Source organism: Cynocephalus volans, chromosome 13 (genome assembly GCF_027409185.1).
Source record: "Cynocephalus volans isolate mCynVol1 chromosome 13, mCynVol1.pri, whole genome shotgun sequence".
In the NCBI taxonomy this organism is placed as follows: Eukaryota; Metazoa; Chordata; class Mammalia; order Dermoptera; family Cynocephalidae; genus Cynocephalus; species Cynocephalus volans.
The window spans coordinates 19,272,020-19,332,967 of record NC_084472.1 but is presented as its reverse complement, the minus strand read 5'-3'; the positions used below and the strand labels follow the sequence as shown (position 1 = coordinate 19,332,967).

At 37.6% G+C, this 60,948-nt stretch overlaps 2 pseudogenes; both read left to right on the top strand.

The window, feature by feature from the left end:
* The first annotated feature begins 11,281 nt into the window (after window positions 1-11,281).
* LOC134361598 (protein SET-like) lies at window positions 11,282-12,159 on the top strand (annotated as a pseudogene).
* Window positions 12,160-26,181: 14,022 nt separating this feature from the next.
* On the top strand, window positions 26,182-27,887 carry LOC134361597 (histone-binding protein RBBP4-like; annotated as a pseudogene).
* Window positions 27,888-60,948: the final 33,061 nt, after the last annotated feature.

The following is a 60,948-nucleotide window of genomic DNA, read 5'->3' as shown; positions in this document are numbered from 1 at the left end:
GTGGCACCCCTCTCATTCTGGCAGGGGAGACCAGGGGGCTTCTAGTTGTGACTTGGTCATTGCTGGGATAGATGCAGATGTCAGTGGGGGGTGGCTGAAGCCCTTAGCCCTCCATCGCACCAGCTCAGGAGCCCAGGGTGTTTCCCGTGGTGGCTTGGTGGTTGTCACTGGGCTGGTTGCAGATGTCGGGGGGTGTGACTGAAGCGCTTGGCCCCTATCACCCTGGCTCGGAAGCCCAGGGGGCTTCCAGTCCTTCTAGGCTTTATAGGTCTTCTTTGTGGTGTTAGACCTTTACTAGTTAATATCAAAATTTGTCTTTGATCTGTGGTGTTTTTTTTTTCTCTCAGTTCTGTGTTGGATTACTCGCTGTACCCACCACTTAAACTCTGCACTGGAACTAATTTGTTGTCCTTTGATTACTTCTAAAATGCGGGCACTTCCTGAGGGGACCAGCACATGAGCCCTGTAGTTGAGCTAAGCTAAATTCTTCATTTCTGCTGATTGCCTGGGGAAGGCTTTTTGTGCAGCTCAGGTTTTAATTGTTGACTTTGTAAGCACTTCCAGGTCTTCTGAGGACTGATACAACTGGGTTGTGTGGAAACTCTGGTCTGGGCCTGAGTCTTTTCAGCACACTGCACTCCCTGCAGTTCTACATTCTTTACCATTCTCCACTAAGTGGTCCTGTGCTGATTGGAGGGTAGATCAGCTGTCCATACTGTGCCCCAATGTTCCCTGGTGGGTCCATCTCCCCCACTGCCTGCACTCCAAACACTTCCCGTGTGTCATGGGCCTGTCCCTTGTAATGACTCACTGGCCTCTGAGTGGTTCCTTTGGCCTGGGGGCCACCAAGTCCCTCTTCTCCCCTGCCACCTCCAAGCAACTTCATCCGAAGGGCACAGCTATGACTTTTGCCAGTTCTTGCTCTGTGTGCCCTCCAGCTCCAGGCTTGAAGCAGCCAGGGCTCAAAATGGTGGGAGTGATCCTTTCTTTCTCTCATTGTGGCTTCTCCTGCCTTCATGAACTCTGTAGATCTCTCCTCTTTCCCTGAGCTCTAGCGGCCCCTGCTTGGCTGTCATTGCTTTTTAATAGCTGTAAATTGGTTGATTTGTGGGAGAGAATGATGCTTGGGACTGTCTATTCTGCCATCTTGACCAGAAGCCCATTGGTGTATTATTTTGTATTCCTGTCAGCAATGTATAAGAATGCCTGTTTCCATACCGCCTTGCAAACACAGTATGCTTTCAAACTTTTGGATTGCCAATCTGAAGAGTGAGAAGTGGTATTTCAGAGTTGTTTTGATTGCAAATTGTTTTGAATAGTAGAAACGTAGAAATCTGAATGTCTCAATAGGAGACTGGTTAGTTAAATTACAGTAACTACAATCTATATGTTAATACACTCTGTGATGTAAATATATATGTACTACTATAAATCTCTAAGATAATTAAATGAAAAAAAATTGCAGATAAATGTATAGAGTATGGTGTCCTTTATGTATAAACAAAGGATATTTATATTTATATTTATATCTACATTTTTGGATTTTTTTAGAAAATGCCTAGAAGACTATAAAAGAAAAACTATTCTGGGAAATGTGATTAGAAGCTGAAGAGGGATAAAGTACTTTTACTTTTTACTTAATGCCCTTCCCTACTGTTTGAAATTTTTATGGAAAGTAGTATTTATTTTATTTTATTTTAAAAAATGATATTGCTATCCGACCAACTGGTAATCACTTTTCCCCAGAGCTTTTGCCCTCATTTTATGCCTCATCAACTTGGCCAACCCTTTTAGAAAAAGAGAGCAGCTCAGAATTAGTTATTTAGATTGATTGCCAGTTTCACAGCATTCATGGAGGCCCCAATATGGCTAGAGGTCATGGTGCCCCAAACAATGACTAAGGTCTTGCTGTTTCTGTGCATTTAGAGCAAATCAGCTGTTTTTGGAGGAATAGGCAAATGAAATCGTGGGGAGAACAATTTAAGATAATGCATTTTTGGACTGACTTAATTGCTGATTTTTGGCCAAATAATCGAACTAAGTATGTTCTTTAGTGAATATTGGAACATTTATTCTTTTTTCATTTTATACAGCATTATTTTGATCATAATCCAACTTTTTTTAAAAAAATTTTATTTTGTCGATATACATTGTGGTTGATTATTGTTGCCCCTTACCTAAACCTCCCTCCCTCCTCCCTCTCCTCCCTCCCCCACAACAATGTCCTTTCTGTTTGCTTGTCGTATCAACTTCAAGTAATTGTGGTTGTTATATCTTCTTCCCTCCCCCCCGTTTTTTTTTTTTTTTGTGTGTGTGTGTGAATTTATATATTAATTTTTAGCTCCCACCAATAAGTGAGAACATGTGGTATTTCTCTTTCTGTGCCTGACTTGTTTCACTTAATATAATTCTCTCGAGGTCCATCCATGTTGTTGCAAATGGCAGTATTTCATTCGTTTTTATAGCTGAGTAGTATTCCATTGTGTAGATGTACCACATTTTCCATATCCACTTATCCAATGATGGACATTTGGGCTGGTATAACCCAACTTTTGAAGAACACTGTTAAACCCAATTTCATAGATGAACACTATGAACATTAAAAAGGCTATTAGAATTTAATAAACCTTCCAGGTAGAGTAATCCTTTGGTTTAATTCTTATTGGTATTTGGAATTAATATGCTAAGGTGATTATAGTCTAAGAAATTTGCCTGTAAATAAGTAAATAAATGGAGAATATTCAGGTTAACATCTATTACCTCCCTCCCCCCTAGTAATGTAGCAGCTAAGATTCTGATGTAAATAACTGATTTAAAACTGATCTATTTCTGACATCTCATCAGCTTTTCTCCTAGATAAAGCAGAAAAAAAACGTTGACACATTTCACAATTTAAATTAACAAAACCCCACAAAACATACAAAAATACTGTGTATATTGAGTAGACAACTAAAAGCTAATGTTAAGCACCCGAGAGAGTAAATAAGATAATTTTGGCTCGGCATATTTCTTGAGTGTTCATATAAATTGAGTGTTTTGAGATCTGTGCCAAGAAATGGATACAACCTTTCTACTATCAAATGCAGATTAAGCACTTGTCTGAAAATTTTTCTCAAGTAAGTCATTCATTAATCTGACATGCTCTTCTTTGTTTACACAGAGCAGGGTAAAGTTTTAGGTTTAGTTTTGTATTCTATTTCTGCTTTGCTAGGAAGGATGTAATTGTGTTTGGCATAATCTCATTGTTGGCCCATAATGAAAGTACAGGAAAGACCAGTAATAGCAAACTGCGTTATAACTGATAGAACCATCCACTTGAGCCTTAAATGTCGGTTATTACAAGTCTTGATTGATGATACCGCACAACAAAAACTTAATAATGTTTTCTTATAGTCAGGATATTCATAAGTAACTGTCAATTTTCTAGAATTTCCTTTACAGAGAACATCTTAGGCTCTTTTTTTTTTTTTTTGGTAGCTGGCTGGTACAGAGATCTGAACCCTTGACTTTGGTGTTACAAGATGGCTTTCTAACCAACTGAATTAACTAGCCAGCCCACATCCTAGGCTCTTAAACACAGTGGTATAAGGAAAATGCAAGGCTCTTTCCTGCTATGTCTGTCAATATCCTCCTTGTAGGAACCAATACTTGTTGGTGAGAGGCAGTTTAGACTGGACATTGTCTGGAGTTTGGGGTTTTTAAAGGGGCTATTTGGGAGGTATGTTGAAACTACTTCAAGCTTCTCTGCTTGCACACACACATGCACAAACAACCTTTTAGCATTAATAAAAGGGAGGGAAAAAAAGAACAAAACCGAAGGACAACCATCAGAAGCAGCTGTTTTGATGACAGTTCTGTTGTCCACACACCAACTTTTATTATTCCTGTGCTGGATGTTTTCCAATTGCATGCTCCACCCTTCGCTATCCTGCTTTCTGTCCAGAGAGGCTGACCTGTTTAGATTAAATCAGTGGTTTTCCAAGTGTAGCCCCTGGACCAGAAGCGTCACATCACCTGGGGACTTACTGGAAAGGCAAATTTTCAGGCCCTACCCCAGGCTTAATGAATCAGAAGCTCTGGGGATAGGGACCAGCAATTTGTGTTTTAACAAACACCCTAGGTGATTCTGCTGCATGCTAACACTGAGAATCACTGGACAACATAGTTAGGCTCCTTTGTGGCCTCTAGTTGTGTTTGGTCAGTTGCAAGCACAGGTAGGAAATCTGAGGGAGGGAGGAAAGTGCAGTCTGGACATTTATTTTCCCAGCTTTCTCCCTGTAAGGTCACTACCTCTTGGCTGTCTTCCTCTTATGGAGGCCACATCTCCTCTCAGGAGGCCTTCTATGCATTGTTACTCTTTGCCGGTCATAGTAACCTCTCCTTATCTTGAGGCTGTTGCTGTTACTAACCTTACAGTGTACTATGTTATCCCTTACAAGCTTCTCTAAAACCTTCCCACACTTTTGTAAACAGTCCCTAGTCCCTTTAATGAATTCTTCTCTATTACCCTGTTGGAGTGTGCCTGGACCATGACTGGTGCACTTCCCAATGCCAGTTTTTTGTGATGTTCACTTAAGTGACTCACTTTACTTTAGTGAATATCCTCTTTTCCTTTCCTTACTTCATAGGGTTGCTAGGAGGACTTAATGAGTTAATATGTTTATTACAGTGTATGGCTCATATATGTTCAATACATGGTAGTTTTGTGTAGAGGTGTTACAGTGTCTTTGCTGTATTTAATCATAAAATATCAAAATGTAAATGTCTTCAGCTCCACTGCCTCTGTCAGCTGTTTCTCCTTACCCCTTGGTCTTCCAGTATTAAAGCTGATTTTCATATTGATTAACTGATGTCAGATGATTGAATTATCATAACCATAAGAGTTCAACTATTTGGGCATACTGATTAGCTAAACATTAAAATCCATCTTAAATTGTCTGACTCAAAGTACCATTAAGGGCCCTGCCTGCCAGCCTGTCCAACTGATGACACCAGTGCACATGGCAACGTCACTGGGCACCCAGGAAGAAGCCCCACCCACCAGCATGCCCAACTGATTGCACCAGAGCACCAGTGACCTTACTGGCAGCAGCCATCCCTGCTGCTGCCACAGACACAGGCAAGTGGTCTGTGACAGCCACCACCACAGCAGCTGCCACCACAAAAGCAGTTTTGCTGCCACACCAGCAGCCACTGCCACCTTATAGGCAGCCTGCTGACCACTTATTTGCATAGACAGAAGGAGATTCACCAGTGGAGCCTGGGGAAAGAGGTGAATGAGTGCAGATCAATAATCCAGTGACCAAACCCACAGTGGGAATTATGCTGCCATATGTGATAACACACCTGGGGATGGGAGGTACATGCACAGCCCACAGGACTACCTTCATATTGGGAGAGACACATGCAAAACCCCCTGAGAGTACAGAAACCCAGGATACCCAGATAGAGTAAGGAAGGAAATTCTCAATCACTACCAACCCATTCCCCAACTGGGGACAGCAAGGTCCCAGGAGGAGCTTCTACCTGTAGGAAAGAGAAAAGAGATAACCTGCCCAGGGTCACCCATTCAAATCAAGGAAGACCAGTACATCCTGTGCATCCATCAGGGTCATGAGGGGCTAGCCAGGGTGTCAACAGCCTACCAAGGATCACCCACCACAGCCAAGGAGCAACAGGGCACCCAGGCACTTCTCTCAAGAACTCAAGAGCCTACCCATTTCCTGGGCCAGCCAACATAATGTCACCAACCTCACCAAGAAATCACTAAGTGCCCCAGTGACTAGGCTATGGAGGCACTCACACTCAATTGTAACACTGAATTTGGCTGAAGGATCCACGCGGTCTACCTGGAAAACCTACAATACACTCACTAGTGTAGTACAATTGTGTAGTGGTCTATACTACTGTGTCAACCTGGAACCAATACTAAAATTCCCCACTCAATGGTCATTATAAAACACATCTACAAGAGGAAGTCTCTCTCCTCAAGTCTGCTCCAAAGTAATAGAAAAAGCACCTGTTCTACCAGCTCACCAGACACCAATGTAGAAATAGTAGAAATACAAAAATATAAGAAAATATAACACCACTGAAAGAATATAGTAATTCTCAAGTACCACACCCTATAGAGCAGGAAACCCTTGAAATGACTAAAAAGGAATTCTGAGCAACAATCTTAAGGAAACTCAAAGAGATACAAGAAAACTCAGTTAGATGACACAACAAAATGAGAAAAATATCCAGGATCTGAAGGAGGAAATGTACAAAGGGATTAATGCCTTAAAAAAGAATGTAGCAGAACTCCTGATTCATTCAACAAAATAAAAAACACAACTGAGAACTTAAGTAGCAAGCTAGAGCAAGCAGAAGTAAGAATTTCTGATCTTGAAGATGATCTTTTCAAAATAACCCAGGTCCCCGCCAGCACTTCAGGGCCCCACCCAGTGGCACGGGACATGGAGCTGGGACCTGACACCCCCCACAACCAGGCACACCACCAGTGCCTGGGGACCCTGCCTGGGGGCCCAAGGCATGGAGCTGAGGACCAGCCCCACCCCCGCAACCAGGCACACCACCAGTGCCAAGGAGCATGCCAAAAACATCACCTCCATGTGGGTGGCCCATCACAGCCACCACAGTAACCACGGCTGTGGTGAAAGTGGCTAGAAATCACAACCACCATGTGGGTGGTCCGCCAGCCACTGGAGGGCATTGACACAAGGAGAGTCACTGGCAGAGACCAAAGAAAAGAAGATGGTATCTATCTTCACAAAGCCCATTCCAGAGTGACAGAAGAAGTATCTGCTCTATGATAATATTGGGAGACCTGAACACACTTCTCAGTGCTGGACAGATCATCTAGGCAACAAATCAACAGAGTAACCATTACTCTTTCAGAGTGAAAGAAGAAATCTAGGGTTATCAGTGGTAGGAGTGGGGAGGGAGAGGAGGATAGGGAGAGATTGGACAAGGGACATAAATAATAAGTACAATTTGTAACAATATACATACTAGTAATATTGATTTGATCAACATATGTCAACATTCAATCCCCAAAATATGTATAATCAATTATGATTCAATAAAAAACAAAACAAACAAACAACTCCCCCCCAAAACCAGGTGGACAAAAAAAGAGAAAAGAATTTTTAAAAATGAAGGAAATGTAAATGAGCTAGCAGACAACCTGAAGTGCACAAACATATGAATCATGAGTGTTCCAGAAAGGGAGGAGAAAGGAAAAGGCATTGGAAACTAATTCAATGAAGTAATAGCAGAAAACTCCCCAAGTATAGGGAGAGTCATGGACCTTCAGTTCCAGGAGGCTCACAGATTTCCTGAACAGATTCAATCTAAAAAGTTCCTCTCCAAGACACATTATAGTCAAACTGGCGAAGTTCAAAGATAAATAGAGAATCTTAAAAACAGCAAGAGAAAAGCATCTAGTCACCTATAAGTGAGTCCCTGAAAGACTACCAGCAGACTTCTCAACAGCAACCATAAAGGCCAGAAGAGAATAGGAATATGTAAAAAAAAAAAAAAAAAAAAAAAAAGCCAGCCAGGAGTATTACACCCAGCAAGGCTATACTTCAGAAATGAGAGAGAAATAGTGTATTTCCCAGACAAACAAAAACTGTGGGAGTTCACCACCACAAGATAAGCCCTACAAGAAATCCTCAAGGGAGTCCTGCATCTGCAATCTGAAAAACAATAATCACTACCATTGATACACAAGAAAGAAAAAAACCCACTGATAGAACAAAAATGCAAATGAGAAAGAGAAAGAAACTTTATCTAACCACCTCAAAAAACCAACAAACATGGAAGACAAAAAATAAAAGGGAAGAAAGAAACAAAAGACATTTTAAACATCCAAATAAAGATTGATAAAGATGCCAGGAGTAAGTTAATATCTTTCAATAATAACCCTCAATGTAAATGGATTAAATTCCCCATTCAAAAGACTCTGATTGATTGGATTTAAAAGCTGGACCCAACTATATGCTGTCCTCAGGAGACTCACCTTACCTGTAAATACACACACAGACTAAAAGTGAAGGGATGGAAAAAGGTACACCATGCAAATGGAAACCAAAAACAAGCAGGAGTTGCTACTCTTATATTGGACAATGTAAACTTCAAGCCAAAAACCATAAAAAGAGACTAAAAAGTTCATTATATAATGATAAAGGGATCTATCTAGCAAGAAGACATAACAATCGTAAATATACATACACCCAACTCCAGAACACCCAGATATATAAAGCAAACACTATTAGACCTCAAAAAAAGAGATAGAATCCAAACAATAATAGTTGGGACCTGTATCCCCATCTCTCAGCATTCGACAGATCATCCAGGACAAAAAACTCAACAGAGAAACATAGGATTTAAACCACACTTTAGACCAACTAAACCTGGCAGATATCTACAGAACATTTCATCCAACAACTACAAAATATACATTCTTCTCATCAGCACATGTGACATTCTCCAGGATAGACCACATGTTAGGTCACAAATAAAATCTTAGCAAATTTAAAACATTGAAATCATTTTGAGTATCATTTCAGGCCACAACAGATTAAAACTAGAAATTAATAACAAACAAAACTCTGGAAACTATACAGATACATGGAAATTAAGCAACATGCTCCTAAATGACCTGTGGGTCCAAGAATAATTTAAAGAGGAAATAAAAAAATTCTTGAAATTAATGAAAGTAAAGTCCCATCACACCAAAACCCATGGGATACAGCAAAAGCAGTACTGAAGGGGAAGCTTATTATAATAAATGATTACACCAAAAGAATAGAAAGATTTCAAATAAACAACCTAATGCTATACCTGAAAGAACTATTAAAACAAGACTGATCTCATCCCAAAATTAGTAGATGGAAAGAAATAATTAAGATCAGAGCAGACCTAAATGAAATAGAGACACAAAAGCAATACAAAAGATCAGTGAAAGAAAAAGTTGGTTTATTGAGAAAATAGGCAAAATAGATATGCTGTTAGCTAGGCTAACTAAAAAAAGAAGAGAGAGGACGCAATTAAGAAAAATCAGAAATAAAAAAGGAGACATTAAAACTGGTACCACAGAAATACAAAGAATCATTAGAGACTATTATAAACAACTATATGCCAAAAATTTGAATAACTGGGGGTAATGGGCGAATTTCTGGACACTACAAACTACCAAGAGTTAACCAAGAGGACATAGAAAACATGAACAGACCAATAATAAGCAATGAAATTGAAGCAGAAGTCAGCAGTCTCTCAACAAAGCAAAGCCCAGGACTGAATGACTTAACTGCTGAATTCTACCAAACCTTTAAAGAGGGATTAATACCAATTCCTTTAAGCTATTCTAAAAAATTGAGACAGAGACTATTCTTTCAAATTCAGTCTAAGAGGCCAGCATCACCTTGATACCAAAAGCAGAGATACAAAAAAACCCCAAATAAACAAAAAAACAAAAAAACCCAACTACAGGCCAATATCTCTGATGCACATAGATGCAAAAATCCTCAACAAAATATTAACAAACAGAATACAGCAACAAATCAAAAAAATTATCTTTCATGTTCAGGTGGGACTCATCCAAGAGATGCAAGGATGGTTCAACATATGCAAGTTAATAAATGTGATACACACATCAACAAAATCAAGGACAAAAACCACATGAATATCTCAAAAGACAGAAAAAGCATTTGAGAAAATTCAACATCACTTCATGATGAAGACTCTCAGCAAATTAGGTATAGAAGTAAAATATCTCAACACGATGAAAGCTATATATGACAAACCCTTCACCAGTATCATCCTTGAATGGGGAGAAGTTGAAAGTTTTTTCCTTAAGAACAGGAATAAGACAAGGGTGCTCACTCTCACCACTCCTATTTAACATAGTACTGGAAGTGCTAGCTAGAGCAATCAGGCAAGAGAAAGAAATAAAGGGCATCCAGATTGGAAAAGATGAAGTCAAATTGTCCCTGTTTTCACATTACATGATCATATGTATAGAAAAGCCTAAAGACTCTACAAAAAAGCCGTTAGAGTTGATAAACAATTTCAGTAAAGTTTCAGGATATGAAATCAACATCCCCAAATCAGTAGCATTTTAATACTCCAACAACAAACTAGCAGAAAAAGAAATTGAGAAAGCTAGCCCATTTACAATAGTCACCAAAAAAATAAAATACCCAGGAATACAGTTAACAAAAGAGGTGAAAGATCTCTACAGTGAGAACTACAAGTCACTGCTGAAAGAAATTAAAGAGGACACAAAAAGATGGTAAGACATTCCATGCTCTTGGATTGGAAGGATTAACATTATGAAAATGTCCATACTACCCAATGTGATCTACAGATTTAATATAATCCCCATAGAAAAACCAATGGCATTCTTCACAGAAATAGAAAAAACAATCCTAGTATTCATATGGAACAACAAAACACCCCACATAGCCACAGTGGTCCTGAGCAAAAAATAAATAAATAAATAAAAAATAAAGCTGGGAACATAACACTACCTGATTTCAAATTGTACTACAAAGCTACAGTAACCAAAACAGCATGGTACTATCATTAAATAGACACATGGACCAATGGAACAGAATAGAAAACCCAGAAATCCACCCACATGCTTACACCCAACTGATCTTTGACAAAGGCACTAATTACATACATTGGGGAAAAGACTGCCTCTTTAATAAAAGTCGTTGGGAAAACTGGGCATCCATACATAGAAGAATGAAACTAGACCAATACCTCTTGCCATATAACAAAATGAACTCAAAATGGATTAAAGAGTTAAATATAAGACCTGAAAGTATAGAACTTCTAAAAGAAAACATAGTGGAAACACTTCAGGAAGTAGGACTGGGCAAAGACTTTATGAATATGACCCCCAAAGCACAGGAAATAAAAGGAAAAATAAAGAAATGGGGTTATATGAAACTAAAAAGCTTCTGCATAGCAAAAGAAGCAATTAACAGAGCAAAAAGGTAACCAACAGTATGGGAGAAAATATTTGCAAATTGTGCATCTGACAAGGGATTAATATCTAGAATATAGAATGAACTCAAACAACTTAACAGTATAGAACAAACAAACTACCTGATTTAAAAATGGGCAAAGGAGCTGAATAGGGACATGAAATCATCATGTTAAAGGGATACCTCTACTCCTATGTTTACTGCAACTCTATTTACAATAGAAATAAATAAGTGGACTTCTTGGAGATTTGCCTGGTTCTTGGACTTTCTTTGGCAGCATGGCCCCCAAATGCCAGTCTTCCCTTCTACCTCAAATGAAGAAATCAAGACCAAACAAGACCACCTCCTGTCCCAAGGTCAGAGGAGACATCAGCCTCACTGCACTTCCCAAAGAAAGAAAAAGAACAGCAAGTAGCAATTGAACATATTGATGAAGTACAAAATGAAATGGACAGACTTAATAAACAAGCCAGTGAGGAGATCTTGAAAGCAGAACAGAAATATAATAAATTCCGCCAACCATTTTTTCAGAAGAGGTCAGAATTGATCACCAAGATCCTGAATTTTGGAGTAACAACATTTATCAACCATCTGCAAGTGTCTGCACTGCTTGGGGAGGAAGAAAAGGAGGTGCTGCATTATTTGACCAGAGTTGAAGTGACAGAATTTGAAGATATTAAATCAGGTTAAAGAATAGATATTTATTTTGATGGAAATCCTTACTTCGAAAATAAAGTTCTCTCCAAAGAATTTCATCTGAATGAGAGTGGTGATCCATCTTCAAAGTCCACTGAAGTCAAATGGAAATCTGGACAGGATTTGATGAAACGTTCAAGTCAAACATAGAATAAAGCCAGCAGGAAGAGGCAGCATGAAGAACCAAAGAGCTTCTCTACCTGATTGACCATTCTAATGCAGGTGCAGATGAGTTAGGAGAAGTCATTAAAGATGACATTTGGCCAAATCCATTACAGTACTAATTGGTTCTTGATATGGATGATGAAGAAGGGGAAGGAGAAGAAGATGAAGATGACGATGAAGAATAAGAAGGATTGGAAGATATTGATGAAAAGGGGATGAGGATGAAGGTGATGAAGATGAAGATGATGATGAAAGGGAGGAAGAAGAGGAGGAGGAAGGAGAAGATGACTCATAAAACACTGATGGATTCCAACCTTACTTTTTATTTATTTATTTTTTTTTTGAAAGATGACCGGTAAGGGGATCTCAACCCTTGGCTTGGTGTTGTCAGCACCACGCTCAGCCAGCGAGCAAACCGGCCATCCCTATATAGGATCCGAACCTGTGGCCTTGGTGTTATCAGCACTGCACTCTACCAAGTGAGCCACAGGCCGGCCCTCCAACCTTACTTTTTAAAAAAATTTTTTTTTCAGTCTCTGGGAGCAAGTTGCAGTCATTTTTTTTTTTCCTCCTTTTTTTCCTCCTCATGTGCTCAGTTGCCCTGTTCTTGAGGTCTCTTTTCTCTGCACCATGGTTCTCAACTTGTAGGGGGGAGATGCCTTGAGTAGAATACAATGGGAAAAGAATCTCTATCCCTTTCTGTTCCAAATTCATTTTTATCCTTTCCTGTCACCACAAAAACTGTATGGAATTAACACCACCATGCTCTGTGGGAAAAAAGAAAAACCGTCTGCTCCCTTCGCTTTGCTGGAAGCTGGAGGGTGCTAGGCCCCTGTGTAGTAATGCATAGAATTCTAGCTTTTCCCCTCCTTTCTCTGTATATTGGGCTCAGAGATTATGCTGTGTCTCTATGTGAATATGGACACTTAGCATTTACTAACATATATGTGTCTACTTTCTCGTTTAAAAAACAAACAAAAAAGCCCTTTAAAAAATGGGGTTACCCAAGGTCAGCAAAGGGTGGATTTGAGATGTTTGGGTGGGTTAAGTGGGCATTTTGTCAACATGGCTTCTCTTTTTGCATGTTTAATTGTGATGTTTAACGGACATCCTTGCAGTTTAAGATGACACTTTAAAAATAAAATTCTCTCCTAATGATGACTTGAGCCCTGCCACTCAATGGGAGTATCAGCAGAACCTTATTTGGAATTGACATTCTCTATTGTAATTTTGTTCCTGTTTATTTTTAAATTTTCTTTTTATTGCACTGGAAAGGAAAGATAATATTCAGTTTTATTTTTATTTATTTATTTATTTATTTTTTTTTTTTTGTGACCGGCGCTCAGCCAGGGAGTGCACCGGTCATTCCTATATGGGATCCGAACCCGCGGCGGGAGCGTCGCCGCGCTGCTAGCGCAGCACGCTACCGAGTGCGCCACGGGCTCAGCCCTAATATTCAGTTTTAAACGTTAAACATGTACAAGTTGCTTTGTTACAATAAAACTAAGTGTGTACACAAAAGGGGAAAAAAAAAAAAAGTGAAGCAAACCAGTCACAGAAAGAGAAATACCATGTGTCCTCAGTCATAAGTGAGAACTAAAAAAATAAACAAATAAAAAAAGAAAGATACATACAGCAGTCATAGTAAGTTGTTGAATTTTCAAAAGGAGAGAGCTGAGCTGAAGTTACCAGAGGTGGGAAAGGGGGAGAGGGAGAAGAAGGGGATCGGGGTAAGGGAAGAATGGTAAAGGGCCGTGAAAATAAATTACATTGTGTAATGTTGAATAAACTAATTATTTCGATTTCAGCATCACATATTACACACAGGTATTGATATTCAACGCTGTACCCCACAGCTACGTACAATCAAGTGTATTTCAAAAATAAAAAATAAAAATAAATTTTAAAAATGTACCATTACACTCAATAATTAAGTGTGATTATTATCTAATATGAAACAAGTAGGAAGATTTTCATTTCCTTATAAACAGTTGTTCCTTTTCCTTAATGGACTTTGAGTGTACTGACACTACTGTGAACTTCTTTCTCATTAGTAGTAAGACATTATGGAATAATGTTTTAAAAATTTTGAACAATGGGCCCCACATTTCATTTTGCACTGGACTCCATAAATTATGTGGTTGGTTCTTGCTCTGCCATGTTCATATTTGTTCAAGATGACCAAATAATAGAGAAAAATAAGTGAAATAAGCCAGGCATAGAAAGAGAAATATTGCATGTCCTCACTTCTAAGTCGGAGTTGAAAAAAAAAAAAAAGAGGAAAGAAGAAAAGAAACAATCGCAATAATACATTGAACTTTCAGAAGGAGAGAATAGAAGTGGGAAAGGGGGAGGTGAAGTGGGAGGGGGTCAGCGAGAAATTGGTTAATAGACACAACGAACGACCTATTTAATTATGAATAAGCTAATTATCCTGATTTAACCATCACAAATTGTACACAAGTGTTTTCTTTGCCTTCTTGTAAACAAGTATTGATAGCCAACTCTGTACCCCACAAATATGTATAATCAATTAAGTTTCAATAAAAAAAAATAAGATGACCAACTAAGCATGATCACTATCAAAAATGAGGTCTGATTGTTAGTATTATATCTATTAATAATTGCTTTATTCATATTGGTCTCTAGAGGAAAATTTTTAAACTTCAACTCTCAGGTATTAAAGAAATATGTTCCTCTCAAAGACTGAAAAATAGTATCACCTTTATCACTATTTCAAATCAAATGTAACAGATAAAGGAACAAATAAGATTAAGTACCTGAAGTCTTCGAGATTATGCAGAAAATGAAAACACTGAGAGGCTCACTTTAGGCTCTAACAGGAATTTCTGTTCTGTTTCATTGGGCAACCAAACCATGAAGACTCTGATTCAAAGCTATAGACATGAATGAAATATGTTTTTCTTTGGAAAGTTTTTTCTTTTTTTTGAGAGTCAAATAAGGAACAATAGATGTCCTTTGTAGCTCAGCAACAGGTAAATATCATCTAACCAATAACAAAAATTAGCAACTTTCCCAAATAACTTAAAATTAGTGATGGAAATAAAATACCTTGGGTGTGAGGAGAAACTTTTTCTACAGGGTTGAGTCTTGGCCATGAAAATGGATATAATTTCTGGTTAAAAATTTATTTCCTGAAAGAGTATATGTCTAATACCTGACATAAAGGTGACTCAGAATGTCACTATTTCCATTTTTGGCATCCAATTCACAAATCTTAGAAAAAGTTACATGTGCCAGTTAAAAACTTTTCCCAAGATGGTGAAAAAACAGTCCATTCAGTTAGGGCTTGCACTGCAGGCTGTGTCACTATCTTTACTCTGACCAGTTTTTGTGGGGCATAGCATAGTGTGTAATTGGGTCCATTCAAATAATTTACCCCACTGTATATTCTTAATACACAGAACCGTGCCACAGTAAGTGAAGAAATTTTACTACTCAAAGCAGCTGTGGGCTAAAACAATGTTGGGGCTTTCAGGAACAGGTATATTGGAGGCTTACAATGTGTGGGTAGAGTTGTGAGGCCTCTCATGCTGCTTTGTATACATCATCTAGGATTAAATGCTCTAGGCTTTGGATTTCTCTGTGCTTTCTTATCACCTAGAACTTTTCCCCTTGTACTCCTTGACTGGACTCCACTAAAGGAAATTTATCACATTCAAACTTAGTATCTATTTTCTAATTGGGCAAACCACCCAACAAGTGTTTTGAAGAAAGAAAGAAAAAAACCCAGCAAGTGATTGATATACTATTTCTTCCTCATAAATCACTAAAGAGGACCCTTTGAGAGCACACAGACTGTGATGAAATGGGCTTAGGGAATCTCCTAAATAGAAGATTTCCTGTCATTTACCAGGCTCTAAAAAGTCTTGTTAGAGGCAGCTATCAATGTGTCTTACCAGAAATTCTAGTCTACTTTAAAAAATTTATTATTATCCAAGTTCCACGTTGTTTTGGTGTACTTTGAAAAACCACTAATGAAGTTTTTCCAAAGAAGAAGAGTTTAGAGATAAAATACAGCAAACCCTTGAACAACATGGATTTGAACTGCATGGTCCACTTATATGTGAATTTTTCAGTAAATATGTTGGAAAAGTTTTGGTTAGGTATGTAAAGACCAGGGGGGAAAGCGTCCAATGTACTTAAGCAGTGAAGTAATTAAGTTACTGGGGAGTCAAAAGTTAGACTTGGATCTTCAATTGTACACAGGGTCAGTGCCCCTAATCCCCCATAGTTCAAGGGTCAATTGTACACCCAACTGTTTTTTGTTTGTTTGTTTTTTTTAACTTTTATTTTGTCGATATACATTGTAGTTGATTATTGTTGCCCCTTACCTAAACCTCCCTCCCTCCTCCCGCTCCTCCCTCCCCCCCAGCAATGTCCTTTCTGTTTGCTTGTCGTATCAACTTCAAGTAATTGTGGTTGTTATATCTTCTTCCCCCCCACCCGATTTTCTTTTTGTGTGTGTGTGTGTGTGTGTGTGTGTGTGTGAATTTATATATTAATTTTTAGCTCCCACCAATAAGTGAGAACATGTGGTATTTCTCTTTCTGTGCCTGACTCGTTTCACTTAATATAATTCTCTCAAGATCCATCCATGTTGTTGCAAATGGCAGTATTTCATTCGTTTTTATAGCTGAGTAGTATTCCATTGTGTAGATGTACCACATTTTCCGTAGCCACTCATCCGATGATGGACATTTGGGCTGGTTCCAACTCTTGGCTATTGTAAAGAGTGCTGCGATGAACATTGGGGAACAGGTATACCTTTGACTTGATGATTTCCATTCTTCTGGGTATATTCCCAGCAGTGGGATAGCTGGGTCATATGGTAGATCTATCTGCAATTGTTTGAGGAACCTCCATACCATTTTCCATAGAGGCTGCACCATTTTGCAGTCCCACCAACAATGTATGAGAGTTCCTTTTTCTCCGCAACCTCGCCAGCACTTATCGTTCAGAGTCTTTTGGATTTTAGCCATCCTAACTGGGGTTAGATGGTATCTCAGTGTGGTTTTGATTTGCATTTCCCAGATGCTGAGTGATGTTGAGCATTTTTTCATATGTCTGTTGGCCATTTGTATATTTTCCTTAGAGAAATGCCTACTTAGCTCTTTTGCCCATTTTTTAATTGGGTTGCTTGTTTTTTTCTTGTAAAGTTGTTTGAGTTCCTTATATATTCTGGATATTAATCCTTTGTCAGATGTATATTTTGCAAATATTTTCTCCCACTCTGTTCGTTCTCTTTTAACTTTGTTAATTGTTTCTTTTGCTGTGCAGAAGCTTTTTAGTTTGATATAATCCCATTTGTTTATTTTTCCTTTGGTTGCCCGTGCTTTTGGGGTCGTATTCATGAAGTCTGTGTCCAGTCCTATTTCCTGAAGTGTTTCTCCTATGTTTTCTTTTATAAGTTTTATTGTTTCAGGGTGTATATTTAAATCCTTAATCCATTTTGAGTTGATTTTAGTATATGATGAGAGGTATGGGTCTAGTTTCATTCTCCTGGATATGGATATCCAGTTATCCCAGCACCATTTGCTGAAGAGGCAGTCCCTTCCCCAGTGAATAGGCTTGGTACCTTTGTCAAAGATCAGATGGCAGTAAGTGTGTGGGTTGATTTCTGGATTCTCTATTCTATTCCATTGATCAGTGTGTCTATTTTTATGCCAATACCATACTGTTTTGGTTATTATAGCTTTGTAGTATAGCTTAAAGTCGGGTAGTGTTATGCCTCCAGCTTTATTTTTTTTGCTCAGCATTGCTTTGGCTATGTGTGGTCTTTTATTATTCCATATAAATGTCTGGATAGTTCTTTCCATTTCTGAGAAAAATGTCTTTGGAATTTTGATGGGGATTGCATTGAATTTGTATATCACTTTGGGTAGTATGGACATTTTCACTATGTTGATTCTTCCAATCCTAGAGCATGGGATATCGTATCTTTTCTAATTTCTCTCAGCAGTGGTTTGTAGTTCTCATTATAGAGATTTTTCACCTCCTTGGTTAACTCAATTCCGAAGTATTTTATTTTTTTGGTGGCTATTGTAAATGGGCAGGCTTTCTTGATTTCTCTTTCTGCATGTTCACTATTGGAGAAAAGAAATGCTACTGATTTTTGTGTGTTGATTTTGTATCTGCTACTGTGCTGAAATCATTTATCAATTCCAACAGTTTTTTTGTAGAGGTTTTAGGCTGTTCGATATATAGGATCATGTCATCTGCAAACAGGGACAGTTTGACTTCATCTTTTCCAATCTGGATGCTCTTTATTTCCTTCTCTTCTCTGATTGCTCTGGCTAGTACTTCCAACACTATGTTGAATAGGAGTGGTGAGAGTGGGCATCCTTGTCTAGTTCCTGTTCTTAAAGGAAAAGCTTTCAGCTTTTCCCCATTCAGGATGATAGTGGCAGTGGGTTTGTCATATATGGCTTTAATTATGTTGAGATACTTTCCCTCTATACCTAACTTATAGAGGGTCTTTGTCATGAATGAGTGCTGAATTTTATCAAATGCTTTTTCAGCATCTATAGGGATGATCATATGGTCCTTGTGTTTGACTTTACTAATATGGTGTATCACATTTATTGATTTGCGTATGTTGAACCAACCTTGCATCCCTGGGATGAATCCCACTTGATCGTGATGAATAATTTTATGTATGTGTTGCTGTATTCTGTTTGCTAGTATTTTAGTGAGGATTTTTGCATCTATACTCATCAAGGATATCGGCCTGTAGTTTTCTTTTTTGGTTATATCTTTACCTGGTTTTGGTATCAGGTTGATGTTTGCTTCATAGAATGAGTTTGGGAGATTTGCGTCTGTTTCAATCTTTTGGAATAGTTTGTAAAGAATTGGTGTCAATTCCTCTGTGAATGTTTGGTAAAATTCTGCTGTGAATCCATCTGGTCCTGGGCTTTTCTTTGTTGGGAGCCTTCTGATAACAGCTTCAATCTCCTTTATTGTTATTGGTCTGTTCAAACTTTCTACATCTTCACGGTTCAGTTTTGGGAGCTTGTGTGTGTCCAGAAATTTATCCATTTCCTCCAGATTTTCAAATTTGTTGGCGTATAGTTGTTTATAGTAGTCTCGAATGATTCCTTGTATTTCAGATGAATCAGTTGTAATATCGCCTTTTTCATTTCTAATTTTTATTATTTGAATTTTCTCTCTTCTTTTTTTTGTTAGCCATGCTAATGGTTTGTCAATTTTATTTATCTTTTCAAAAAACCAACTTTTTGATTCATTGGTCTTTTGTATTGTTTTTTGGGTTTCAATTTCATTCAGTTCTGCTCTGACCTTAATGATTTCTTTCCGTCTGCTAACTTTAGGTTTGGATTATTCTTGTTTTTCTAGTTCTTTAAGCTGAAGTGTTAGGTTGTTCACTTGCCATCTTTCCATTCTTCTGAGGTGTGCATTTAATGCAATAAATTTCCCCCTTAATACTGCTTTTGCAGTATCCCACAGGTTTTGGTATGATGTATCATTATTATCATTAGTTTCAATAAATTTTTTGATTTCCTGCTGGATTTCTTCTTGGACCCATATGTCATTAAGTAGAATGCTGTTTAATTTCCATGTGTTTGTATAGTTTCCAGAGTTTCATTTGTTATTAATTTCTAGTTTTAATCCATTGTGGTCTGAGAAAATACATGGGATAATTCCAATTTTTTTGAATTTATTGAGAGTTGATTTGTGACCTAATATGTGATCTATCCTGGAGAATGATCCATGTGCTGATGAGAAGAATGAATATTCTGAGGTTGTTGGATGGCATGTTCTGTAGATATCTGCCAATTCCAATTGGTCTAGAGTCTTGTTTAGATCTTGTGTTTCTCTAATGATTCTTTGCCTAGATGATCTGTCTAATATTGACAGTGGGTGTTCAGGTCCCCTGCTATTATGGTATTAGTGTCTATTTCCTTCTTTAGTTCTAATAGAGTTTGTTTTGTAAATCTGGCTGCTCCAACATTGGGTGCATACATATTTATGATTGTTATGTCTTCTTGATGGATCAGTCGTTTTATCATTAAGTAGTGTCCCTCATTATCTCTTTTCATGGTTTTTAGTTTAAAGTCTATTTTGTCCGATATAAGAATAAATACTCCAGCTCGTTTTTCTTTTCTGTTTGCATGGTAAATCTTTTTCCATACTTTCACTCTTAGTCTATCTGAATCTTTCTGGGTGAGGTGGGTCTCTTGTAGGCAGCATATAGTTGGGTCCACCTTTTTAATCCAGTCAGCCAGTCTGTGTCTTTTGATTGGGGAATTTAAGCCTTTTACATTAAGAGTTGTTATTGAAAGGTGTTGATTTATTCCTAGCATTTTATTGGTTGTTTGGTTGTCTTAGGTGTCTTTTGTTCCTTGCTTTCTGATTTACTGTTTGGTTTCTGTGTTTGTTGGTTCCTTAGGTTGTAGATAGCGTTTTTGTTTGATTGTTTTCTCTTCATGAATGCCATTTTTATTATACTAGTGGGTTTTGATTTTTCTTGGGTTTTTATGGCAGTGGTAGTTATTTTTCTGGAACCAAACCCAGTACTACCTTGAGGATTTCTTGTAAGGGTGGTCATGTGGTAGTGAACTCCCGCAGTTTTTGTTTGTCTGAGAAATATACTATTTGCCCTTCATTTCGGAAGGATAGCCTTGCAGGGTAGAGTATTCTTGGCTGGCAATCTTTGTCTTTTAGTATTTTGAATATATCGTCCCATTCCTTTCTAGCTTTTAGGGTTTGTGATGAAAAGTCTGATGTTAGCCTGATTGGGGCTCCCTTATAGGTGATTTGATGCTTCTCTCTTGCAGCTTTTAAGATTCTCTCTTTGTCCTTGAGTTTTGTCAATTTGACTGTAACATGTCTTGGAGAAGCCCTTTTTGGGTTGAATACGTTTGGAGATCGTTGAGCTTCCTGGATCTGTAGATCTGTGATTTTTCCTATACCTGGGAAATTTTCTGCCACTATTTTGTTGAATATGTTTTCAATGCAATCTCCGTTTTCCTCCCCTTCTGGGATACCCATGACTTGGATATTTGAGCTCTTAAGGTTGTCTGATATCTCTCTCAGATTTTCTTCAATGTCTTTGATTCTTTTTTCTTTTTTTTTGTCTGCTTGTGTTATTTCAAACAGCCCATCTTCAAGTTCAGAGGTTTTCTCTTCAACTTCGACAAGCCTGCTGGTTAAACTCTCCGTTGTGTTTTTTATTTCGTTGAATAACTTCTTCAGTTCAGCAAGTTCTGCTACATTTTTTTTCAGGACATTGATTTCCTTGTACATTTCCTCTTTCAGATCCTGTATACTTTTCCTCATTTCATCATGATGTCTAGCTGAGTTTTCTTGTATCTCATTCAGTTTCCTTAGAATTATCACTCGAAATTCCTTGTCAGTCATTTCAAGGGCTTCTTGTTCTATAGGATCTAGAGTTTGAGATTTATTAACTTTTAGTGGTGTACTTTCTTGATTTTTTGTATTTATGGTATCTTTTTTTTGGTGTTTATTCATTGTGGCCGGGGGTTTCACAGTCCACCGGTTTGAGACTATTGACTAAGATGTTGCTGTGGTTGCCAATTTGGGTTGGCTACCTCCGTGAGTTATCAGTTGGCCTCTAGTCCCTTGTGTGTGTGGTTGCCTCGGGTCTTGGGCCTCTCTGTGGAGACACCTCTCTGGTCAGCTTGGACTCTGCTGGACTCCTGGATCCCGGGCGGTACCACAGGGTGTGTGGTCTCTGGTGAGCTTCCACTTCCCGTGCAGGACTTCTCCCTGTTCCGTGCACTCTGGCCCAGGCTGTTGGATCACGCAGTGGCGACCCCACAGGGTGTGTGGTTTCTGTCGAGTCTCCGCCTCCCTAGCCGGACATCTCTCCACTCTGTGCGCACTGGGCTTGGCTGGGACGTGTCTTCTGCAGCCCTCATCTATCAGCTGGGCCTTCAAGACCCTGCTCGGCACTGCCTCACCCAGGAATTCTACCAGGTTTCTGCTAGGCACAGAGGACCGGTTGCTCTGGGTGCCTTTGTAGCACTGTGTAGATCTTTCTCGGGACTTATCACCTTCCTCCTGGTATTGTGGTTATTTGTGTACTTGTCTTATCTCCCACACCAGAGTGTGAGCTCCTTGGGGGAGGAGCCTGCAGCACACGGTTCACCTTTGAATCCCCCCAGCGCGGACCGAGTCCAGTGCCCACCCGCAGTCAGCTCTCCGGCAGGTTCAAGCGAACTCGGGAACTCTCTGACTACACTATTCCTAACCAGAAATCAGTTAGGCGTTTTTCCAAACTGGTGGCCGCAGAGATGGTATCTGCCTCCCAGTACCAGGAAGTTTACTGGGGGCCGGAGCCCAGGGTGCGGTGGAGTGACAGTTGGCCCAGCCCGTACTTCCTTGCCCTCCCAACGATGGCTGGGGATGCCCCACGCCACCAGCCCCACCAGAGAACTGCGGAGGGATTGGGAGGGGTGGCCAGCCCGCAGGCCCTGGGAAGCCCCGCGCCGGGGCAAGCAAGTGGGAAGGCTCAGTGAGGAGCCAAGTTGGGCGAGGAGGACAGGCTTTGCTGAGCCAGGCTGGAGCCACCACCACCTGAGAAAATGGAGGCAGCCCTGGGGCCAGTGAGTGGCCTGGTGGGGCAGGCGGAAGCCAGGCGGGTGTCCGCCCCCTGAGCAGGGCCGGGCCGGGGGTCACTCACAGGGCTGTGCCGGGTCGAGTGCCTCCCTCTCTGCCTCTGCATCATCACCGTCCCTGTTCTCGGCCGCCGCCACCTTGGGCTGCTCACTCGGTCCCGTGGCGTGGCTCGAGCGCTCCCAGGAATCTTCTTTTATGCCAGCCTGAAACCTCAAATCCTGAATAGGGCAGCTGGCCACCTTCAGCGTGGCCCCGGCCTCCGGGATCCTGGCAGCATCAACAGCAGCCCCGGCGCCATGTTCCTTGTTTAGAGACTTGTTTTTGCAGCTAAGAAACAGTTCTTTTCCTGCTCCATACTTCAAAGCTGTTGCCTGTAAATGAGGCAGCCTCTCCTGCCAAGGGCAAAGTGGCAGTCAGCCCCCACGACTGGCCACCAGCAGCGGTCCTCCCTTAAGAGACGGCAAGAGGAAGGTCCACAAGTTTCCCGGCTGCCTAAGGCCCAGTGGCCGCCTTTTCCACCTCAGCTACTCCGCGCCAACCACTGCAGCCACCGCCATCTTAGGATCCTACCCCCAACTGTTTGAACTCAATTTTTCCCCCTTTTTAAGAGCCCTGAAAAGTTACATATATTGGTTTCTATGTGATAAAAATATCTTTGCCTAGAACAAAGTTGTTGGTGTGCATTTCTAACAACTCTTATATGTACAATTCACTGACTTGAATATTCAGTTCTTCAAAATAGGAGTAAGTCTATAATTATCCAAATTATTTATCATAATAAACAGCCCTGGATTTTTCTTTAGTGATTTAGCTCTATGTGAGATATTGCATTGTATGAGGTATATATAATTTTCAAGTGAGAAATACCAAATCTCATAGAGAGTAATTATAGCCATTGTTATTATTTAGGATTAGTGGGAGACTTCTGTCTCTGGTCAAGATGGAGAACAAAGACTGTATTTACTCTTCTGGTTAAAGCAACTAAAACAACAACAACAACAACAACAACAACAAAATATATGAAAAGACAGTTTTCACATAATGGGCGTCAGATAGTGAAGCACAGTGATCCCTGAGAGAAGGGAGACAAATGAGAAAGGCCCTACAATGGCTCCAGTGTACTGCCTGTAGAGTTTCCACATGCAGTGCAGTGAGGAAAACCCTGTACTATGGAGTACAGTGGTATTCCTGAGTTGAAGAGACAGAGCTGGGAGTCAGGGGAGGCCAAAGTAATTAAAGTCTACAGAGAAGACCACCAGAGAGGAAATAGCTGCATAGAAAGAAATCTCTGGATTTCTGCAGAGGGTTTCCCTGGAGTCTTCATCTATGTACTCATCTGCATAAGCATGTGAGAAACTACTTGAGGCTGAGGAAAAAACTACCCAAAAGGAGTAGAGGGGATAGTCCTTCCAGCTTATACGGTGCTAGGAATAGCTTTTTCCCCCAGAAGCCAGAATAGAAAAATAGTATAATTCATGGGACATTAGACAGAGTATTCAGAAAAACATTGTCTCAGTAGTGGGGGAAATTTAAATCTTGACTATAAATTACTATGGTCTCAACTAACAAAGCTTAAAAGTGAGCTTAAAAGGTTCAAATTATTTTCAAGTATGTTAGTTGCATCCCCAAATAAAGTTCAGAATAATATTGGAAATGGAAACATATCCACCATCCAACAAAGTAAAATTACAATATATAGCATTGTTACTGTACGGCAAAGATTATCAGGCATGCAAAGAAGCAGGCAAATATGACCCATAATAAGGAAAGAAAGCAATTAATAGAAACAGATCCAGAAATTATGCAAATGATAGAATTAGTAGACAGGGACATTAAAAGTTATTATAACTATATATGTTCAAGAAGGTAGACGAAAGATTAAGTATGTTAAGTAGAGACATGGAAGATATTAAAAAGACCCAAATTTGACCTCCATAGGAAAGCAATAAAATAATTTCTGAGATGAAAAATAACTGGGTGAGGCTAACAACAGATTAGACACTGTAGTAGAAAAGATGAGCAGTATACACATCAATATAAACTATCCAAAATGAAACACACTATACTGGGTTGAACAGTGTTCTCCCCAATTTATGTCCACCTGGAACCTCAAAATGTGATTTTTTTTTAATCTAAAAAGTTTTATTTAACCAACACAACCATATTCAATAAAGTCAGTTTTGGGGAAAATGAGTTGCTTGCTAATAAGTGGAAAATAACAACATCTTTTTGAACAATACATCCAACAGAATGTCATAGAGTTTGATGCAAACTTCAGTCCAGGTCACAATCTCCTGACTTATGCGCTCTCATAAACTCTGGTGGAAGTGACACCTTTCATGACACATTCCACCACCAGTTCATCACCCTCTCATTTTCTCTTTATGGTGGTTGATTTTCCATCCCACTTCTGCACCTGTACCAGGGCACCCCCATCTAATGCAGTGGTGCTCTTGACTTTCCTGTCGTGTCTGACAACTTCATCAAATTCCTGGCCCAGTTTGAAGGAAATCTCAGTATTTTTAAAGGTACTTTCTGATTTTATGTTGCTCACATCCCCATTCACACAATGATCATGTTGGGTTTCACCATGCCAGCCACTTTTCTGGTGGCAAAGCCCACTCAGTTTTGGAGGCTGGGAAGTCCAAAGTCCAGAAAACACATACAGTGAGAGTTTTCTTTGGCTTTACAGCAATTCAGGGGGTCACATTGCAAGATGGTGGAAGCAGAGAGCCAAATGTGACCTTATTTGGAAAGAAGGTCTTTAGAAATGTAATCAATTAAGATGAAGTCAGACTGAATTAAGGTGGGCCCTAAGCCAATGACTGGTGTCCTTTTAAGAAGGCCATTTGAAGACAGAGACATGTAGACACAGAGAGAAGAAGGCCATGGGAAGATGGAAGCAGAGTCTGGGATAATGCATCTACAAGCCAAGGATCAGCAAGGATTACTAGCAACAACCAAAAGCCAGAAGAGAGGCATCGGACAGTTTTTACTTCAGAATGTCCAGAGGGAACTAACCCTGCCAACACCTTGACTTTGTACTACAGGCCTCCTGAACTATGAGAGAATAATTTTTTGTTGTTGTGAGCCCCAGTTCATGGTAATTTTTTATGGGAGCCTTAGGAAAAAGACTGGAAAAAATCAACAGTGCCTCAGTGAACTGTAGAAGAACTTCAAGCAGCCTAGCATATATGTACTTGGAATCCTCAAAGGAAAGAATAAAATAGTAATAGAAAAATTATTTGAAGAAATAGTAGTTGAAAACAACAAAACTAGAGATCTAAGAACAAACTGTAAGCACAAGAATAGTAAAGAAAGCTATGCGAATTATACCATAATAAAACAGGGATAAAGAGAAAAATATTGCGAAAATATTAAACCAGTGATAAAAAATTAAAATCATCCAGTAAAAAGAAGTAAATAAAAAGACACATGTCCAAAAGGATAATGGTAAGAATTACAGCAGTTTTTCTTTGTTTTTGGTGTCTGGCCAGTATAGGGATCTGAACCCTTGACCTTGGTGTTATTAGGCCGCACTCTAACCAACTGAGCTAACTGGACAGCCCTACAGCAGACTTCTTGATGGAAACAATGCAGGCCAGAACACAGTGGAACAGTATCTGCAGTGCTTAAAGGAAACTGTCAACTTATAATTCTATACCATGTGAAAGTATTCTTTAGAAATGAAGGCAAGATGGCCAAAAAGGAAGCAGCCTTTGATTATGCATTGGAAGAACATGTGATCAATGAGGAGTACAAAATATGGAATATGGAAAAAGAAGCCCCCTTTTCTTTATGATTTGTTGATGACCCATGCTCTGGAGTTGCCCAGCGTAATGCATAGTGGCTTTCAGATATAACCAGACCAGAAGGGAAGGACTTCAGCATTCATCGGCTTGTCTTGGGGACACAGACATTAGATGAAAAAAACCACCTTGTGATAATGAGTGTGCAGCTTCCTAACGATGCTCATTTGATGCATTTCTACATTCACACTACAATAGTAAAAGAAGAATTTGGAGGTTTGGGCTCAGTTAATGGAAAAATTGCAATAGAACTCAAGATCAACCGTGAAGAAGAAATAAACAAGTCCTGTTATATGCCCCAGAACACTTGAGTCACTGCAGTAAATACTCCATCCAGTGATGTTCCTAATTTTGACTATACAAAACATCCTTCTAAACCAGATCCATCCAGAGAGTGCAACCCAGACTTGTGTCTCCATGGACATCAGAAGGAAAGCCATGAGCTTCCTTGGAATCCAAATCTCAGTGGGCACTTAGTGCTTCAGATGACCACTCCATCTGCCTATAGGACATCAGTGCCATTCCAAAGGAAGAGTGGTAGGTGCAAAGACCATCTTTACAAGGCATATAGCAGTAGCAGAAGATGTTTCCAGGCATCTGCTCCATGAGTCTCTGTTTGGGTTAGTTGCTGATGACCAGAAACTTGTGATTTGGGATATTCACCCAAACAATACTTCCAAACCAAGCCACTCAGTTGATGCTCACACTGCTGAAGTTAACTGCCTATCTTTCAATCTTTATAGTGAGTTCCTTCTTGCCACAGGATCAGCTGACAAGACTGTTGTCTGAGAAACATGAAACTTACGTTGCATTCCTTTGAGTCTGGTAAGGATGAAATATTCTAGTGGTCGCCTGCTGCTGTGGATTGATTGAATTGTGTCCCCCAAGGTTCATGTTATGGAAGCTTGATTCCCACTGTAACTGTTGAGGGTGGGAAGTCCTATTATAGTAATTGAAAGATGGGGCCTTGAAGAGGTGATTAGATTGTAGGACCATTCAGTAGTGAATGGATTAGTAATGGTGGTCAGGGGCATGGTTCTGAGGGCTCTAAAAGGAGAGTGAATGAGGAGGTTGGTCTTTGGTTCTCTCTGCTCCACCATTTTCACAATGTGATACTCTGCCGTCACTTTTGCCACCAACAAAGTTTTCACCAGATGTGTTTCCTGGACTTAGGAATTTCCAGCCTCTGAAACTGTAAGCAATAAATTTTGTTTTCTTATAAATTATGCAGTTCTGTGTATTTTGTTATAAGAAACAGAAATGGACTAATACATCTGCCAGTGAGAATATTTTGGCTTCCAGTGGTACCAATCACATACTGAATGTCTGGGATTTAAGTAAAATTCAAGAGGAACAATCCCCAGAAGATGCAGAAGACAGGTCACCAGAGTTGTTGTTTATTCATGGTGGTCACACTCCCAAGATATCTGATTTCTCCTGGAATCTCAATGAACCCGGGATCATTTGCTTTGTATCAGAAGATGATATCATACAAGTGTGGTGAAAGGTAGAGAACATTTATAATGATGAAGACCCTGAAGGAAGCATGGATTCAGAAGGACAGGGACCCTGTATATTTCTGTACTTCCTATGATTTTATACTCCCCTTTTCACCTTCTTAACTCTGAGATTGATTTAACACTGACTTTGAGACACACTGATTTTGTTCAGCTCTCCATCTATAAGAGGTTCCACAGACAATGGAATTAGCTCAAACAGTGAGTGTTTTCTAAATATTAACTGGAGGACTAGTTGATTCAGCAAAGCCACAGACATATTTAAATTTTCCTCAGGAATTTTCTAGTAACAAACACAGTTCTAAAGATGCCACATAAAGAGGAATAATATGTGTGATTATTTTTCTTCTTAAGCTATATCCCCAAGTTTTTCAGACTCATTTGAGTAAAGGCTAGAGTGAGTAAGGAATAGAGCCAAGTGAGGTAGGTATCTGAGCTATGAAGTAGAAATACTGTAAGGTGTCATTTTTATTCAGGAAATAGGGGAGATTCAAATCATATAGATTTCTACTCTAAAATATTCACACCTGACTTTCTAGGATGCACATTCTCCTATGCAGACTAGTATCCTTTTGGTTTCTTCAGTTAAGTCAAAAGTACATGTTCCTCTTTCCCCACATATTTTTGCTTGTTAGTGTATTTCTTGAGCTGTTTTCATATTATTTCTTTCCTTTCTGTGAAATGGTTTTTATTTTTGTTTTTAATGTGGGACCACCAAGTTGTAAAGATGTATGTTTTTTACCTGACAGTTATACCACAGGTTGACTGTCAAGTTGAGAAGAGTGAATTGATAGCTTGTGTTTGTTTTTTAAAATTAACTTAATCCTTGATAGGAGTTTCTTTTCTTTTTCTTTCTTTCTTTCTTTTTTCTTTTTTTAGGAATTAGTCCTTGACTACTAGTTTGACCACCTCCAATTTGGTGACCCCTTTCACCAGTAGGCCTATTACTCTCCATGACTAACTATGCAAGTGTTTAAAACAGAACAAACTGCTTTTCTACATTGAAAAAAAGAAAGATATGAAGGCAAATACATTTTATACATTTTAGACATATGAATGCTGAAATAATGTATCACAATCAGACCCGCCTTATAAGAAATGTACCTGTATCCTACAGGTAGAGGGAAAATTATACCAAATGGAAATCTGGATCTACACGAAGGAATGAAGAACACTGGAAATGGTAAATATGGGAGTAAATATAGAAGATATTTTTTCTTATTTGTAAAATCTCTTTAAAAGATAACCAACTGTTTAAAGCAAACATAATAACACGTTGTGGGATTTAAAACATATGCAGAAATAAAGTGTATACAAATAACAGTACAAAGGTCAGGAGGAGAAATGGAAGTATATTGTTATAACAGTCTTGTAGTATATGTGAAGTGATATAATATTACTTGGTGGTAGACTATGATAAGTAAAACCTAAAATAACTACCTACATATATATGCATACCCACAGAGAGAAAGTGGAACAAAGAATCTTAACTAGTATGACATTAAGGAGATAAAATGGAATCATAAAAAATATCCAAAAAAAACCAAAAGGCGGGAAAAGAAGAAAAAGGGTATGTAGAATAGGTGGGCCAAATAGAAATAAAATAGCAAGATGGTTACGTTAAACTTGATTATATCAATAGTCACATTAAATGTAAATCATCTACAAGGAACCTACTTTAGATATAAAGACACAAATGAGGTTAAAAATGAAAGAGTGGAAAAGATATACCAGACTTACAAAAAGTAAGGTGTAGTGGCTATAACGGTATCAAACCAAGTAGATCTCACAGTAAAGAATATTACTGGGGATAAAGAGGGTCATTTCATAATGATAAAGTTGTTAATTTATCAAGGGGACATAACATTCCAAAATGTTTATATGCCTAACAATAGACTTAAAAAATGCATGCCACAAAATCTGCCTAACAATAGACTTAAAAAATGCATGCCACAAAATCTGCCTAACAATAGACTTAAAAAATGCATGCCACAAAATCTGATAGAACTCAAGGGAAAAAATAAAGTCTACAATTTTAACCAGAGATTTCAACTCTCTCTCCATATTGATATAACAAGTAAGAAAAAAATCAGTAAGGATGTAGAAGACTTGAACAACACTATCAAGAAATGACTTGATATTTATAGAATATTATACTCAACAACAGCAAAACACGCATTCTGTTCAAGAATACACTGAACATTTACCTACATTGACCATGTTCTGAGCTGTCAATTAAGTCTCAATAAATTTAAAAAGATTCAAACCACAGAGAGTATATTTTCATACAACAATGGAATTAAATTAGAATTTAGTAACAGCTATCTGGAAAATTCCAAGTATTTGGAAATTAAATAATAAACTTGTAAATAGCCCATGGGCCACAAAAAGAGACAAAAAAGGAAAAGTATTTGAAGTGAATGAAAATGAATGCACAATATGTGAAAATTTGTGGGATGCAGCTAAAGCATTGTTCAGAGGGAAATTTGTAGCACTAAAATGCCTATATTAGCAAAGAAAGAGATCTTAAATGAATGACTTCAACTTCTATTTTAAGAAACTAGAAAAGAGAGCAAATTAAACCTAGAGTGATCAGAAAAGGAAAACAATGATAAGAATTTGATATCAATGAAATAGAAAACAAACAAAAAGAGAAAATCAATGAAATTAAAACCATATTCTTAGAGAAAATCAATAAAACTGATAAATCTCTAGTAAAACTGATCAGAAAAGAAAAGAAAACACAAATTGCAAATATCAGTAATGAAAGAGGTGAGAACTACAGACTCTACAGATATTAAGAGTGAGATAGATATATAGATAGGTAGATATGTTAATAAGAGAATAATAATAAGAGAATATTATGAAGAACTCATTGCAATAAATTTGAAAACATAGATGAGATGGAGAAATTCTTTGGAAGACAAACTATCAAAGCTCACTCAAGAAGAAATAGGTAACCTGACTATCCCTGTGTCTATTAAGACAATTGATTTTGCAGTTAAAAACCTTCCCAGAAACAAAACTCTAAGCCCAGATAACTTAGGGTGAATTTTATGAAACATTTAAGGAAGTAATAATACCAATTGTACACAAACTCTTCCAGAAAATTGAAGTTGAGGGTATATTTTTTAGCTCATTCTATGAAGACAGCATTAACCTGAAACCCAAACCACAAGAAAACTGCAGACCAATATCCACCATAGACATCGATTCAAAAGTTCTTAACATTTTAGCAAATTGGTTCTAATAGTATATAAAAGTATAATATCTAGTGATCAAATATCTCAGGAGTGCAAAGGTGGTTTAAAATTTGAAAATTAATGGAGATACTTTCCATTTTCCTATCTAATTCAGATAAAACACATTTTCCTAGGTTGTTTCCCCTGGAATTACTATGTCCTCCTAAAAATCTGACTAAATCTGAAATATGGTTTTTCCCAGGTTGGAACAGAAGTCTTTTTTAAGAGAAAAATCGAGAGTAGAATAGTGGTTACCAGAGGCAGAGAAAGAGAAGGGGAGGGAGGGCTGGGGAAAGGTTGATAGACTGGTTCCAAGTTACAGAGTTACCGTTAGATAGGAAGAATAAGTTCTGGTGCTCTAGGGTGATAATAGCCAGTGATGTCCTGTTGCATATTTCAAGATAGCCAAAAAAGAGGATCTTTTATAACCACAAAAAATGATAAATGTTTAGGTGATAGATATGCTAATATTCTGATTAGATCATTATACAATATATGCATGTATTGAAACAACTGTACCCCATAAACTAGTACAATGAAAAACAAAAAACAAATTAAAAAAAAAAGTACTTTTTTAAGACAGTCTGACTTTAGATAAGCAGTCTTCAGGCTTTGCTTTTTAAAGAAATAAACAAGGCATAGCACTATTGCAGTATTCAATTAAACTCTTACATATTACTATTTTAAAATTTCTGCTCTATTACTTTTCAATTGCTGTCTAACAAATTACCACAAACTTGCTGACTTAAAGTAACACACATTTATTATCTTATAGTTCCTATAGGTCAGGAGTCTGGAAATGGCTTAACTGGGTCCTCTGCTTAGGGTCTCACAAAGCTGTAATTAGATATGGCTTGGCTGTATTCTTATCGAGAGGCTTGACTGGGGAATAATCTGTTTCCAAGCTTACTTAATTTGTTGGCAAAATTAATTTCTTTGTGACTGTAGGACTGAGGGCCCTGTATCCTTGTGAGATGTTAATTGGAGGCTTCCCTAAGTTCCTAGCAGATGCCTGCAGGTCCTCCAGGCTTCCCACAGTTCCTTGGTGTGTGGGCTTTCCCAGCATGGCTGTTTAATTCATAAAGCTAATGAGGAGAGTCTCTAGAGTAAATCTGCCAGCAAGACAGTATTATATAATATAACATAATCACAGGAGTGACAGGACATCCCATTATATTTGTCATATTCTATTAACTAGAAGCCTACACTTGAGGGGAGAGAATTAGACAAAGCATAAACACTAGAAGACAGATCATGTGGGGTCAATATACTTCTGCCTACAATATATGCTTGAAGGACTTTAGGCAGCAACAGACTTGCTGTGGATTGAATGTCCCACCAAAATTGATTGAAGCTTGGCTAACATTGTAAGTGTTAAGGAGGTGGGAAGTCTGGTTATGGTATATGAAAGGTGGGGCCTTTAAGAGGCGATCATAAGGACTTATGAAAAGATTAATCCATTCATAGAGTAAGGGGTTAATGGTTTAATGGGTTACCAGGGAGTGGCTCTGATGGCTTTATAAGGAGAGCAAGTGAGTACGTTAACTCTCTCCATTCTTGCCTTGTGATACCCTGGTGACACAAGACCCTGTAGAGAGTTTGCACCCAGAAGAAGGTAGAATAGTGTTTACCAGAGGCAGGGAAATGGAAAGGGGCGGGAGGGCTATGATGTGCTGCCCTGGACCTTGGGACTTCCCAGTTTCCAAACTGTAAGAACTAAATTTTATTTCTTTATAAATTACCCAGTTTCAGGTATTCTGTTATAAGCAACAGAAAACAGACTTAATACAAGACTCTTAAGATCAATTGAATCTAACAATGTATAAAAAGAATTATACAACATGACCAAGTGGATTTATCTCAGGTATGAAAGGCTGGTTCAACATTCAAAAATCAATAAATGTCATCCTTCACATCAACAACTAAAGAAAAATCACATGATTATGTTGATAGATGCAGAAAAATCATTTGACAAAATGCAATACCCATTTGTGATAAAAACTCTTGGTAAACTAGGAATAAAGGGGAATTTCCTCAACTTGGTAAGGAAATATGCAAACAAACAAACTAAAACTAGAGCTAACATCATACTTAGTGTTCAGAAACTAGAAGCTTTTCCATTAAGGCCAGGAATGAGGCAAAGGAGTCCCCACTGCTATTCAACATTGTACTGGACATCACAGCTAACTAACACAATTAAAAAAAAAAAAAAAAAGGAAATAAAAGACATACTGATGGGGAAGGAAGAAATAAAGCTGTCTTTGTTCAGAAATGACATGATTATATAGAAAATTCAAAATAATTGACAAAAAAAATTCATGGAACTAATAAGCAATTACAGCAAGGTTATAGGACACAGGGCTAATATACAAAAGTCAATCACTTCCCCATATGCCAGCAATTAAAAAGTGGAATTTGAAATTAAAAACACAATACCATTTATATTAACACCCCAAAATGAAATACTTAGGTATAGGTCTAACAAAATATGCATAAGATCTATATGAGGAAAACTACAAAACTCTGTTGAAAGAAACTGAGAACTAAATAAATGGAGAGATATTCTATGTCATGGATAGGAAGACTCAATATTGTCAAGATGACAGTTCGTTCCAACTTTATCTATAGATTCAGTGCATTCCCAGTCAAAATCCCAGCAAGTTATTTTGTGGATGTTGACAAACTGATTCTAATGCTTATATGGTGATAGAAGAGACCCATGATAGCCATATTTTGAGAGCCTTCAGCTAAATTAGGGTTTCTATACCAGAGAAGCTAGCAACTCTGCCCAAAAGGGAAATGAAAGGGAGCTAGATGTGGATATTCTCAGTGTGCCTTTCACCAGATACTTCTCTTACATGGCAGATGGCCTAATGCCTAGTTTTCTGATCTGCAACTAGGGAGCCTTTCTCATGGGAAACTTGTTTATACTGGCAGAAACCCCTGTGGCTCTTGTCTGACCTGTGTCTAGTTTATTCCTGCCTGACCATCGCTCTGGTGCTGGGAGCCCAACCTTGTGTTCTCCCCAGCATTCTGGGGAAAACCCAGCCTGGGTCAGCCCTTAGTTCTTCAAATGGTAGGCACAAATTCAATATGCTATCACATAGGAAACAAGTTTAAAGATTTTTACTTATAGATCATGGGCAAGAAGGGCATAATAAGTTGGTAGAGCAGTCCTCCATCCGAGTCACATGAGGCAGGAATGAAGAGTCAGACAGAGATAGAGTGTGAGCATGTGGCAACTAGTAGTATATATAAGGGAACAAGGTGAGGGTCACTTTAAGTTTGCAGGCAGATTCCTGAATGGTTTGTTTAAAGGAAGTGGTGGGTAAGCATGGAACCCAGTCTGTTAGGCAGGAGAGATGCCTCTACTTTCTTATCTCTGGCCACCAAATGGTTTGAGCCATTTGGGAGAGTGTAGAAGTGGAAAGTGCCTCAAGGGTGATTGAGTCCTGCTTCTGGTATGAGAAAGTTAAACCTGTATTCAAAATGAATGCTGAGGCAACACAAAACTATAAAAATTTACTACAAGCCAACATAACAATGAAGGAGAAGATCAGAATTGTAGGACTGCCACTACCCAACTTCAAGACTTACTATGAAGCTACAGTAATCAAGACAGTGTGGTATTGACAAGAGAATAGACAAATAGATCAGTGGAACAGAATAGAGAGCTCAGAAATAGACCCACGTAAATATATTCAACTAATCCTTGACAAATGAGCAAAGGCAATACAATGGAAAATAGATAGTCTTTTCAAAAAAGGGTACTGGAACACGTGGACATCTACATGCAAAAAAATGAATTTAGACATGAACCTTACACTCTCCATGAAAATTAACTCAACATGGATCATAGACCTTATATGAAATGCAAAACTATGAAACTCCTAGAAGATAACATAGGAGAAAATCTATAAGACATACAAAGAACTTTTAAAACACAACAATAAAAAACCAAACAGACCAATTAAAAAATGAGCCAAAGACCTTAACACACACTTCACCAAATAAACATATTGATATGGATTGAATATGTCCTCCCAAAGGTCCACATATTAGAAACTTAATCCCTACTGTGACAGTGTTCAGAGAGTGGGAAATTCTATTACGATAATTGAAAGGTGGGGCCTTGAAGATGTGATTAGATTGTGAGAACTGTACCCCCGTGAATGGACTGATATATTCATGGAATAATGGGCATAGTTCTGATGGTTTAAAAGGAGAGCACATGAGGAGGTTAACTCTCTTTTGCTCAGCCATTCTCACCATGTGACACTCTGCATTGCTGTAGAGTCTCCACTAACAAGAACAAGTCCCTCACCAGATGTATTCCCTGGACTTTGGTCTTCCCAGCCTCCAAAACTGTAAGCAATGAATATTGTTTTTTTACAAATTCCCCAGTTTCACGTATTTTTTTTTGAGTGTTAAGAATCTAATTGTCTTTTATTAGCAATTTATGAATTGGGCAGCATCTCATCTACATAATAGAAGGAAGTCCAATGAGCTGAACAGTTATGGGTTTTATAGGTAGAAAAGGCTGAAGACAGCAGAAACAAGGAACAAAAAGCAAATTGGTTCTTTCAAAGTTAATTTTCTTATAGAGAATCTCAGCCTAATGGAATTTGGCTATCATTGCTACCAAGACCTCAAAGATCCATTTGCTTGCCATGCAGTAGGCAATCGTATTTTTTAAATAAGAGACAGAGATGGACTAATACACACATGATGGCAAATAAGCATATGAAAAGATGTTCCATGTCATATGTCATTAGTGAAATTCAAATTAAAACAACAGTAAGACCCACATATAAGAATGGCCAAAATTCAGAACACTGGCACCACCAAATGCTGACAAGGATGTGAAGCAACAGGAAATCTTATTCTTTGCTGTTGGGAATGCAAAATGTTACAGCCATTTTGGAAGATAGTGTGGCAGTTTCCTGAGAACTAAACATACTCTTACCATACGATCCAGCAATCATGCTCCTTGGTATTTATCCAGATGAGTTGAAAACATGTCCACACAAATACTTGCACAAAGATATTTATAGCAGCTTTATTCAGAATTGCCCAAACTTGGAAGCAACCAAGTGTCCTTTGGTAGGTGAATGGGTAAATAAACTGTGCTTCATTCATACAATGGGATATTCAGCGCTAAAAAGTGAGCTATCAAGCCATGAAAAGACATACAGGAATCTTAAATGCATATAATTAAATGAAGGATACCTATCTGAAAAGGTTTCAAACTAAGATTTCAACTATTTGACATTCTGGAAAAGACAAAATGATGAAGACAGTAAAAAGACTAGTGGTTGCCAGGGGTGTGTGGGGGAAGGGCAGAGAGACATGAATAGGTGAAGCACAGAGGATTTTTAGGGCAGTGAAACTACTCTATACAATACTGTAGTAGTGGATAGATGTCATTATGCATCTGTTCAAACCCACAGAATGTACAACACCAAGAGTTAACCCTAATGTAAACTTTGGGCTTTGGGTGATAATGATGTATCATCATAGGTTCATCAATTGTAAACAAATGTACTGCTCTTGTGGGGGGAGGCGTGTGATATATGAGAAGTATCTGTACCTTCTGCTCGGTTTTGTTGTGAATATAAAACTGCTCCAAAAAAATAAAGTCTAATAAAAAAATAAGCAGTAATAAAATAATGATAATTATAAACAAAGCAAATAGAGAGGTGTAGGAATTTGGACTGAATGATAAATTGGTTATGTTCAGTTTTGCTTACAGAACTTTTTTTTTTTTAAAAACAAACTATGGGTTTGAATAGCAGAGTACATTAATTTATTGAATATTCAAACTTTCGTTATGGTCTAATTATTTCCTATGTAAATCTAAAATTTCAAATTTGGCTGTAAGTTCTTGAAGGCTGATACCATATCTTACTTTCTGGTATACACGTATCTTTTAGCGTGTTAGTGGGACAATGTAGGAATTCAGTAAATATCATTTAAATGTTTACAAACACACAATGAATGAATTTATTGCACATTTAAAAACAAAAGTGCTAACTAAAAGCAAAATAAAAGTGCTTTGGCTTCATCTATTGGTCAATAAAACATAAATTAATTGGGTTCAACTCAACTTGAAGTTTAGAAAAATAATGTGATTTGCTTGACAGAATTCATTTTTAAAAAATGTTTTTACTGGAAAAAATCAAACAAAAACAAAGTAAACAATTGCATGAGTTCATGTTTTAATTTTTTTTAAGTTTTAGAAAATTTACTTATTTTATGAATTAGTGAAGGTCAAGATTATTGCTATAAAAATGTCACTGTCATTCATTTGTATTCTTGTATGCTTTCTTTTTAAGGAGAAATTGTATTACCAGAAATTGCACTTGAGCTATTGCCCATCCCACCTATTCCACAATCTATAGTGAATAGCTGTATTAATTTACTTTTTTAAAAAAGTTTTTTATTATGGAAAATTTCAAACATACAATATAGAGGGGAAAAATAGTATAATGAACCTTCATTTATCCTTCACTGAGCTTCAGTAAATATCAACCATGGACAATTTTGTTTCATCTACACACTAACTTCTGCCTACCTTATTTCATGTTGAAGCTAATCCTAGGTTTAATATCATTTCACTTATAAATGCTGCAGTACATATATCTCTAAATATAATAATTATTATTACACTTAAAAATTAATAGAAATTCCTTAATAGCATCAAATATTCAATTCTTGTTTAATTTCTCCAATGATCACATAAAAAAAAAGTTGCTTTGCTTGAGTTAGTTTTCAGACAAGGTCCACACATTGTACTTGGTTGGTATATCTCTTTTTTAAAAAAAAATTTTATTAAGAATATTCATGAAATACAAAGCTAATTGTCTCCCCTCATGCCCATGGTATGAGGGCCAGATTCATGCTGGGGGCATACCCCTTACCAGAAATTACATTTGTACCCCATGTCCCCACCCAATTATCCCCCAACCTCCCTCCCCCTCCCCCTGACCCCCCTACACCCTTTGTAGCCCTAGGAATGTTCCCTCCCTCTGTAAGAACACCTCACTACTGTGGTCTTTCTTTCCTTCCTTCCTTTCACTTTTGCTTCCACATGTGAGTGAGCACATGCAGTATTTATCCCTCTGGACTTTGCTTATTTCACTCAACATAAGTTTCTCCAGGTTCATCCATGTTGTTGCAAGTGGGAGTATTTCATTCTTTTTGATGACAGAGTAGTATTCCATAGTGTATTTATACCACAGTTTCCTTATCCAATCATCCATTGATGGACATTTAGGTTGGTTCCATGTCTTGGCTATTGTAAACAGAGCTGTGATGAACATGGGAGTGCAGGTATTTCTTTGACATGATGATTTCCATTCCTCTTGGTATACACTATCAAACTAAAAAGTTTCTGCACAGCAAAGGAAAGAACAGAATGAAAAGACAACCTACAGAGTGGGAGAAAATTTTTACTAACTATGCATCCAACAAGGGATTAATATCCAGAATATACATAGAACTCAAGCAATTATACAGTAAAAAAAAATGACCCAATTAAAAAATGGGGAAAGGAGCTGAATAGATATTTTTCAAAGGAAGACATACAAATGGCCAACAGCTACACGAGAAAATGCTCAACACTAGTCATCAGGGTTGGTATATCTCTTAAGTCTATAGATCCCTCTTTCTTTTTTATTTGTTTTGTTTTGTTTAGATCCTTTAATAGAATTCCTAACTTGAAGGTGGTTACAGGCCTTGGAAAATTACCTAATCCATTCTCTAAATTTCATGTCAGGCAAGGTCTTACCTAAATTATCTTGGACAGGGAGGCACCACCTGAGAAAGTTTCCATTTTGATGAAATCAGCTCTCTTGGGGTCCTTTCTATACTGAGATACCTTTGCGGAAGGGAGGTATCTAAGTTAATTTAATGTGCACAATAGATTGTACTGCTGGAAAGACCTCTTATTTGCTCCAGCTCTATTAATTAGGATTAACTTGCCCTGCTAATCTGATAACAAGAGGTTTTCTTTGTTAGATGTGAGGGGTTACTATGAAAGTACAGAGAACCCTTCTCAAATGGAAGAATTTGTCCAGGGATGAGGTGTCCCTACTGTGGGTCTCTGAAATTCTTACCTTAGCCAGAAATTCAATTAAACAGTGTTTATATGATCCTTTATATTATCAAAGGGTAATTGATGTTTTCTTTAGAATCCTGGCCAAATTCCAACCCTGATAAATACTTTCTACTTCCCTAAATTTCCCCTGAAATTTCAGATGGATTCAGTATCCTTAATTACGTGTCCCAACCCGTTGCTTGGTGTTGAAGTTGACCTATTAAGCAGCTGCTGCTTTTGGCCCCAGAGGGACCCAAGTTAATTTGGCAAACAAATGTGTGTTTGTGGGTATGAATGATGTTAAGGGTTCTATAACTTGAACATCTTTTAATATGAAAAAATTTAAAACGAGAGAGAGAGATATAATCATAATGAAAGTATGGGCCTTTCATTTGCTTGGCAAACTTTTAGGAAGTTTGTATGGGTGAGACATTGTTCTAGGTGTTGTGGGGGGTACAAAGATGAAGTAGATAATAATTCTTGCCTTAGAAGAATGAATAGTTTAGTAGGGTGGATTTTTAAATAATATTAGGCAGTGTTACCCTTTAAAAAAAGTCTTTGTTATAGTGGACAAAAATTTGAACAAGTTACCTCTTTAATCTTAGGTTTTCTTGTCTGTAAAATGGAGGTAAATATCTACCTCAGAGTGTTTTGTGAACATTTTATGATTTAAAGCACTTAAGATATTGCCTGGCACATAGTAAGTGCTCAATAATAGTTACGTGGATTTTTAAAAATGTCACTTGGGTCAAGGCTAGGAAAATGTTAATGCCACAGAAGACTGTTTTGGGTTGAGCATACAGATTCAGATATCTTGACTCTCTAGGTTATACAGAACCATGGGTGGACAGCTCACTCATTCCTTAAATGCCAGGATTACAGGAGAATTCCACACCCAAGTGCCTAGCGGTCTCTAAATCTTTCATCTACTAGTTCTCTGGTAAAGATCATAAAGTCAGGAGAAGGAATTGGTATTCTCCTGTTCTCATTATCTAATTTAAAATCCTGAGTTGTGTTAGGGGCTGAAATTTGGAAATTCAGACCTTTAATGCTGTTATAACAGGAGAAAATAAAAACTTTACTGTTTGACATTGGCATATATTCCAAAGTCCCTCCCTATTTAACGAGCTTTAAGCTTTAATATGAGACATAAGACACATAAGGAAAAAAGTATTGCCACAAGGCTAATGATGACAACAGCTGCCAGCACACCTTCCATCAAAAGCAAGTGAAGACTTGAAACAAACCTGAGCTCCAGTTTGTTTTAGAAGCATCACTGTGACATGCCTGTGCCGGCAGAGGCTCAGAATGCATTCCTTAACACTAGGACACCAAGATGTGCTGGATGCCAGAAGCCCAGTGGTAATAAGAGAGGAATTGTGAAGCTTCATTCAGATGGTGTTCTTTCATTGTGGGCATACTGGCCCTCAAAGTTTGGTGCAGGGAGCCACAAGAAAGAATTGACCAGTTCCTTTCCTTCGTTAAGGGTTATAGTCTGGCTAATTCATTCATACATACCTTCATCCTTCAGCATTTATTAACTGGCCATTATATTCAAAAGCACTGTGTTGGTGATTAAAGCAAGGAAAATAGTGTATTTAGGACTGACAGTAGATTATAAACTTCATATTCTATTCTTTGTGTATTTTAGAGAAAATCTACTGGGATACTTTAAATCGAATCAAATCAACAGATGTACATAATATGACTACAAAAAAACTAGATTAGATTCTCTTATACTGAGAATTTACTATGTGCACCATTCTAATGTGTGTACCATTCTAGGTACTGAGTAAATCCTAAAAAGAAAATGGATGGACTCTAAGTGGTGTGGGAGCAGACTACTTCATCAGCTTCACAAAGAGGAATCTGTGTACGTTTTTCTAGGAAACTTACTCCGCTTATAAACCTATCATCCCTCTGCTAAGTCTTAGCTTCCTACCCGTGTATCAGGTAGCTAGTTCATTCTAAAATCCCTAAATTTGCAAGTTGTGATCTCAACCTTCATAGTTGTTTGTGAGCTTTTCATATACATTCTTGCTGTGACACTTCCCTCCCTTCAATTTGAGTGACTGGTGGTAACTCATCTTCCCCTTTCAGCAATTTTTCATATTATAGTTCCACAAGTATCTATTGGGATATACAGTATATATTTGGTGTCTTCATTGCAGACAATATTTGTCTTTCACATTGCAGAGTGAGAGGGAGCCTTGGGAAAAGTTTGTACAAACCTATTAATATCTGTGCTATCCATCAAAGTTTTATAGGATAAGGAATGGTTTACATAGTAAAAAATGTGCTGTATTTCTAACTTCTAAAAGTCGATGAACAAACAGAGGTTTTATTAAACTATTATCATCAGGTTGATATGCTAAGACAAAATTATAAATTTTGTTCTCTGAGAAGCCAGTTTTGTTCATTTGCAGTCATTCTTCTTTTTCTACCATATCCTTAAGACAATAGGTAAATTTTATTTAACTTCTCCTCCCTATTTCTAGCCAATTCCATCATGCCTTGTAATATACGAAATCTGCTCCTATTGACTCTTTCTACATGGTCTGCCTTTACGTGTCTTTTTTGATGTCCAGGTTTATTATTCATATTTCTTTCTATCTTTGGCAGTTCTATTTGCTAGGCATTACACTTGGCCTTTTAGCATATATCAACAACGATGTGATTTCTGTTCTCAAAGTGTAAGCACTTTATTGGGGCAGATATGAAATATGCCTTTTGGGAGAAGTGGCTCCTGCCAATATTTCTTTCATGGAATTTTCATTTTATGAAAGGCCATGAAGGTCTTAAGATTTAATAAGTGTAAATAGCATTGGAAAACTAGGCACATAAAAAGAAAAATTTCTTTAAATGATTTCATCATTATGGAGTGATTCAAAATACTAGACAGTGGCACAAACTTCTAAAACTATAAGCGTACTTCAAAGTTCACGGAAAAATGTAGACTGTGGTAGGGGCAGTGGCAGCAAGAACAGCAGCAGCTGGAGCCCTCACCACCTCAGTTTTAACTGAAGGAAGGGAACATCATCTCTGATTGGAGGAGCCATGGTCCCAAAAGGGTGGAGAGAACCCGTGTTGCTCCCTTCCTCCCCCTGTTATCTTGCTGTTTGGTTTTAGAGAGGGTTTAGTCTCAGGAAATGTGTAGGAGAGAAGTCCAGCTTCCTGAAAAGAAAATTGAAAAGAGAGCCCAGTATACCAGAAGTACCAGAGAGACACAGAGTGGGGGTTGCCTGGGAAGAAAAGCCATATAGTTGTCTATGAACTCCTAGGCTCACCCTTGACTTATGCAGGCACAGATCTGATCCTAAACAGCATACCAAAGACTTTGGGAACTGAAATAAGGAATAGAACACAGCCTGAGTTTCAGACTTGTCATTGGATGGTACACACATGGAACAGAGCTGAACACCAGGAAAATCTCAACTTGCATAAGAATCAACAGATGCCAATCCCAATGTGTCACAGGGATTATAATTATCTGATAAAACATGCTCAAAAAAGTAAGGGCATACATTCTTGAAAATAATGGAAAAATAGAAAGTCTTAACAAAGAAATGGATAATATAAAGAACTAAATGGAAATTTTAAAACTGAAAAATACAGTGTATAAGAAAACATTTTCAAAATGGGCTTAATAGCAGAATGGAGATGACAGAAAGAGGAATCAGTGAATGTGAAGATAGAGCAGTAAAAATTATCCATTCTGAGGGGACTGGCCAGTTAGCTCAGTTGGTTAGAGTGCCAGGGTCACAGGTTCAGATCCCCGTACTGACCAGTTGCAAATAAGTAAGTAAGTAAGTAAGTAAGTAAGTAAGTAAGTAAGTAAATAAATAAATAAATAAATGAAAGAAAGAAATTATCCAATCTGAAAAAGAAAGAAAAAAGACTTTAAAAAATGAACAGAGCTCCAGAGATGGGTGGGATAGTATTCAAAGACTTCATATTTATGTTATTAGATTAAATTCTCAGAATAAAAGGAGAAATAACGTGGGGAAGAAATGTTATTTCAATAAAGGCTGAAAGTTTCAAATTTGGTGAAAGACATAAATCTATAGATTCATGAAGTCTGGTGAATCCTAAATGGGACACAACCAAAGAAATCTATGCCCAGACATATCACAATTAAGTTGCTAAATCTAAAGCTAAAGACAAAGAAAATGATTTGAAGCAGGAGGAGAAAAATGATATATTGTTCAAATGGCTACTGTTTTCTTGTCAGAAACTGTTTATGCCAGATGATAGTGGAACAGCATAAAGAACTGTCAACCTGAATTCTATATCCAGAGAAAATATCCTTCAGGAATGAAGGTTAAATAAAGGCATTCTCAGATGAAGGATAACTAATATAATTAATTACCCATAGTCCTGATCTAAAAGAATTACTTAATGAAATTCTTTACACAGAAAGTAAATGATACCAGAAGGAAATTCGGAGCATCAGGAATGAAGGAAGAGCAAAATGACAAATATCTGGGTAAATATAATAGACTATTTTTCTCCTTTTAAGTTCTTTAAAGTACATTTGATAGCTGAAAGGAAACATGATAACATTATCTGATAGGTTTTTAATGTACGTAGATGTAATATATGACAACTACAACATAAAGGGTGGATGGTAAAGGGATCTGTATTGTGGAAAATCTTTTTTTGTGGAAATCCTCATCTCTTTTGCATACTGTTAGTATGGCCTTTCAGCTGATCTTGACTACTCCAATCCCAATTACTTCCCTTTCAAACCAACCTCCACACTGTAATTTGATGATCTTCCAAATTTTTCACATTTGATCATGCTGTTTTCCTGCTTAAAGGCTGACCAGTGTTTCTCTATTACATACGAAACGGAATTCATGTTCTTCAGCTGGCCTTTAGGACTTCAAGAGCTGGTCCTAATCTGCTGTATTGATTTTATTTTCTGTTAACATCTTTGCCTTACACTCTATAGGTGTTCTCACCTTTCTCTGAATATAGAATATTCTTTCAGGTCTTCATATTTTGCACATCCTATTCAATTAGCTCGTAGTATCCATTCCTTTCTCCATTGCCCCTCTCCCCTACCCATGGTGAATTCCTTCTCATATCTTCAAATTCCAATTCAGATGTCACCTTCTTTGTGAAAAAAGCCCTCTGATTTCTCTTCCCTGATACATTATGTCACTATAGAGCTTTTTCCATAATTGTGACAAGGTAGTGAAAGTATTTGCTTATCTATTTTGTTCAATAGAATGTGAGCTCCTTGAAGAGAGGGACTGTTTATTTCCATATATTGAATCCTTACCCAGTGCCTGAAATAATAAACCCCCAGGCAATGTTTGTGGAATAAATGATTTATTGACTAAAAGAGTTAATGCACTTTTAGTAGTTTATCACTTACTCTGAATGTGAGTAACTACCCTGGGAGAATCTGGCACATTTATAATTTCATAAATTTCCCTTTATAATGAATTAAGTGCCTGAAAGAAATTGTGAAACTCTTGTGGTGCAGCTTGTTCCCTTCTTATTCATAGACTCAGGCCAGGGCATTGGAAGAAAGTTATGACTGTAATTATTAAGCGTTCTTCTTAGAATCCTAAGCATGACCAACTCTTTGACATATGCAAAATTAAATCTCGCTCAAAGCTCAAGGAGTATTTCTCTCCATTAATAGCCTAATAAACTCTAGCATTTCTGTATCATAAAAGTACCTCTTTAATAGGATCTTGCCCAAAGTAGATGCTCAATAAATACTTGTTAAATGAATTAATTTTTTTCCTTATTTAGTGAGATTATAATAGCAAATGGAACTTGTGCATGCATTCCCCTGTGTATCTATGTGTGAATGTCATCCTGCAACTCTTAGGATCACAGAATACTAGACCTAGGGCCTTTGAGCCTATCTTGTTCAACATCCTCAAGTTACAGATGAAGAAAAAGGTCTAGAGAGATGAGACCTTGCTAGAGTTGAGCCGAGTAAAATTGCAGTTTTTATAGGTCAAAAAAGGTCTGAAATTGGTAATTTCACTTGTTGCAACAAAAGAAAAGTCAAAGTGTACATTGCATATCAGGATATAAGATTCTCCCTGAGGGTAATAAGAAGAAAGGAATTAATGTCTAAAGTAAAAATTAAACACCAAATGTGTTAACTTCCGAATTGTAGAAGGATGATTTCCCTATGGCTTTACTAGTTACAAATTATCAGGGATACATCTGGATCATAGGGTTAAAGGTAATGGTTTGCACTGAATGTCAGGTTGGGAAACTTGTAAAGAAATAATTGATTAATTTTTTAAAAATCTCCTGAGCTATAAAAAATTTCTCACTGAGTATTTTAAGAACATGAGTTCAAAACCTTTTGCCAAGTTTAACTAGTGGGGCTCTATTTCAAAGAACTAGAATTTTTCAAAGGATTCTTGTTCCCTGAACATTCTAGATCCTATCTAAGTAAAGAAATGTAACTGAAAGTAAGGATGATTTTATTTACTCTGTCCTGCCTTCATGGGAAGCTAGGCTTACCAGGGGGACATTTGATTTTCAGAATGAACTTTCAACAGGAAGTGGTCTGCTCATCCATGCATGACAGAAGGGGAATGTGCCCTGAGATGATGATATTTTTACCTAAGAAAGGGTTTTGGCTCAGGGATTTCTTTGGGAAATTTCTTTATGATATTTTCCCCCTTGAAACATGTGGTGTAGTTGGCACTTTTTCTTTATAAACACATACAATTAAACCTAAGCCATCCTGTGAACCATTCTCTCTTTGTTTTCTCTTGTTTCTATAGCCTTTCTATCAGAAGAAATGTGACATTAGTTTAGGGCCATAAAAATCATCATGACCTTAGAATATTCAGAGGTTTCTAATCTTAGAATTTGGGCCTGTGATGATGCACCCATAGATGAAGTGGAATACAGATGCAATTCCCTGGACAATCAGAGTAACTGTGTTTCTTTGTTTTACTTTTGGATTAGATAATTACTTCAGGTCTTACCTTTGCCTCAAATGCTTAGGTAATTATTTCTGCTCTCTGTTTTGCTTTATGTTTACTGAAAATACCAGCAGTGAGAAATGGTTTTAAAATATGTCTCATGTTTCTGATTTTCTTAATGAACATATTTGAAGACAGACTATCTGATTAATTTCATAGACAGTTAAAATAAATATTTTATGGCTTTCTGAAAATATAACCTATGTTTACAAGCACAATCCATAAATTCCATGAGGGTAGGAATTATCTATTTTGTTCATTATCAGATCCTCAGCATCTGCTACTCTGCCTGGTACATAGTAGGGGATCAATAAATATTTATTGAATAAGTTAATGGAAATAGAAATATTGACATTGAACTCTAAAAGAGGATGTTACTAGACTTATAAAAACTAACTTAATGAAATATTCCATTATGGAGGATATAAAAGACATAAAAACTGTTAAAAACAAACAAACAAAGAAAAAACAAACTCCCCCCAACCCCCGTTATTCTGATATAAAAGGGTCTAGGGAGGCAAGTGCCTTTGGGAAGATTTAACCCAATTCTTGCCTTCAAATCTGGGTGTCTTTGAGCCTTAGAATCTGAAGAAAACTTTAGAAGTCATCAGGTCCAATTAGTTATTGACAAAAAGTCATTCAGCCTTTGGTTGATCACCATTTATACTATAGTGACAGGGTTCTCATGAATTAATAGGCAACACACTCTTCTATGGGAAAATTCTGATTGCTAGAAAGTTTTGTCCTTCTATTGGGCCCAAACTCACTTGTCTGTTACTTCCATACACTGGCACTACTAGTACTGTTTTCTGGGACTGCATGTGATAGGTCTGATGGTGAACCAAGCCAGACTTGACTTAAGGTCTGATGTCCTCTATATCTGTAGTAATCTAGATTTATTTTGGGGTAAAGCCCAAACTAGACAATAAGCCTCTCCAATTTTTGCCACATAAGTCTGAATTAGCATGCTTAGGTACCACCTAGTGATTTTATCTCATGTATTGTTTGTGTGAATGTAAATTGACAACACTTCTTTCCACAGCAGTTTGGCCCTACATATGAAATTGTACTGTTTCATTCAGAAATTCCATTTTTAGGGATTTACCTTAAAGAAATACTTTCAAAGTTGTACAAAAATAGATAAGCAAAGATGCCTTTGGATGATCCAGGATACTCATTATAAAATTTTTTAAATGATTTAAATTTCATTAATAGGAAGTAGGTAAATAAACTGGTTACATCCACTCAATGGAACAGAGTCATGAAAAAGAATGAGATAGAGCTACATATATCCAGTTGAAAGATGTTCATGATGTAGTATTAAATAAAAAATGAATATAAATGTATGACATGATCTCATTTTTGTAAAATAATAATATAATATTACATCTATGTTAGTATATCATAGAAAACTTTGAAAGATTATATACCAAGCTGTTGACACTAATTTCCAAGGGATAGCATTATGATGGACTCTTAATTTTTACTTAATATATTTTTGTATTCTTTAAATATTTTTAAGTGAGCAGGTATTACCTCTATAATCAGGAAAACAAAACAAAACAAAACCCAAAAAACAAAAACAAAAAAATCCCTCCAGACATTTTAAAATGTCACCTGGAAGAATTATAGACTGTTAGGAGTAGAATAGACCTTGGGTTGAGTAGGAAGAGTCTTTAGAATTAATCTAATCTAACACCCTAATTTTACAGATGAGAAAACTGAGTCTTACAACTGTGAAATGAGTTACCCGAAGTAGTCAGTAGCAAATCCATTTTTAGAAGCTGGGTTTAGTACTCTTTGAATTATACCACAGTGCCTTTAAAAAGCAGTACAAATTTTGACAAAAATAAAATAGAAAAGCATTTAATTATAAATGTCTCTATATTTCTTTTTTTAAAAAATGTCTCATCATTAGAGCAATATAAAAGAGTAACAACTTCACAAATTATGCTGGGTTTTTAAAAAGCTTGAGTGCTACTTTAGAGATGATTAACAACAATGTTCTTAATATCAGAAGAAAAAATTAAAGTCAAGTGATTTGTGGAAGATTATATAATACACTAGCAGAAGAGGTGGAACTAGGATCCTGGTCTCTAGATTCTCAGTGACTCTGTTAACTTTGCCACATTGCTTCCTGCAAGTTGATGTGCATTTATTAAATATCTATCACTGTGCTAGGTACTGCTGCCAAAAATATACTAAGCACAGTCTATACCCTAGAAAAAGAAAATAAAACGTGCCAATAAAATGTGTATTCAAGAGACTTCAGCATAGATAAGATCAATTAAGTTGAGAAAGCTTAATGAATTAAGCCTCAAGATTTGATCAAATTCTTTTGACTTAAATTAAAAATGGTGCATATGAGAACTTTTCCCCCCTTATTCCAATTAAGGATTTCAAGGAACTCCATACTATTATATAAAATATCACAACCTTCTCAAAGGGAAGGATTATTATATCCATTAGGAAATGAAGGCTCAGAGATATTAAATGGTTTGTACATTAGTCACCTAGAGTAAGAATAACCCTAGGATCCCTCTGTTCTGGGTGATTCCCAGAAAACTACACCTTTTATGGATCCAAATTAACTTTGAACCACTCCTAGAATCCTGTACATGTCTGGAAAGTTTAATAGATCATTGCACTTTATTTTAGGTTAAGTCAACCACAAATCTGGCTGAATGTGACTCATCTGAGCAGAGTCCACCAAACTATGGCTTCTAACCTAGGTTTACTCCACCAGAACTGGAGAACCGTTTATTATTCTGTGGGTGAGGCTGCATGCATCAACAGCCAAGTCAACAGCAGATGAATTGAAACCACAAAATTAAAGGTGTTGCTGGCACCAAGACCCAAACTGAAAGTGCTGATTTAGGAGTGACAATCTCTAAACATTTTCAGACAAGTTAGGAACACAAGTAAGACCAGCTCTGGGCAGATCCCATTTGTGTGACTGGCACCAAAACAGAAGATACAGTAAAGTGCACGCTCATTTACCTTGGCACTGAGGCAGCATCAGTTCCTTTGTGCCCTGGCTGTATTTTATGCAAATTTTGTGATACAAAGCCATTTTTGTTTCAGGGTTTGTTAAAATTCATCCTCAGATTCTGCTTTCCTTAGTGGGTTGCCTGCACTGTAGTAAAAATGAAGAAATCAACAAGTCTCTGATCCCCTTGTATAGCTTTAAAACATTCTAATTGCTAGTGGAAATGAAAGACCTTTCTTCCACATTCCTTCAGGTTTTCAGTTGCATTAGTTCAGGTTCACCAAGAGGTAGATTTATTGGGGGAGGGAGCAAGAGAGAGTGAGGAAGAAGAGAGGGAAGAAAGGAAGATTGAGTAGGAGTCTCAGACTGCAGTGCAGTGCCAAGACAGATCTGGCCAAGCTGATGGGGAGTCCTCGAATCAAAGTCACTGAGGAGTCCTGCATGTTGCTGGAATGGGCCTGCCTGAGCACCTCTGCTGTGTTCCATCACTGGTTGGGAGCAGCCTATGGGAAGTATGGCCTCGGGGCAAATGTAGTGCTGGACCAGAGGGACAGAATCTGAGGCTCTTGGTTAGTTACAGCAACCTCTCTAACAGGTCTGAGAGGAGCATTTTCATGACTGTCACACACAGCAATCTAGCTGTTAATGATTTATAGTCTTCACTGGGTTAGATATTTTTGTGTTTTACAGCTGAAAGCAGCTGAGAGGAAATGAGGTCAGTAGGAACTTCTGGGATATAGTATTTTAACCTCATTCACATAATCACTTTCTGTTTTTAATTTTAAAGAAGAATAAGGCAAACTAAATAAATGTATTTAAGCAGTTTACATCATAGTTAAGTGGTATAACAAATCTGGCCCAGGTTAGATAATTTAGACCCAAAATTTCTATTCTCTATGGGTCTGTAGTGGTTTTTGGGATTTGAAATATGTGGGTGTCATTTTGCAGACAGGTGTGCTCTGGTATAACTGAACGTTTCAACTCATACAGGTGGTTACACGCTACCAATATCACTGTGGAATTTTAGACCTACTGAGTGGCCTATCATAGGCAAAGTCATGCTCCCTGGTCTGCAGTCCAGTGTGAATGCTTCGTGACACTTGCATCATACAAGTATTTATCCTAAAAGTAGCTATTTGCTCTGTTTTTCCTGTTGCCTATGTTTTAGTTCTCTTTTCTATACACCTCCATAGTATTAGAGTGTGAATTCCCAGGCACCATATTAAAAATCAAAGAGATTGATAATAATGATGTTATTTGACATTTTGTTCCTCCTTTGGTATTTTAGGAGTAATGATAAGTGTTAAGAAGAAAAAATAAGAATGGGGAACATACCTTGGCATATGTCCATTGTATCTTTGGGACCTTGTTCTTATTTTATTATCAGGAGTAATTTCCCAGATGCTTGTATGGCTAAGAGAAGTCAGGTAACTTGATACCTATCTATCTCCAAAGACACCTTGGATTTATAATGGAGATAAGGCAGAGAAAGGTGGGATCACAACTTCAGTGATCCCCGCTCAGGGCTGTAGGAGTTCCCTTAGTCTAATGAATAAACGGCTATGTGATCTTAGGGTCTAAAGAGAAACTGTGCTAGGGTCAGTAGTTGGGATGAGCAGGAGTCTGTAAGCTGGTAAGCACTATTAAGTTTGAGTTTTCAAACTGTAATGAATAGGACTATAGAATATGTAATTTTTGATGCTTATTTATCTTTTGTGACATACTCAAGACTTTTCTACCCTTTCTGTGATCTGACAGCATATCAAACATTTTTTAATGCACTTTCTTCTTCAGTTTTTCTCTTGATTACTCAACCCAAATGGTGTAAGCAAAGAGTGTACTGAAGAAACCAGCTCTAAAGAGGTTGAGAAGACTGTCTGGAAGAATTAATCACCTTAGTTTTCTAGAATTCTGGCTCTCAGTTTCATCTCATGAGCCTCTTTGCCTACAATTCCTTTTTCCTCTTCTCTTCTCCCAAAAAGAAATACAACTTAATCAACCCCACCCCCAAATTATAATCACATACAAAGCAAATAAATGCCATGTGGGGGTTTTCATGCTTTTGGAATTGGAAGAATAATTGTAACATTTTTCATGTTACAGGGGAGAAATGCTAGTAGGGATAAAAGATGTGGAAAGAGGTCAGATGATCAGGAGCTAAGAAAAGGGGATAAGAGCTGTGATTTAAGGAGAAGCTTTGATTTATAAGCTACATTCCCTTTACCTTCCAAGAATTATTTTGATCTCCATTGCTCCAAATGGACCCATTTATAAGTTTTCTTTTTCTCTTCTCTCTCCTCCCTTCCCACCCACTTTGTACCAAAGCAACCTTGTTTAAGAAATATTTCCTTTTTCTAAAGGAGGCCTCATAGAACAAGTCAAATCATTACCTCCTGAATATCAGCATTTGGAGTAAAATTTTCTTTATAAAACCATTCTAGAGGTAGGAAGGGCAGTCAGCAGAAGAAGATATTCAGTTTCAGCAGCTGAGGGAGGGACCATAAGGTCATAGGCATATTCCCATATGTCACAAAGAAGCTAGTAATGAATTGTTCTTGAGATCTTATAGTGTGTCATTACATATAGAAAGTCATTTAATTCTAACAGTAGATGACGAGATAGGTCCAGTATTATTATCCTTATTGTACACACAAGGAAACTGGGACTGAGAGAAGTTAAGTAATTTGCTCAAGGCTACACAGCTAGTAGGGAAGTGATGGAGCTAGTCACACACACACACAGAATTAGAATCATGTGTATCCCATTATGATTGTTTCTTATGTACAAGCCCTTGGATTGAATATCAAACTACCATCTTTGGAAAAAACACAATTAAGTGGTGAGAGAATGTCCCAAACCAGACCTGGGAAGAAAAGGCAGAACAGCCTTTGACAGAGCTGATGTGTTTTCCTTAAAACATTTTCATCACTTGGCTTTTCTGATTTTCTACCTCATCAGCCACTATTTTTGTTTCATTTACTGATTCCTACTCTTCTTCACAATCTATTAATGTTGAAATGACCCAGAACTCAGTTTTTGGATCTCTTCTCTAATCTACACACACTCTCTCTTTACATTTCGTTTATTCTTGGAGCTTTAAATAGCAAATCTATGATGGTGAATATAACTTCCCTGGAATGTCTAATAGACATCCCAAACCTAGTATGCCCAACATTGAACTCCTGATCTTTACTCTTCTCACCCCTCACATACCCACATACAACCTTCCACATCTTAATTAATGACAAATATTTACTTCTAGTTCAGGACAAAAACTTTGTCTTTGGATCTAAAGTGAGTCTCCTGTAGGCAGCATATAGTTGACATTATTATTATTATTATTTTGAATTGTTATTCTTAATTCATTCTGCCAGTCTCTGTCTTTTAACTCATGAATTTAATCCAATTTTGTTCAAAGTGGTTACTAATAAGGACCATATCTGCAATTTTTCTATTTGTTTTTTATATGCTATATCTTTTTTGTTTCTCAATTCCTCCAATACTAGCTTCTTTTGTGTTCAATTGATTTTTTTTCTAGAGTATCATATTGATTTTTTCCTCATTTCCTTTTTTGTATATATTTTTAGTTATTTTCATAGTGGTTACCATGGGGATTACAATGAACAATCTTACATTTACAACAATCTAGTTCAAATTGATACTAACAGCTTCAATACCATAGAAGAAGTTTGCTTCCATACAGCTGCACGTTCTCTCTGTTTTTATTGTCACAAATCATATCTTTATACATTGTGTACCATTAACACATGCACTTTATGCATTTGGCTTTTAAATCATATAAAAAATAAAAAAGAGGAGTTACAAACCAAAAATAAAATGATACTTTCATTCATATCTATATATATTTATTTATATATTTATATAAAACATAGGAATAGTATTATTCTACCCATAGAATTGTTCCACAGACAATGAGGTAAGAGATACCATAGGTTTAGCACAATGCCTGCCACACATAAAATGCTAAATAAACATTGTTATTATGGGTGTTAAATTTATTTCTAAAACCATTTACATTAGTTTTCTATTGCTGCTATGACAAATTACTACAAACTCAGCTGATTAAAACAACAAAAATGAATTATCATACAGTTCTGGAGGTACAAGACCTAAAGGGAGTTCACTGGGTAAAATAAAATGTATTGTCAAGATTTCATTCCTTTAGGAGGCTCTCAGGGAGAATATGTTTCCTTGCCCTTTCTGGTTTATAGAGGCTGCCCACATTCCTTGGCTTGTGTCCACCTTCCATCTTCAAAGCCAGCAATGGAAGGTTGAGTCCTCACATCACATCACCCCAATATTGTTTCTGTTGTCACATCTCTTTCTCTGATTCTGATTCTCTTGCCCCCCTCTTTCACTTGTAAGGACACTTACTATTGTATTGGGTCCCACTCAGATAATTCAGGATAATCTTCCCATTTAAGGCTTTTAACTTAATCAGATCTGTAAGTCCCTCTTGCCATTTAGAGGAACATATTAACAGGTCCTATGAAATAGGATATGGCCATTATTCTGTCTACTAAACCATGGTATAAAACATTTGAATATTTCCATTCTTTCTTCTCTCCCATTGAATCACTTATTAAGTAACTACATGCAAAAATTATCATTAACAGAAAGGTTACACATGGCCAGAAAAGGAAAAAGTTTAGAAGAAAAGTCAGAGTAGTAAAGAAGAAAGAATTCTGAACTTGGGCTCTATTCTCAGATCTGTTTGCTGATAGCTGTTCATCTTTGAGAAAATAATTTACTTCTCTGAATTTCTGTTTTCTTATAAGGGGAAATAACTAAGAAGTTTCTTAGGTCCTTCTGTCTCAACTATTTGATAAATCCAGTGTATCCTGCAGTTTGATTAAAGCAGGATATGAAATGTGCTTATTGTAGAATAGACTCAGGCTTATGATCCAGAGCCTCTTGTAGATCTTTAAGGAAGCTCAGGTCTTTGGATAAAGGAAACCTACCCTCTGTTCTTGCTACCAGAAAAGAACTATACAAATCTAATTACACATGAGGTAACATTACCTAAGCAGAACAATACTGGGAGGATGCTCAGGCATCAGGGAACAAAGATGAGAAAAGAGACAAAGGCTTAGCACAGGCTCAGTGCTCAGGAGGGGTATCTTCTAGCAATGTTCCAAGGGGATCCAAACAAAGTACAGGTAAGAGCCCTATCATCACACACTTACAAAGCCCTTCTCTGAGGTTATGCAATAGAAAAATAGACAATGACTCAGCCTTAGTTGTGTGTGGGAGCCACTGAAATAAACCGTCAAAGGGGAAAGGTAGATTGCAACAGCTTCCACCAGTGGTACTATGGCAGTATACAAATTAGGTATGGGTTGGAGGCAGAGGTTATAGCCAAAAGTATTGTCAGAAAAGTATTAGTAACCTGCAGGTTACTAATCAGCATGTGGGTCTGGGTGCCGAAAAGGGGCAGGGGAAGATGACTCCTCTGCTGAGACTTTGTTGGCTGTCCAGGTGCCAGACTGAGAAACAGATTTTGTTGTGACAAAAGGGGCAGAAAAGTCTTTGTTCTTGATCTGACCCATCACCTGAGAATTTTCACCATGTATTTGGCTTAAAGCTATAGTGGGTAACAGATTGCATGTCGAAAGAAGCCAGGAGCATGCCAGCCGCACTCCATAGTGAGTTTAATGAAGAGGTCAAACTCATTTTCCCAGAGTTCTGTCAGACCATGAGAAACGCAGATAGATAGCCATGCAAAACAAAGGATCATCAGAGATGGTACCAATTATTTGGCTGGAATAATTTGGCCAGCATTGCTGAGGATAAATGTCCCTGTGGAAGGAGAGGAAAACTCCCTGGCCTCATGCTAAAGAGAGAATGGATTATAGAGAAAGGTTATTGATGTTTAGTTTTACTGTAAGATTCCAGAAAATTTTCTTTACCAGCTTTTTGGTAGGTATGCCATATATTATGTCAAATTCCTGGGAAATGTGACTAAAATAATTTCCTTTCAGGTGGTTCTAACCTTTAGCATATGAACATTAGATCAGTAGGTTATATGGACTGTAAGTTCACTAAGGAATTTGGTGAGAAAAAAATTAGTAAGATTTTTTGTTAGCCTGGATTGTTTTAACAGTTGGGTCAAAATGGTAGGTATGAGCAGAAATATTTATAATATCTTTTGATATGAGAAAGAAGGAAATAATACTAGTGGCATAAATTAAACTCTAGACCCTAAACAAATAATAGGTCTCCTTACGACTTACTCATTTGCAGAATAGCAGACTTCTTTTGGTTGATCCTACTTCATGGTTGGTTGTTTCTAAATTCCATTCTCAGACCAGAGTAGGACAGGATGCATGATTGGAGGATCCCCCAATTTACGAATCTTATTGAGAAGCAGAACCTCTTTTCTTTTCTAGAATTTGAAAATCCCAGTGGGATGTAGAGGAACTAGTGATGCAAAGGAAAGGGATCACAGAAAAATATTTCCAGCTTTCTAGCATTATGAGTGGTAGTAGCAAAATCAAGCTTTTGGCTTGGCAGTGGCAGTGGACTGGTTTGCAGTAGTATTTGCAATAAAACTGAATTTCAGGGTAGCAATGGCAGCGATGCTAGAGGCAGTGGTGTTTGCCCCAAGATTGAGTTCCTGGGGAGAGTTGTGCAAGCCATAGTTTTAGTGTTCTTTGGTAGCATCAGTGACTGTTTCACTGGTTGTGTTTGGCAGTGTGATTTTGGGGTTTGTTCCTGGCTGTGTAGCCTCAAGCCTGGCTTCAGCCTTGCCAACGGCAGCACCCCGTGCCACTGCTGCAGACACTGGTGCTGAATGAGTGGTCAGCGACAGCCACTGCCACAGTAACTGCTGCCACAAGGGTGGCTTGGTGCCATATGAGCAGCCACTGCTGCCTCATAAGTGGCCCACTTGTCATCATAGACAGGAGAGACACCAGTGGAGCACAGGGAAAGAGGTGAGTGAGTGCAGACCTGTGACCCAGTGGCCAAACCAGAGGGAGAGTTATGCTGCCATACGTGCTAGCACATGTCAGGGTGGGAGGTATATGTTCAGCCCATAGGACTGCCTTCATCTGGGGAGAGACACAAGCAGAACTGCCCGAGAGTACAGAAACCCAGGATCCTCAAATGCAGTAAAGAAGAAAACTCCCAATCACCACCAACCCATCCCCCAACTGGTGGAAACAAGGTCCCAGGAGGAACCTCTGCCTGTAGTAAAGAAGAGAAGACTCACTCCCCATTCAAACTGAATAGCACCAGTATAAACCAATGCACCCATTATTGTCTGGGGGATTTATCTGGGGGTGCCAACAGGTATGTCCAAGGTCACCCACCATAGCCAAAGAGTAACAGGGCACTGGGGTGCTTCCCCCAGGAATTCAAGATCTTGCACATATCCTGGTAAACCAGCATAGTGTCACCAACCTCAGCAAGGAATTACTAAATTCCCAGGAAACAGGCCATGGAGGCACTCATGCAATTCCAACACTGAGTTCAACTGAAGTACCTACATGGAGACTGCACTACAGAAGCTACCTGGAACCAATACTAACAACTCAGTCAACAGTCATTATAAAACACATCTACAGAAGGAAATCCTCTCCTCAAAGCCCACGTCAGAGTACTAGAAAAAGCAGCTACTCTATCAGATGACTAGACACCAATGTGGAGAAACTACAATACAAAAAACAAGAAAATATGATACCACCAAAGGAATATAATAATTCGGAAGTACCAGATCCTATAGACCTAGAAGTCCTTGAAAGGACTGAAAAGGAATTCTGAGCAACAATCCTAAGGAATTTCAGTGAGATATAAGAAGACTCAGTTAGACAACACAATGAAATGAGAAAAAGTATCCAGGATCTGAAGGAGGAAATGAACAAAGAGATTAATGCCTTAAAAAGAATGTATCAGAGCTCCTAGAGCTGGAGGATTCATTCAATGAATCAAAAAACACAACTGAGAACTTAAGAAGCAGACTAGAGCAAGCAGAAGAAAGAATTTCTGATCTTGAAGATGGTCTTTTTGAAATAACTCAAGTGGAAGGGGGGGGAAGAAAAAGAATAAAAAAAATATGAAGAAAATCTAAGAGAGCTAGCAGACAGCCTGAAGCACACAAACACCCAAATCATGGGTGTTCCAGAAGGAGAGGAGAAAAGAAAATGCATGAAACCTCTTTAATGAAATAATAGCAGAAAACTTCCCAGGTATAGGGAGAGATATAGGTCTTCAGAACGAGAAAGCTCAAAGATCCCCAAACAGCTTCAGTCCAAAAAGGTCCTGTCTGAGATACATTATAGTCAAATTGTCAAAGCTCAAAGACAAAGAGAGAATCTTAAAAGCAGCAAGAGAAAAGCATCAAGTCACTTATCAGGGAGTCCTCATCAGACTACCAGCAGACTTCTCTATAGAAACCATAAAGGCCAGAAGAGAAGAGGATGATATATTCAAAATACTAAAAGAAAAAAATTGCCAGCCAAAAATATTACACCCAGCAAGGCTATCCTTCAGAAATGAGGTAGAAATAGTGTATTTTCTAGGCAAACAAAAACTGTAGGAGTTCACTACCACATGATCAGCCCTACAGGAAATCCTCAAGAGAGTCCTGCATCTGCAATCTGAAAAACAATAATCACTACCATAGATACACAAGAAAGAACAAAACCTATTGATAGAACAAAAATGCAAATGAGAAAGAGAAAGAAACTTTACCTAACTACCTAAAAAGACCAGAAACATGGAAGACAAACAATAAAAGGAAACGAAAGGAACAAAAGATATTTAAAACATCCAAATAAAGATGGATAAAAATGCCAGGAGTAAGTCAATACCTTTCAATAATAACCCTAAATGTAAATGGTTAAATTCCCCCCACAAAAGACACAGACTGATTGATTGGATTTAAAAACTGGACCCAACTTTATGCTGTCCTCAAGAGACTCACCTCACCTGTAAAGACACCAACAGACTAAAAGTGAAGGGACGGAAAAAGATATACCATGCAAATGGAAACCAAAAGCAAGTAGGAGTAGCTATTCTTATATTGGACAAAATAGACTTCAAGCCAAAAACCATAAAAAGAGACACAGAATGCCATTATATAATGAAGGGATCTATCTAGCAAGAAGATATAACAATCACATATATACATGCACCCAACTCCAGAACACCCAGCTATATAAAGCAAACATCATTAGACCTAAAAAAAAAAAAAAAAAAGAAGAAATAAAAGGCGATAGAATCCAAATGATAATAGTTGGGGACCTGAACATCCTTCTCCCAGCACTGGACAGATCATCTAGACAACAAATCAACAGAGAAACATAGGATTTAAACCACACTTTAGACCAACTAGACCTGGCAGATATCTACAGAACATTTCATCCAACAACTACAGAATATACATTCTTCTCATCAGCACATGGAACATTCTCCAGGATAGACCACATGTTAGGTCACAAATCAAGTCTTAGAAAGTTAAAAATAAAAAAACAAAACTGAAATCATTTCAAGTATCATTTCAGACCACAACAGATTAAAACTAGAAATTAATAACAATCAAAACTCTGGAAACTATACAGATACATGGAAATTTAACAACATGCTTCTAAATGATCTGTGGGTCCAAGAAGAAATTAAACAGGAAATCAAAAAATTTCTTGAAATTAATGAAAATAATGACACATCACACCAAAATCTGTGGGATACTGCAAAAGCAGTACTGAGGGGGGAGTTTATTACAATAAATGATTACATCAAAAGAATAGAAAGATTTCAAATAAATAACCTAATGCTACACCTTAAAGAACTAGTAAGGCAAGACCAATCTTATCCCAAAATTAGTAGATGGAAAGAAATAATTAAGATTAGAGCAGAACTAAATGAAATGGAGACACAAAAAACAATACAAAAGATCAATGAAACAAAAAGTTTTTTTTAAAGAAGATAAGCAAAATAGACAAACCATTAGCTAGGCTAACTAAAAAAGAAGAGAGAAGACTGTATTAGTCTGTTTTTGTGTTGCTATAACAGAATACCTGAGACTGGGTAGTTTCTAAAGAACAGAGGTTTATTTGGCTTACAATTCCAGGACAGCTGCATCTAGTGCGGGCCTCAGGCTGCTTCTATTCATGGTGGAAAGTGGCAGGCCAGTAGGTATAAGCAGATCACATGGTGAAAGGAAGCAAGAGAGAGAGAGAGAGGAGAGGTGCCAGGGTCTTTTAAAGAAACAGCTCTCATGGGAACGAATAGAGCAAGGACTCACTCATTACCCCCACTCTCCCCCCAGGAAGAGCATTAATCTGTTCATGAGGGATCTGCCCCTGTGACTCAAACTGCCACATTGAGGATCACATTTCCACATGAGTTCTGGGAGAACAATGCATACAAACTCCATCAAAGACCAAATTAAGAAAGTTCAGAAATGAAAAAGGAGACATTACAACTGATACCACAGAAATACACAGAATCATTAGAGACTATTATAAACAACTATATGCCAATAAATTTAAGTACCTGGAGGAAATGGAGAAATTTCTAGACACATACAAACTACTAAGACTGAACCAGGAAGATATAGAAATCCTGAACAGACCAATAACAAGCAATGAAATTGAAGCAGTAATCAGCAATCTCCCCCCAACGAAAAGTCCAGGACTGGATGATTGTCCTGCTGAATTCTACCAGACCTTTAAAGAGAAATTAATACCCATTATCTTCAAACTATTCCAAAAAATTGAAACAGAGGCCATTCTCCAAACTCATTCTATTAAGCCAATGTCACCCTAATACCAAAATCAGACAAAGATACAATAACAAAAAGAAAACTATAGGCCAATATCTTTGATGAACATTGATGCAAAAATCTTTAATAAAGTATTAGCAAATAGAACACAGGAAAACACCAAAAACATTATAAACCATGATCAAGTAGGATTCATCCCAGGGATGCAAGGATGGTTCAATATATGCAGGTCAATAAATGTGATACATCACATCAACAAAATTGAGGACAAAAATCATATGATTACCTCAATAGATGCTGAAAAAGCATTTGACCAAATTCAACATACTTTCATGATAAAATTTCTCAGCAAATTAGATATAGAGCGAAAGTATCTCAACAGAATAAAGCCATATATGACAAACCCACCACCAATATCATCCTGAATGGGGAAATGTCGAAAGTTTTTCCCTTAAGCAAAGGAACAAGACAAGGATGCCCACTCTCACCACTCCTATTTGACATAGTATTGGAAGTACTAGTGAGAGCCATCAGGCAAGAGAAAGAAATAAAGGGAATCCCAATTGGAAAAGATGAAGTCAAATTGTTCCTGTTGCACATGACATGATCATATGTATAGAAAAGCCTAAAGATTCTACCAAAACCTGTTCGAGTTCATAAGCAATTTCAATAAAGTTGCAGGATACAAAATCAACACCCCAAAATCGTAGCATTTTAATCCTCCAAAAACAAATTAGCAGAAAAAGAAATCAAGAAAGCTAGCCCATTTACAATAGTCACTCCCAATATAAAATACCTAGGAATACAGTTAACCAAGTAGGTGAAATATCTCTACAAGAACTGTTGAAAGAAATTAAAGAGGACACAAAAAGTTGGAAAGACATTCCATGCTCTTGGATTGAAAGAACTGATATTGTGAAAATGTCCATACTACCCAATATGATCTACAGATTCAGCATAATCCCCATCAAAATACCAATGACATTCTTCACAGAAATAGAAAAAACAATCCTTACATTCATGTGGAACAACAAAACACCCCAAATAGCCAAAGCAATCTTGAGGAAACAAAACAAAACAAAACAAAAAAA